This window comes from Thermobia domestica, chromosome 14 (genome assembly GCF_964235325.1).
Source record: "Thermobia domestica chromosome 14, izTheDome1.hap1.1, whole genome shotgun sequence".
Taxonomy (NCBI): domain Eukaryota; kingdom Metazoa; phylum Arthropoda; class Insecta; order Zygentoma; family Lepismatidae; genus Thermobia; species Thermobia domestica.
In genome coordinates this window covers 5,749,335-5,810,282 of record NC_137467.1, presented here as the reverse complement: position 1 = coordinate 5,810,282, position 60,948 = coordinate 5,749,335, and the positions used below count along the sequence as shown (strand labels likewise).

The 60,948-nt window shown below is 36.7% G+C and overlaps 2 protein-coding genes across 2 annotated transcripts in view; both read right to left on the bottom strand.

Annotated features, from left to right (window-relative positions):
- Window positions 1-3,357: 3,357 nt before the first annotated feature.
- LOC145670656 (lipase 3-like) lies at window positions 3,358-30,082 on the bottom strand. The gene is made up of 8 exons (XM_081739444.1): window positions 29,975-30,082; window positions 28,779-28,977; window positions 26,028-26,142; window positions 17,294-17,537; window positions 15,820-15,978; window positions 13,795-13,879; window positions 10,546-10,688; window positions 3,358-3,510 (listed from the first exon to the last, which is right to left on the bottom strand). The coding sequence occupies exons 1-8, from the start codon at window positions 30,080-30,082 to the stop codon at window positions 3,358-3,360; spliced, it is 1,206 nt and encodes a 401-aa protein (XP_081595570.1).
- A 29,469-nt stretch (window positions 30,083-59,551) lies between these two features.
- Window positions 59,552-60,948, bottom strand: part of LOC145670654 (lipase 3-like) — a 46,428-nt gene continuing 45,031 nt past the window's right edge. Inside the window, exon 8 of the mRNA XM_081739443.1 lies at window positions 59,552-59,704. Coding sequence (XP_081595569.1) covers window positions 59,552-59,704 — 153 coding nt within the window. The remainder of the gene's footprint in view (window positions 59,705-60,948) is intronic.

The window sequence follows — 60,948 nt, the reverse complement described above, 5'->3', positions numbered from 1 at the left end:
ATACATCACTGAGTGATTGTGAGTTAATGTGAGTGACAGTTAAATGTATGCAATACATTGTTACACCCGTAGAATGTGTTAATGTTATGTCTACGTTGTATTTGTATTTGAATTAACAGAACTGCAGAATAAAAATAAAATATAAGAACCGAACGAACTTATGCATCAACCCAACACATTATATAGAAAAAAATTGACGTTGTCTGTCTATCACGGAAAACGGTTGAAACATTTGAAATGAAGTTTTAAACGTAGGTTTAGTAATCTGATTTTTTTTTAATCATTTTACTTTAATTAAACAGCATAATTGTCCTAAAGAGAAAGCAAGACTTGATCATTTATGACAGAAGTACAGTCAGGAGCTCGTCAAGTTAGGAAGATGGAACTAAGTATGTAAATACCGCTTTAGAAGTAAGTGGTCACACGACCCAGTTTTTTTAAAAGAAAAAAAATCTTCTAAACAAGATTAGGAACGCATTTTTTTAATATTTTGATTTTTTTCTTTTGAATTTATAAAATGGCCAAAATGAGAAAACATTTGAATCGTTTAAAATGCATTTCTTTTCACATAGTTAGCACTTGGATTACCCTGGGTTTTCATAATTTTACTTTTATTGATGTATGTATTCTAAAGAGGGGTTAATTTTTTGCAAGGATTAACAGCTGCACCGTTTGAAATACATTTTCGATCATAGTACTGGGATCAAACTGAGTAATTTTCATTTCATTTTGATTCAAATACCTATCTTACGAGCAGTGATTAAAAATGTTAGAGCGTAACACAGAAACAAGCTAAAATAGAAAAATTATATGTCCCTTAATAACACAACTTTGTTAGTAACATATACTAATTTCATGGTTCTAAGAAGTTTCTTTTTCTCTTTGACAGGTCCTTGAAGTATGTCGTAAGTCAGAAGTTGGGAAAATGAAAAAAAAAAGAAAGAAAGAAAGAGAAGAGTACAGAGGTGTCATAAAGCATCTACAATGTGGTCAATGTTTTAAGCTCCACAAGAATATGGTCAATATTTTAACTGAATTTGTCCCTTCATATTCCACCATCAAAAGATGAGTGCACGAATCTAAGTATGGCAGGAAAAGTGTAGAAGTTGCACCGAAATCAAGGAGACCATCAACTGTTGCTGTTAAGGAAAACATTGCCTTCGTATTGGCTATGATCATGTAAGATCGGTGCTTCTCAACTCATGAGATAGTAGACAGGTTGGTGCTTCTCAACCAGTGTTTCTTCCAGGTTGTGTTTTCCGGGGGCACTGACCCCCCTCCCGGAGCTCTGAGAGTGTCTCCCTGTAGAAGACCAAAATAATATGTCTATAATATAATGAGTAGTACCGAGTGAAAATAATATGTGTCCTTCCAAATACTAAGTGTGCCCCTCCAGAACATTTTTTTTCTGAAGAAACACTGTTCCCAACTCATCAGATAGTAGACATGTTGGGTATATCACGTTCTGAAAAATGAGCTGTTTTTCAAAGGTATCAGCTGAATGGATCCCACGTCTTCTGACTAGTGGTGGACACAAAAAACCGATTTTTCGGTTTTTAGGAAAACCAAAACAGGATTTTGAAAATTTTCAAAAAATCGGTTTGGTTTTTCACCGAAACCGGTTTCGGTTTTCTCCAAAACCGGTTTGATTTTCACCGAAACCAGTTATCTGTTTTCTCCAAAACAAGTTCGTTTTTTCACCGGGTCCGGTTTCGGTTTTCTTCAAAACCGGTTCCGGTTTTTTCCAAAGTTTGTTCTATTTCTGACCAAAATAGTGTTTCGTTGTTCTTCGGAAACCGATTCCGTGAAAAACCAAAACAGTTTTTGGAGGAAACCGAAACTGGTTTCGGTTAAAAACCGAAATGTTGGATTTCGGTTTTTCTAGAAGCCGGTTTCCGCTTTTTATAAAAACCGCTTTTGCCCATCCCTACTTCTGACTCTTAAACAAAAGTGCACTCGGTACACCACGTCATTGAATGACTTGAAACTGTTCGAACGTGGTATGAACAACGTTCTCTAACGATTCATTATTGTGGACGAATGTTGAGTTCACCATAATCAGCTTGAAACCAATGAACAGTGGAAACACAATTCATCCTCCACTCCGAAGAAAGAAAAGGTACCTGTTTCACTGGTGTAGTGTTGGTATCAGTTTCTAGAGATTCCCAAAGTCTGGTATTGATTGATTGCCTTGAAAGGGATCACACCATCGCAGGACAATATTATACTGACCTTGTGAAAGCTCAGTGCTTCAAACCAAGAAAAAGACCACAGATATTGAACCAGAGGAGTTCTCTACCACCACGACAAATTCTCCTGATCACACCTCAACAGTTGCCATAGCAATTATAAATGAATATGGATTTGAACACATTCCTCATCAACCCTATTCACTAAATCTCCCTCCCTCAAATTTCAGTGTGTTCCCAAATCTTAAAAAAGGCTCTAGCTGCACGACCTTTTGAAAGTAATACTGACATCATTACAGCAGATGGAGGAGTGCTTCTGGTCACAACTTAAAGATTTTTCTGTCTCTATTGCGATAAGAGCACTTCAGTACTACTACAGTAAGTGTGTTGATGTACACTCATGTCCAAAATTATTGTCACATATCTATAAATATGTTGTAAGAATATAATTTGATATCGATTTCGCCCGGTATTTATTTTAATGTTAGTATGTGTATAATCGGCAAAGACATGCATGTGGTAAATTTCATGTCAAAAGAGCAGTAAATAAGAACAATAAAACGAAAATAAATCTTTCTTGTCCACTTGGCAACATTTTGTTATACTCATTCCAATTTTCGTATTTAAAATTCTTTTCCTCTGAAATTTACCACAAATATACATTTCCCGATTATACGTATAGTATCAGTATAAATGTACCCTGCAAAATCATTATCAAATTATATTCTTACAAGAAGACAATTATAGATATGCGACAATCATTTCGGACATGACTGTACGTACAAGAAGTTTGCGTTGAAAATAAAGATATAATCAAATCTGTATCCCTTACAATTGCCTGAAGGCTCAAAACTTTTTATTCGCCCTCGTAACGAGAGTAAGAGGGTTTAACATTCAAATATTTTGTTACAAACCTATTCTTCTCGTGTGAATAATAAGCATTTTAGCTGTTGTATATATAAATGAAGGAAGCTAGAGAGTCTCGAATAAATTTACAGACAAAAGTAAAAGTACATCTTACATGCTATAAGATCCAACCCAGACATGAGCTTTCTGTCATATTATTCATTATTATGGCATTTTTGATTAATTACAAATAAACTGATTTTAAAACATTTTTATTGGATACTATATATATAAAAAAAGTTTATTTACAATATAGGTTCAATTACGAATATTGCTCCATGACACTTAAAACTTTGTTGTAGAGTAGAATATCTGCATCTTTGGCCCACATAAAATCTATATGACTAAATGCAGGAAGAGGTACCTTGAATTTTCCTGCAAGGTTAGGTAATTGTCTTGATAACCAGTAGACATCCTGAAAAATAAAGAGAAAAGTGGTTTCTTATTACTGCGTAACAATTCTTTATAGCTTATTGCTACTTTATTACCGTCATTCACATCTTTATTCCTACAGCCTCATTAACGGCACTTTATGCCCTTGTTACCGCTATTTTATAGTTTTGTTCAGGGGCGGATCCAGGACGGACTTCTGGGGGGCGCGGTGGGTGGAATACTGCTACTTAGAGCTACTTTTAAGAGCTTCAAACTCTGGGATGAGTTTTATTTATATATAAAATAAAAAACTTCCCTCTTCTGGGGGGGGGCGATCGCCCCCTGGATCCGCCACTGGTTTTGCTGTTGTAAATTTGCTGCCTCATTTCTTTCTTATTAACTGAATTGCCGACCTTGGTATCTCCGCGTACAAAAACATTATTTTTTATTTCGTTTTATAAGCTTCTCACCTTTCTGCTTGTTGAGGGTACCAGAGATGGAGTGTGTCAGTGAATTGTAAGTCAAGATTTGTGAGTGGGTCAGTAGGTTGTGGGTCAACAGGACGTGACCCACTATCACCCACTACCCACCGTGATCCACTCTGGCACACCAATCCACTCTGCTCAGTGCATTGTAAACACATCTACTGAAACTTATGAATTTGTCTACGTTTTACTTTCAAGGCTTTCATTTTCCTTCCTTTTCATTTATTTCTATTTACTTATCTGGGATGAGTATATCTAAGTGGAAAAAAATTCAGGTACTTTTGCATATTGGTATTTGTAATTGTAGAATTTGGGGCAAAAACCCATCAAGTCCAAAAACTGAAAGTGTAAAGGAGATCCGATTTTCTTCAAACTTGGCACATATATACTAGACTGAAAATAAATCGACACTTTTTTTTTTTTTTTTTTGGTTTTGTTCCGGAAAATAGCTTGAGGAGGGAAAAGGGTCTCTTTTCAAAAAAGGGTCTCCTTGATTGACTTCAAAGTAGGAGATACGTCTTTTGTCGTTTTTGTAAGAAAAGGATTGCAGAGGAAATGGCTCCCTTCGAAATGACAAAGGACCCCGCACAATCCTTACGCAAATTGGATTTCGGTGGAATTATTTGAAACCGTGATACGTTGTAGATATTGGGTTCCTGAGAAAAAGATTCAATGGACACAACCACTGACCATTTGGCCACTACAGGACCTCTTTTTTGAAAACAGCCGTAGATAACGATATTCTGGATTTCGGTACAAATGACTGAAACCATATGTTGTAGGTATTGTCATCCTGAGGAAAAGTTTCAATGGGCATAACCACCCATCTCTGATCGTTTGGCCACTACGAGGCCACTTTTTTGAAAAGAGCCGAAGATAGTGATAGTCTGGATTTCGGTGAAAATGACTGAAAGCGAGATATGTTTAAGATGTTTTGATTCTGAGAAGAAGTCTCAATTAAGGCAACGACCAATAACTGATCGTTTGGTCACTACAATGCGACTTTTTTGAAAGTAACCGAAGATAGTGATATTCTGGATTTCGGTCAAAATGACAGAAGCCGTGATATGTTGTAGATATTGTCTTCCTGAGAAAAAGTTTCAGTGCACACAACCTCAAATCACTAATTGTTTGGTCACTACTACATTGCTACTTTTTGAAAACAGCCGTGTATGACAATATTTTTGATTTCGGTGTAAATCAATGAAACTGTGATGTCGTAGAATGTTGTAGGTGTTGTGATACTGAGAAAAAATGTCTAGGGCTTTCTTTTGTTCCGCAAAATGAACATCGTAATGTTGTATATGCTTAAATGATGTTTGCCGCTACTCTCCCCCCCCCCCTTTTCCGGTTTGTTGGATAGGACTTTTGAGGTTTCATACAATTCCACCAAAATTCCAAAATATCCTTACCTTCTGCTGTTTGGCCCAATAGTTGCCAAATGGTCAGTGATTTGTGGTTGTGCTCATTGAGACTTTTTCTCAGGATTACAATAACTACAACATATCACGAAATTTCAAGCAATTACATCGAATTTCAGAATACCATTACCTTCTGCTCGTTTTAAAAAATGGCCCTATACTGGCCAAGCTGTCAGTGATGGGTGGTTGTTCCTCTTGAGACTTTTTCTCAGGATTACAGTATCTAGAATATATCACAGTTTCATCGAAATCCAGAATAGCACTATCTTAGGCTGCATTCAAAAAAGTGGCCTAGTAGAGTCCAAACGATCAGAGATTGGTGATTATGCTCATTGAAACTTTTCCTCGGGATGACAATAACTACAACATATCACGGTTTCAGTCATTTGTACCGAAATCCAGAATATCGTTATATTCGGCAGTTTTCAAAAAAAGTGGTCCTGTAGTAGCCAAACAGTCAGTGATTTGTGGATGTGCCCATTGAGTCTTTTTCTCAGGAATACAATATCCACAACGTATCACGGTTTCAAACAAATCCACTGAAGTAAAATTTCCGTAAGGATTGTGCGGCGTCCTTAGTCATTTCGAAGGGGGACATTGCCCCCTGCAACCCTTTTCTCACAAAAACGGCAAAACACATACGTATTTCCTACTTTGAAGTCATCTTTGCATCGGCAGAGTTTCGTTTCTTTAATGTGACCCTTTTAGTCAAAGGTACCTTTTTTTGAAAAGGGGGTCCTTTGCCCCCTATAACCTACTTTGCGAAAGAAACAAAAAATACGTGTCGATTTATTTTCGGTCTAGTGCCAAGTTTGAAGAAAATCGGATGGCGAGAAGCCCTTGTGAAGCTATCTCCTTCACACTTTCACTTTTTGGACTTGACGGGTTTTTGCCCCAATGCAATAGGACTTGCTACTTATCTTTCGACACACAGTCGAATTTTACACTGTTTTTTTTTCTTTTCTTTTCTTTTCTTTACGTTGCCCTAGTTTACCTTGATTTGGGACTTTCAAATTTCATCTTATTTTCCACTATCTATAATTCAACAAGGAAATAATTGCATGTGATAATCAAATTGAAATTCATTGTAATATGGTCCATGACAAACACTTTACCATTTAATATCGTAAAGGTCAGATCCACCGGTATTATAACAGAGCGGTGTTTGAGCGATTGACCGTAGAAATTCATACTCCGATTAGTGACAATTTCACAGTCTTATTTTATTAGAAGTGTAAACTCTTTAGTTAGTAGAGAATAGGCCGTGGATCATGTGTCAGAGTTGATGACGATAGGTTTCTGTGGGTGGTGGCTCAGAGTGGGTCATTGTGGGTTGTGGGTCAGAGTTGGTCACAGTGGGTCACATTGGGTCGTGAGTCATGGGTCATGAGTGAAGTTTTCATTGACCCATGTCATCTGTGGATATCGACTTCATATAAACACCTTTATAATTACCGTTATCCGTTAATACGTAAACAGACTCAACGTACTCGATCAATATACCATAATTGCTCTTAACTAACTAACTAACTAACTCTATGGCCTATGGAACCCGGAGGTTCAGTGCCGCGTTCACCAAAGCTCTCCACTGACTTCTATCCTTAGCTAATTGCATCCAGTTTCTACTTTGTATTCCTATCTCTGCGAGATCCATCTTAATATTGTCCTCCCATCTGCGCCTAGGTCTTCCTAATGGTCGTTTTCCTATGGGTCTACCAGTCAAGACTTTGAAAGCGTTTCTACTTTCTTCCATTCTAGCTACATGACCTGCCCACCTAAGCCTCCTAGACTTGACGACCCTAACAATGTTGGGTAAACCGTATAAACTATGTAGTTCCTCGTTATGGAGCTTCCGCCATTCCCCATTCTCGTTCCTCTTGGGTCCGAATATTCTTCTCAGGATCCTGTTCTCAAATACTTTCAGTCTATGTTCTTCCCTCAAAGTAAGCGACCATGTTTCACAACCATACAGAACAACAGGCATGATTATCGTTTTATATATTTTAAGCTTCAAATTCCTCGACAGAATTCGCGACGACAAGAGATTTTGAACCGAATAGTAACACGAATTCCCTGCTTTTAGTCGACATTTAATTTCTTCGTGAATATGATTTTCGTCTGTTAATATTGATCCTAAATATTTGAAAGTATCCACTTTATCAAAAGCATTATTTAATATTTTAACGCCTCCACAATTTGCCGTATTACGGTCCCGACGCACTTCCATGTATTTAGTTTTCTCTGCATTTACTTCTAAACCCATGTCCCTGCAAGCGTTTAATAAGATCTCTGCATTTATTTCTACTGTTCTCCTATCATCCCCTATTAAATTTACATCATCAGCATATGCCATAACCTGGTGAATGCCGTTCAACTCTAGGCCCTGGTTGCTATCTTTGATTTTCCTTATGGCGTATTCCAGCACAAAGTTAAATAATAATGGCGACAACGCATCTCCTTGTTTCAGGCCATTTTCGACGTGGAAGCTCGTGGACAAAAATTTTCCTACCCGGACTTTACTTTGGGATTCACTTAAACATATCTTAATTAATCTAATTAGCTTTCTCGGTATTCCAAGTTCTGTAAGAACGTTGTATAATGTTTCTCTCCTAACCGAGTCGTAAGCCTTTCTAAAATCAATAAATAGTTGATGTACCGGGGTATTGTATTCCCACTTCTTTTCGAGTATTTGGCGAATGGTAAATATTTGGTCGATAGTTGATCGATTTCGTCTAAATCCGCACTGATAATCTCCAATAATTTCATCTGCGTATGGGGTCAATCTTGCTAACAGAATATTTGAAAGGATTTTATAGGATGTTGACAGAAGAGAAATGCCTCGATAATTATTACAGTCAGTTTTGTCGCCTTTCTTGTGAATTGGAACAATGATTGATTCTTTCCACTCTTGTGGCAATTCTTCCTTGTTCCAGATAAGGAGAATGAGTTTGTGTATCTTGTTCCACAATTTTTCGCCTCCAGCTAAAATTAACTCAGCCGGAATTTCATCTACACCCGGAGATTTGTGTTTCTTCAATTTCTTTATAGCGGCTTCCACTTCTATTCGATTGGGTTCTGGAATATACGGTTCTGCGGTGCGTATCTCCTTTTCTCCACGCACATTAGTTTTTGGCTGCGTGTTCAGCAAATCGTCAAAGAAATCTTTCCATCTATTTAAGAGGCTATCCGTATCGGTGAGAACTGTTCCGTCAGATTTCTTTAATATATAAGCACGAGGTTGATAGCCTTTCTTAAATTCGCTGATCCCCTTATACATGTCCCGAATATTTTTATTTTTACTATTATCTTCAAGTTCCTTAATTTTAGCTTTCAAAAAATCCCGTTTCTTTGTTCTAAAAGTTTTGGAAGTTTCCCGCCTGATATCTGCGAAATTTTGTGTAGTTGTTTCATTCGGATTTTGTAGTCACCGTAATTTTGCCTGTTTTCTCTTCTCTGCTAGTTTAATGCATTCTTGGTCGAACCATGGTTTGTTCCTATGTATTTCCGCGTGTCCCAATTTTTCTATTGCTGAACTTTTAATGTTATCTCTAATTTCAATCCAAGTATCCTCAACACTAGTGCACTCCGAGTCTTCTAAAACCGCGAATCTATTCGAAACTTCAATCTGGTATTCCTCTCTTACCTGGCTCTCTTCTAATTTCTTTAAATTAAATCTCTCCGTTTTCGGATATTGAATATTACCTTTATTCAGCGATAATCTCTCCCGTATTATAGCTACTACCAGGTAGTGATCAGTGTCACAATCAGCTCCTCTAAACGACCGGACGTCAATTATGCTAGATTGTCTTCTTCTATCTACTAAAACGTGATCAATTTGATTATGTGTTTTTCCGTCTGGTGATGTCCAAGTGTATTTATGAACGTCGCGATGTGGGAATTTTGTACTCTTCACGATTAGGTTTTTGGATGTTGCAAAGTTCACGAGTCTAACACCGTTGTCATTACTTTCCTTATGCAAACTTTCGTTCCCTATAATCGGTTTGAAAATACCCTCTCGTCCTACCTTCGCATTGAAATCCCCTAATAGAATCTTCATATGGTATCGCGGGAGTTGGTCAAATATCCGTTCCACTTCTTCGTAAAAACTATCTTTTATATCGTCACCCTTATCTTCAGTTGGAGCATGTACATTTAGAACAATAATATCACACCACCGTCCCTTAAGAGTAATAAAAGAAAGTCTGTCAGTAACAAATTCAACCCGTTTAATTGCTGGTAATATTCGTTTGTGAACGAAAAACCCTGTTCCTAACTGGTGATTTTTATTTCCTTCCCCGTAAAAGAACGTAAAATTTCCGGAATTCTCAGATCCCTTTCCTTCCCACCTAACTTCCTGAACTCCTACTAAGTCCATCCTGTATTTCTCTAACTCACTCGTTACAGATTTTAACGCGCCTGCCCTATAAAGACTTCTAATATTCCATGTTCCAAATCTCATGTCCATTTTCTTTTGCTGATGTCGTGCCAAGTTATCAGTCCTTGTCCGAGGCTTTTGTGAATGTTTCTGAACAAGTACCTTTTTTTTACAGGATGAGGGTGTTAGCCTTACCCAAACCCCCAAGCTGGAGGACCACTCCTAGTCGTCTGTCCGCGACTGCTTATTCAGTATATTCGCAGCTAACCTCTATATCTAGAGGCCTTCTCCTCGATCCGCAACCTGAGGACGCGCCATGCCGTGGTGACAGGAACCCACCATAATTGCTCTTATCTATTTCAAAACAAAACAGATTTTAAAAACTAGTATCTATTCAAAAGTTATCGTGCGGAATACGGACGGACGGACAGACTAACAACACAATATCATATTATGTCTCACTGTGTGATCCTAATAACATTTTCACATATTAACACTCCAAGGGACCAACCCTCAGATTACATAAATGCTATAGCGTGCTAGCGTGACTCACCTGCACACCAGGCTTCTCTCGAAGTAAAACACATATAAGTTATAATTCGAGTGTTAATATCATAAGGGAATCATGCCACATTGTCAAAGTTATCCAAAATGACCAAAAAGTGGACTTTATCCCTTTGATATGTCATTTGATTTATGAGATCCCGAACTTAAAACTAGCGTCAGTTAAAGTTAACTCATCCGCTAGTAAATGTGTCAAAATAGTACAAGTACCTAGGTAATATCCCTGTACTTACCACTGGATCAGCAAATATGTCGTGCTCGCTATAGTGAAGAGAAACAGGGGCTGTAATTTTCTTTAGGTCATATTGTGGTGGTCTCAATTGCCAATATTTAATCAAATTTCCCAACAAGCCATAGTCAAATTTCTGGAATCTCTCTGAAAAAAAAAAGGAATAACACAGTAAGAAATACATGTTATCTAGTATAGAGCTTTGTCAGTTTCTTCGATACTTTGATAGTTAAACCTAATATACTGGAAGTTTTGGTGACCTTATTCAAAAATTTTAGGACACTGTGGACAAGAAACAAACAATAATTTGAGGTAAGAAACTACATTCGTAGTGCATCCTCCTTATGAACTGAAAGTAGTAACATACATCGACAGTTTGTCATTTACTTAACTGATATAGTATATGCATTGTGATTCAGCAGAGATGGGTATAATCACAACAGGTGTCCAAATGCGCCCTCGATGTGCTATAAGAATGTTACAGTAAGCTGTGTTGCATCTACTTAAAGAGCCTTGTAAGTCAGAAGCCGATTTTTAATTTTCAATGGATCTTAGTCAGATTTTTGGCGGGGATTTATTTTTACGTTTTTATTTTATTTTATTTTATTTTATTTTATTTTATTTTTGTTGTTTATTTATTAATGACAACATGCCTTAATGGCACTGCTATAGGGATGAAGATAGAGCTTAAATACTATAACATTTTGTGCCATAAAGACACATGTACTTTCAGTGACGTAACTAAAAGCTTGGGGGCCACCCCGCAGACAGCGTGGAGTGGGGCCCCTTCTTTACGTACCATCTCACGAGTTGGGGGCCCCCATATAGCTTGGGCTCCCCCGCAATGCAGGGTCTGCGGGGCTCTTATTTATGCCCCTGTGTACTTTACTAATTTTGTGTTGGTAATTTTGGTTTTTGCAGAAATAAATTATTTGACAAAGAAGTATGTTTTATGTTTAATAGTTTTTTACTAAATATTTAGAAAGTTGTAGAGTGTTTAATGTAGTGTAGTGAATTTGTGTAAGCAAGTAATATATAGTTTTTCTTACTAACCTACTATTAATGATGTTCGTCCTTTCAGATTAATGTCCACTGGATTTATTGTTTATTTAGTGCAACTTAGAATGAGGATACGTAGTAAATAAGTGCGTTCTTTTTATAATGTAGATCGAGTTCAGAGTTAGCGGTGCGGACTAGGTTGTTATCTCTGAAAGGTTAATGTGTTGGTGTACTAAAGCTTGTGACAAACATCTTGGCATTTCAGCTAAACGAATAAAACACAAGCTCTGCCGCGACGTTGTCAAGTGGTAAAGGGGTGTGGCTATGATTATGCAGACAAACTATAGCTCGATCAGGTGACAAGAGATAGACGTGGATGTGTACAAAATAAACGTGGCAATACCGCTGGCCTCTCATTTGCTAGCAGAATTTAAAGGGAACTTGGAGCGACGCCTTCAAATGCCAAGATGTTTGTCACGCCGTTTAGTTACGGGTGACTATACTAGAGACCAAACTGAATGAAATTCTACGGAAGAAGTGGTATTGAAACGTGGAAAACTACTGCTTGTAGTGTTTCAAATCCAAAATGTTGAAGTGTGTAGAAAACTATTAGTTTGAGAGAAATACATTTCTTAGTACTCTCTCGAACATTTAAGGAGCTTCATCGATGATCGATTTGTTCATTACTTCGTCACGGAATCTAATCATTGGCTAATCAAAAGCAGAACTGTGTCCGCCTTATGCAGAGTCGTTTTGACGTATGATTAGCTTCATACTAAAGTCTGACTACATCAGGAAACAAATGTTAGTCCAACTCTTATTATGGTATTAATCACGCGTCAGAAGGACTCTGCATAACGTCCTGTATGTCCAGCCGAAGACTGTAGTTTTAATTTTTTGGGATTTTGAAATTAACACCCATTAGTTGGAAATTTCAATAAATCATCATCATAGGTATTCTGCCATTTTTGATAGATCACTTGCCGCAACTGAGAAGCTTCCATGCTCCACGATCTTCACGTACGATTTCTCTGTTTTGATATCACCCGTTAATTGCAGACTTCGCCCCCTCCCTCTCTTTCCTGCCACGATACCCTCTAGTACGTCGCTGATGACACAGTTCCTTCTTAACCAATATCCCAAACAGTTACTCTTTCTCTTTTTAATAATATCTAAAATTGTTTTTCTCTCTCCCGCCACTTCTAATACTCTCTCATCGTTTCCCGCTCGACTCAGCTAAATCTCTTCATTTTCATCCATACCCACATTTCGAAAGCTTCTAGTCGTTCTTTGTCGTTTTTCAGTAATGTCCATGTTTTTGACCCATATAGTACAATACTCCACACAAAGCACTTTATGAATCATTTTCTCAACTCTTTATTCAAAGTCCCACAAAATAGATCTTTCTTCCTCCTTAAAGTTTTGAACCCAACATAATTTAAAACATTAAAACGAAAATATATTGACAATTTGTTTTTTTTTTTTTTTTTTTTTTATGGCGGTTGTAAATATTATCTACAATGTTTTCTGATGTTACATTCTGTGATTACACAAATTTAGCACATATGAATGAGTATAGAAGGTTGAGAAAACTTGTGAGGTAGTTTCTTCGCGACATCAACGTTTTAAATATAACATACATGCTGATGATTGGTGACAACTCCTCAGTAACACAGGAGACGGAGATTGAAGACTGATTCATGAATGCACTTCAGAAGATGAACAAAAAAAATATGTAAGTACACAAGCAACTATTTCGAACAATTCAAATTTTTCAGTTCAAATGTACAAAACGAACTCAGTAGTTTACGTGAGTAACATTATGATTTGAAGGGGGCGTGGTGGTTCAGTGGTAGAACGCTTAGCTCTGGCGCCTGGGGTCCTTGCTTCGATCTCCTGTCAAGTAAGTTTGTGGTGCACACCATCGGGTCCATGGGTTTCCTCGGGATACTCCCGTTTCCTCCCACTTTCTCATTCCATCAATTCTTCCATCATCATTCACTTGCTTTAATCATCGTCTCACTTAGTCTAACGGGTATAAACGTGCGTCATTAAACTAAAAGATTTCAAGGATGTAATTATGATTGAATCAATTATCTGTAAGTAAATATGATGCAAAAGCTTCGAGGCTGAATCAAATATTGAATGTTACTCCAAAAACCTAAAGTAAATAAGTCATTTCATTAAAATATAAATCAGAAATAAAAAATCAAAGAAATTATTTGTTTCGCTGAAATGAATAAATAATACTCACTATCTCGTATAATTTGTGCATAGTGAATGAGGTCATTAGCTGATACTCCGGCAGGATCATTGTTCAGGATATCTGGCAAAATACTCTGAAATACAGGTAGACAGATACATTAGCAGAAAGTAAGAGTGGTAAGTAAATAAGAAACTATCTGTTAGCAACTATTGTATCAAACTATGAAAAATTATTTGCAGGTACTTGCACCTACATGCACACTCATGTCTAAAATTATTGTCGCATGTCTACAAATATGTTATTGTAGGAATATAATTTGATAACGAATTCGCCCGGTATTTCTTATAATCTTAGTATGTGTATAATCGGCAAAGACATGTATGTGGCAAATTTCATATGAAAAGAGCAGTAAATAAGAACAATAAAACGAAAATAAAACTTTCTTGTCCATTTAGCAACATTTTGTTTTACTCATTCTAATTTTCGTATTTATAATTCTTTTCCTATGAAATTTACCACGAATATGCATTTCCCGATTATACACATAATATCAGTGTTAAAAATACCCTGTAGAATCATTATCAAATTATATTCTTACAAGAAGACAGTTATAGATATGCGACAATCATTTTGGACATGACTGTACAACAGTATGTGGAGATTTATTTAGGTCCTGGTATCTGCGTTAAGTATAAAATATCCTTTCTGAAGCAATAATGTCCACACACTTAGCCCACCGATCCTTCCACTGCTGGAAACACCGCTGGAAGTCTTCTTTTGGAATGTTGTTCAGCTCCTTCGTCGTGTACCGCATTATGTCTTCTCTACTCTCAAAACGGGATCCCTTCAGAGGCGTCTTCAATTTTGGAAACAACCAGAAGTCACAAGGAGCCAGGTCTGGAGAGTAGGGAGGTTGGCGAACGGTTGTAATTCCATGTTTGGCTAAGAACGTGTGGATCAATTGGGATGAATGTGCTGGGGCGTTGTCATGATGGACGTGCCAGTTCTTCGCTGTCCACATGTCTGGTCTTTTGCGCCGGACTGCGTCACGGAGTCGCCTGAGAACATCTTGATAGTACTCCTTTGTCACTGTTTGTCCTTCCGGTGCGTACTCGTGATGCACAATTCTACGGGCATCGAAGAAAACAGTCAGCAACACCTTGATTTTGTTTCGCACCTGCCGCGCTTTCTTCGGCCTTGGAGAATCGGGATGCTTCCATTGAGACGATTGTTGTTTTGTTTCTGGGTCGTACCCGTACACCCATGACTCATCTCCAGTTATCACGGAATTCAGATACCCAGGATCAGTGTTGGTGGTGTCCAGAAGGTCCTGAGCAACTTCAAAACGGGTGTCTTTTGGTTCCTGAGACAACAACTTGGGTACAAATTTAGCAGCCACTCGTTTCATGTTCAAATCGTCACGCAAAATTGCATGTGCAGACTCTTTACTCACTCCAACATCTTCTGCAATCTCCCGCACTGTCAAACGGCGATCTGCCATCACCAAATTTCGCACCCGCTCAACAACAGCTGCATTCCGAGCAGTTTGGGGCATGCCGGAACGCTGCTCACTCTCGACTGATGTGCGGCCATCTTTGAATCGGTTGAACCATTGTTTAATTTGTGTTACACCCATCGCATCTTCTCCAAAAACCTGCTGAATCTTACTAATTGTTTGGCTTTGAGAATCACCCAGCCTTTGACAGAATTTGATGCAGTATCTTTCCTCAATTCGTTCAGTCATCTTGCGAGAAACACTAAATCCGACGAACACTACCAACAGCACCTCACTTCGCGACCACCAGCTCACGACTGGCACACGCGAACGCGGTGAAAAAATTCAAGCATGCGCATTAAGGTTCCTCCATCCACCGTGCATGGTGGCGCCGCCTGAGAATCACTACTTTGCGTGGAAAAAATTAAGGTCGGATACTTTTTAGACAGGCCTCGTATCTAGATTTTATTATTTTCGATTTAAAGATCTTACTACATTACTTTCTGGCGGTACCTTCTTGTTTTGATACTAAAGACTAATGGAATACATGATAATCAACTATGCATTGTATCTCTTACCCTGTTCAGCTGTTCAGAGTCCCATCCGCCCATGAGAAAGAACACATCTGCACACACTTCGCGAAATGGTGCCCGTAACTTACAAACGAAATCACCAAACAAAGTGAACAGCTTTTGATGTGCGAGGAATTCATTGAACCCTATCAGACGACCCAAAGGCTGGAAAGAGAAATAAATTCAGATGTTTTTATCATTTTATTTACATTATATTTTATCTTAAACATGATTGATTTATGACAGAAAAATCATCAAATACATACGGCTCTCAAGATAGAAGAATGCATATGAGGATCCACTAAATTTTACAAATCTGCATGATCAAAATTTTGAGGCGAATCGGTTTATATTTCTTGAAGCCTAACTATGAACAGAGTAAAAGAAATTACCGTCATAGTGTTATTTCAAGACCACTTTGAACGGCTAAAAACATTTTCATTCCTTTTTAAATAATATTTATATCATGATGACCTTGCACGTCATATCTATACGTTGTTCATAGTAACTAGAAAGCTTTAGCAGAAAATATTCGTATCCGATCTGTACATCAATTTAAGTATCTTGGACTATCGTATAAGAAATAATTGTAAGCGAAAATCTGTCAGCTGTCTCAAACATGAAAAACATAGCTCAACGAAACGTCTTTGAAGAGTGTAATGCCTTGTAATAAAACTAAATGATAGTGTCCCTAAACTTAGTAAGAAGTACATACCTGCAGGCTTTATGCTCAGTTACTTCTTACAACTTATGTTTACAAAAGTTTTTAACTGTGTAATAACCTTGATAAACCAATGTTGATGTTCGACAATCTAATATGAACACTTTTGCAAGAATGAATTATTAGTTAAGTTTGTACTTTGCGATAGTTGTTTACCTCTTACATTGTAACTTTATTCTTTAAATGTAATTATAATTGTGTTGTGTTCAGTAACTGTGATATGAGTGCCTCAACTACTGCAGTTTTATTACCAAACTAATTTTAGTTATTTCCGTAATTTCTCTACCACTTCAATAAGGGTTTCCGATCCAGTACCAGAGCATATTTTTCTGAGAAAATCAATTTTGGTTTCCTCGGATAATTGGTTTCAGTACTTGATCCGAAACGTAAAAGAAAAAATCCGATCTTCACCCAAAATCTTTTTCGAGTGCAAATAGGTTCCGATTTCAGAAGCGAAACCGAGTAGAACCCTTAATATTCTATCTACAACACTTATTTAACCATAATTCTAGATCTATCTTTTTCAACCCAGCACCCTAATTTCTTGCTGTTCATATCACCCTTTGAATCCACTGAAAAAGAAACTACCCACTCTACACCCAGTCTTCTGGCTTAGTGTCTAACCTGCCTTCATAAGTTAGAATCTGCTTTTGGAAAAATAGTAAGACAAGACAATTACTTGAGAACATTTTTATAACTAATGAAGCACCGACATCAACTTCAGTTAGGTCTATATGCTAGACATAATATTGAACTTACCACTAACTGATTTAGGAAAGGAACCAGACGACGAACAGGGGTCGTAGCGTGGGTAAGAGTAGCCACTGGAGCCAGTAGGACAGATAACTTAAGCTTATCATTGTATTCAGGCCTTTCAGATAGCATCACAAGATTCATCGTTGTCCCCATGGAGTGTCCAATGTAATACATCTTTTCTTGTCCAGTTGAAGCCAAAATGTAAATTATCATGGCTGGAAGATCATATACTCCAATTTCGTGAAAGCTGCAAATAATATTGTTCATAAATTTATTAATATTTTAAATCTCTACCGGCATCGATAACAGTTATTCTATATACGTATATATAAAAAATGTATCTATGTATCTTCCAGCATGACTTTCGAACCGAATTCGGTACACATATTACTTACAATATGAAAAAAGTATTGTGCGAATAAGACACCGCTACCTCTCCCCCCCCCCTGTAAGAGCAGGAAGGGGATGAAATGTAAACGTAAAAAAGAAAACAATCGATTTATGTGTCGAATCCATAGTTTTCGGGGTCGAGGAGATGAATAGTGAACTTCCCGATTCTGTTTAAGTCCAAGTTCAGAATGCATCGGCATAGGGAGAGGTCGAATTAATAGTTTTCGGAGTCACTAAACTGATTGATGACAAACCCTATGGCAGTTTCGATAACATTTAAATACAAGTTGAGTCGAGGTGGTAAAACACTCTTACCGTATCTACGAGTTGGAAAGGGAGACATGCAAAAATAATAGATAATTGCCGGTATAAGTGTCAAATTTAAACCTATTTAAGCTCAAGTTTAGCCACGACGGGAATGTCAGCTTACCCGGAAATAGACAGGGCAACACCAGAGAGAGCGAAATGTAAAAATAATCAAAAAACGACCAACAATCGTGTAGAATCCAAAGTTCTTAGGGTCACTGATATGAATAGTGATACTTCCGATAACCTTTAAATCCAATTTTACCCCCCACAAACATAGGGGTGAGAAACTTTGAAAAATAAGTCTAAGTCGAAAATGACTTTGATTAGCTTCAAATCCAATTTTTGAGATCGAAAAAACAGTTGACACCTTCGAAATAACTTTTTTATGTTAGTCATTACCCATCCCAAGCTAGGATTTTACCATTTCAAGGTTAATTAAAAGGATTATTCCAGGGAAGTAGGGTGCTTCAACATTTATGCCCAAAGTAGAGTATATTATAGATTTTTATTATCACAATTCCAGTGAAATGAGCATCATAAGGCGGAAGGGGATACAAATATTTACCATAAACCAATAATCTCTGTGCGAAAAATGAGCATTTCCGCTAGTGTAGTTATAAAATGCAGTTATAGTATGCAAGTGCTGTAATGTGATAATGCAGATGAGAAAGTTACTTAGACTAGCTAATTATAACACAAAATTACAGCCAGAAATTGTTAGTGAACTGCTCTCGTCACTCTGTCTATCATTGCCAGCGTTAGGGATGCGCACGAGACAAGAATTGTGGCTGTCTCGTCTCGAAAATGTGCTGTAAAAGTGATGTCTCGATTCGAAAAGTGTATATTTCTCTATTGGAAGAGCCGTGTCTCGACTCGAATTTTGTCAGGTAAGTCCTGTCTCGACTCGTCTCGTGCGCATCCCTAGCCAGCGTAGTGTGGATGTTCCAGGTCAGAAAGACCAAATATATGTAGATTTATCGTGAACTGTGAAAATCCATTTTTTAATTAAAATATCTGTAATGATTTTTGTCCTTATCTCATTTGCCTGCTAATTCTTCGATACTGTAGACCAGGGATGACGTCAGCTTTAATTTGGAAGAGAGCAAACTGAGGAACAGAAAAATTTTTAGGGGTACCTATTTTCTTTTGTTTACGATTACCTATATTACAATACAACATGCTGGAGAGCAGTCGGCGGCAGATAGATTTACCAGAAAGGGGAAGCTCCTCCCCTAGTCTCCTTCTGCTTCGTCACTGCTGTAGACACATTGAATAGATAATGTCCAAACGAGGTAAGTGAAATCATTTCATTTTGTAGAATTCAGACACATCAATGACTAGTGTCTCCAAGAGAGAAAATTAAACACTCGGAAACAAGAATAGGGTCACCCGAAACCTTAGAAGGTCTCAAGAATCCTAATCACTGCGAAATTAAAATACCACTAACTGTACAGTAATTATGTGATATATTCAAGTAAATAACAAGGTAATCCAAATGAGAAACAAGAGCGCCCTAGGCAATATTATTTTACCGTTATCACGAGTCACCTAGTAACTTTCTGTTCGCAGCCATTTAGAAACGCCAAAATAAATGCCGATTTTCTAAATAGCTGGAAATCGAAAGCAGATAAGAGAGTCGTGATAACGGTATCTCATGTAAAATAAAATTGTCTAGCGAGCTCTTGTTCCACTTTTCGATTATCTTTAATCTATTTGAAGATATCATATATTTACTGTAAAATTAGCAGTATTTTAATTTCGCCTAAGGATGACTCATTATAGTGTCAGAGAGGAAAGGAAGGACGGAAAGAGAAATGCTGATATAAGTAAAGAAACTGTTCTGTAACTCAACCTACAGTCTTGTTTTCGGGTACCAACCGACGCTTCAAAGACAAGTTTATTAAAATTTAAAAAAAAAATGAAAAAAAAAACTGCCGTGACAGCGCTTGGAGGACATGAGCCTGCTTCAACGTTATTTGTTAGGAATGGCGACAACAACGTCTGGCCTAGCGACGAACATGGGTTAACACGTCGTGTCGCTCTGCCTCTAACAGGCATATCAGGAGTTTTCTGGACGTAGTGATCGTCACATCTTTATTCACGTAGTTCCCCGTTTGCCTCACAACGCTCGGTGGATGCCAAAACTGAGGTACATGGCCTGGAATCCAACTAGGGATCACGTGACATGAGTCTAAGGTTCTAACCACTTGACTAAATTCTACCACTAAGCTCTAACGTAAGTTTATTACTATGAAAGAATCTCGTTTTTCTTAATCAGCTTGTTCCTTATTCTACCAAACAGTCGAAGAAAACTTTAATGTATGTATTTAATAGAGAAATGAAATGAAATCTCTGAGTTTTACGTCCCACGGTTATGCCGGTTAGGCTAAAGGAGACGGTGATGATGAGTGATGAATGAAATGGTGGAATGAAGAAAGTGGGAGGAAACGGGAGAACCCCGAGAAAACCCACGCACACGGTGTTTGTCCACCACAAAGTTCACTTGGCGGGGGCTATATTTAATAGAGGTCTGCACGTGCCGGAATTTTTAGTCCGGTCCCGGTCCGGCTAGGCCTGTGAATTTACAATGTCGAGACCCGACCCGAGTCCGAAATATGTTTTAGCATTTGGACCCAACCCCGGTCCGAGCTCGTGTGATAATCAAATGAGCCCGAAATAAGCCCGAATTACAGAAACTTGATAATTAACGCAAAATTGTATTTTTATTTACAGCAATTAGAGGTTTAATTTTGCAGATGTGCTTTAAAAGTTCTCAAGAAAGAACGGTGGAACATACAGGGTGACCCATTTTAATCTTTCCACGGAAATATCTCAGAAACGGTTGAACTTAAATGAACTAAACAAAAACTCTAATAGGAAATGCCATGGGGCACATCGAACGGTGTTGTCGCGATGCCCCCCAGGGCCACCCTCCATGGGGCCCAGGGCCAAACTTTAAAATTTTAAATGGAAACATGGAGCGCGTGATACCTCGTTCGATAGATGTTTCAAAACTAAACAGCGTTGTTGTAAAAGATTTTTCATATGGAACGCCACAACACTGTTTAGTTTTTAAAGATCTATCAAATGAGGTACAATCGCCCCATCTTTCTATTTAAAATTTTAAAGTTGGGGCCTGTGTCCCCATGAAGGGCGGTCCTGGGGGAACCACAACAATAGCATTCGATGTGCTCCATAATATTTCCTATTTGAGTTTTTGTTTGGTTCATTTATTTTCAACTCTTTCCATATTAATGGTACTGAACATTTTACCTGATACAGGCACATGTCTTGGTGGCTATTTTGAATATGGTGGCCCATATGAAAAATATTTTGCCACAACGCTGTTTAGTTGTTAAAGTTTTATCGAACAAGGTATCACTTGACACAAGTTTCCATTTAAAATTTTAAAATGAGCCCTGAGTCTCCATGAAGAGCGGCCCTGGGGGACACCACGATAGCATCGTTCGATGTGCCTCATGATATTTTCTATTTGAGTTTTTGTTTGGTTCATTTATGTTTAACCGTTCTCGAGATATCTTCGTAGAAAAATAAAAATGGACCACCCTGTATATCTTTGTATAGTATATTTACAAAGTTAGGCCCGAGAAATATGGTTGTATATTTAATAATTTACGGCCCGAGCTCGGCTCGGGCCCGAAGTGATACATGCTTTGTAGGCCCGAGCCCGCAGACCTCTACTATTGAACAATGCATTTTTCAACTTAAAAAAAAAATCTTTTTGTACTGTTATGAAAAATCTATAGATCTCACAACGCTATGCGGATGTGTAGTATCGCCGCGCCGCCTCTTTTAAGGCGTGTGTTTTGCTTCAGTCACAACAACAACAACAACAACAACAACAACAACAAAAATATTTCACTCCAGTTAAATCGGACAATTAAAAAAAAAAAACATGAAGTCACAACTGAATGCATACGTTTCAAAGAAACGTGGAGCTGGTTATTCTGGGGAAGGGGGAAGCGAAAGAATCACAACGGCCTTGCCGTTATATATGCTATATCACATCCTAAATATCCCCACTTCTTGGTTTTCGTTCTGGTTTTATTCTATGTATTTTCAATTACTTGTTATCTATTTTCTAATTTGTACTTATTTTAATTTACTATATTTCTGATTTCAATCTTAAAGATCTGTTGTTGAAATCAATAATGTTAATATGTTATTTAATTCTACATTCTGTAATATTGTCATGTAATCAACTGCAGAAGGTTGGCAACGTCAAATTTTATTTACACACACATAAAAGAGTGATATATTTGTACAGATTTGATTTTATATGAATTTGAATTTAACATCCCTTTCAGTAGCGAGGCTATATGAGACGTGGACCTACAGATTAATGTGGGATCCGATCTACATGAGTTCCCGACTAGAATCTAACCCAGGTCTCCCACGCCAAACACATGTACGCTAACAGCTTAACCATGAAGAAGCTCTATATTTGTACAGAACTAGTAGGAAGATATACTCTACACGTGTTAATGAAACCATTTATATTGTTCTAATTTGTTTTATTATATCATATAGAATATCATACGTTGACATTTCTTGGTACTTAAACTACAATGGACTCATGGTTTGCAAAAAAAGAAATAAAGTTTCTCAACAAATTTTGTGAACATTTTTCCCTTCGGCTTACAAAAACATAATAATAATAATAATAATAATAATGATAATAATAATAATAATAATAATAATAATAATAATAATAATAATAATAATAATAATAATAATAATAGGAATGTTCCTTTTTCTCCTTTATCGAAAGGATAATGTCCTCTGTAATGACTCCACTAAACTTTCTTTTATATAAATCTCTTTCGATAGCACACTATATAATAAATACTCGCATGGACGGTTTAATACGTTTGTATGTTAAATTATTGCTCATTAATATATTGAATAAGTATATTTTGGCTTTAGCTATTATAATTGTTACAATGTCGCACGGACGTCATAACACTAGGATCGTACATCTCCACCTGACATATTGAACTAACTTTTCACATTCAGTGTATCCAACTACAATATAATACCACCAATTCAATTTTCTTTTTTCTTTTTTATGCATACAAAATAATTCAACTGATCTTTACAAAATATGAAACACTACATATTATTATTATTATTATTATTATTATTATTATTATTATTATTATTATTATTATTATTATTATTATTATTAATAATAATAATAATAATAATAATAATAATAATAATAATAGTAATAAACAGTAGCTGTTTCTGTGACTAAGACAGATTAATTGTATTTAAGATACATAAATTTCAGTAGGAAAAATAATTTCGTTTTACGAACAGAGTCACAGAACGAATTAAGCTTGTAAGCCGAAGATCCACTACTATATATTTAACGTCTACAGTAATTTAAAGTAGATAATTTTGTATGAGTGCCTAAGTAAAGAAAACAAAATTTGTGAGTAAACTTAATCTAGTCTTGTCTACTAACTACCAAACTAACTCTATGGCATATGGAACCCGGAGGTTCAATGCCGCATTCACAAAAGCTCTCCACTGACTTCTATCCTTAGCCAACTGGATCCAGTTCCTACTTTATATTCCTGTTTCTGCGAGATCCATCTTAATATTGTCCTCCCATCTACGCCTAGGTCTTCCTAATGGTCGTTTTCTGGTTGGTCTTCCAGTTAAGACTTTGAAAGTGTTTGTACTTTCTTCCATCCTGCCAGAGCGTTCTAGACTTGATGACCCTAATAATGTTTGGTAAACGGTATAAATTATGTAGTTCCTCGTTGTGAAGTTACCGCCATTCCCCATTCCCGTTTCTCTTGGATCCGAATATTAATCCCAGGATTTTGTTCTCAAATACTTTCAGTCTATGTTCTTCCCTCAGAATAAGCGACCATGTTTCGCAACCATACAGAACAACAGGCATGATTATGGTTTCCTATATCCAATGTATATCTGTAATTTGTCCTATTGAAATGCTAACAAAAATTATATTCTTATGCTGCTAAGATAATAACTAATTCACAAGAAGGTAGCCGTTCACCCGAGCATTCCTGAGATAATATGAGCTTCTTAGGGTAAGACAACGTTAAGCGCCACTTCCAGTGAAATTGAGTTATTAGGTGAAACGGGCTAGAATCGAACCACAGAATAGTATATAGGCGGTTTAAGTTCAGAAATATAACTGCAAATGACAGGGAAAACTCGTTTGGTATGTGTCATTGCATTAAATTGCATGGGAATGTTGAACTTTGTTTTCCAGTTTATTCATAAGATATAAAAATGTCGCTTAGCATTATCTTTCCTTGAACCGGTTATATACAAAATACGAAACTACGCTCCGCTTTCTTGGATCAATTGAAGAGATTGGGAAAGAGAGGTTAAGTTCAGAGTAGTAACAACTAGATCGAAACTACATATATTCTGATCAAGTTACCGCAACAATTTCACTCAGTGATCCAAAAACAATGTAGCTGGTTCGATCCCAGCTCGCACTGTGTGGACTTTGTGGTGGACAAACACCGTGCTCGTTGGTTTTCTCGGAGTTCTCCCGTTTCCTCCCACTTTCTTCATTCCACCATTTCACTCATCTCTCATCATCACCGTCTTCTTTAGCCTAATCAGCATAACCGTGCGACGTAAAACTTAAAGATTTCATTTCATTTCCAAAAACAATGTACGCCCATAAATTGTTTTCTGAACTACACAGAAGAAGCATCTGCCAATTTTCTGGATAAAGTTTGATATCATGAACCAGAGATGGCCAACCTTAGAACACCATGTGTCAATCTGACATTCAAGAAATTTTTCATTTGTTTTATTTCAAACTGCTCTGAATAATTGTAATTAGCGATTACAACTCTACAGATGTCAAAAACCAAGAAATGTACTTTATTCTACTTCCGATACCCTTGCTTTGCATTACTCTTTCCCGTCTATGGCTATGAAACAAGTTGTTTAAAATAATACTTTGAAAGAATCCGTGAACACTTCTGTAATTTTCAGGTATTCCTTTAACTTTCAAGTTTATTGTAAAAAATTATTCCGTGTTTCCGTGTTTGAATATCATTGAACATATTTTAGAAATGACTTTATAGTCATTGTTCTGCAGTTTCCTATGGTCATTATTTAACATGTCTGAAAATGTCCTGAAGTGTTCTATGATCATTGTTTAACATGTTCAAAATGTCCTGAAGTGTTCTATGGTCATGGTTTAACATGTCCAAAATATCTTGCAGTGCTCTATAATCATTGTTTAACATGTTCAAAATGTCCTGAAGTGTTCTATGGTCATTGTTTAACATGTCCAAAATATCCTGAAGTGCTCTATAATCATTGTTTAACATGTTCAAAATGTCCTGAAGTGTTCTATGGTCATTGTTTAACATGTCCAAAATATCCTGAAGTGCTCTATAATCATTGTTTAACATGTTCAAAATGTCCTGAAGTGTTCTGTGGTCATTGTTTAACATGTCCGAAATATTCTGAAGTGCTCTATAATCATTGTTTAACATGTTCAAAATGTCCTGAAGTGTTCTGTAGTCATTGTTGAACATGTTCAAATTGTCTTGAAGTATTCTATGGTCAATGTTTAACGTTCAAAATGCACATGAATTTTTGATGTGTCCAATGAATATATGATCGCACAAGTAAATTTTAAACGGTATTAGGATAGTTTATACACACTTACAAGTCGTTTCTGCTCGCATACTCATTGGACACATTGGAAGATCAGATAATTTTAAACACCCTATCAACAACCGTTAAGATGCGTTTTGGAATTATTATTATTATTATTATTATTATTATTATTATTACTATTATTATTATTATTATTATTATTATTATTATTATTATTATTATTATTATTATTATTATTATTATTATTATTATTTGGTTCACTGCACTTCAGAACACTTTTGGACATGTTAAACATTAAACGAAAGTAGTCTCTAAAAGTGTTTTCAAAAACTGATTTAGTTCTTTTTTTTTTTTTTTTTTTTTTGGTGAAGAATTTTAGTGAAATTACCTGAATTTCCAGAAAGCTCCAGATTCAGGATTCAATGTTGTGTGGTTTCTGGAATACAAATTTCCCCTGGCGTTACCCAACCATACATCGTAGCCACGATCAGCCAGGAGAAGAGCTGGAAATTAAATAATTGTCAGTACAAAATACTTTTTTTTTTTTTTTGTTACAAAACAAAGGTCCGACATAGAATCAACAGACTGAATTTTCGAATGGTATGATCTGCATCTCCTAAAATACTAATAAGTTGTCGAATTTCTATTGGTTCTCGGTTACTTAATATAGAATACTTAAAAATTAACTACTTGAATATATGTATATACAGGGGCAGATCCAGGATATGATCAAGGGAGGGGCTAAACCATATTTTGTCTCTTATCCAGTGTAAAGCAGGATTGAAGCCCATTTTTTCCAGTGTATATCTGAGCGTCAAGGGGGGGGCTATAGCCCCTATAGCCCTCTCCTTGGATCCACCACTATATATATATATATATATATATATATATATATATATATATATATATATCGGTACTTGTACCGATTATGGCCCGGGTCCCCAATATGGCCCACCCACCATATCTCTGCAGATTTACGTTGGTGCTACTAGATGACAATATAAACTATGTCCTCATCAAAAGCGTACACATATTTGCTCGGCTCAGAGAACATAGTTTATATTGTCATCTAGTAGCACCAACGTAAATCTGCAAAGATATGGTGGGTGGGCTATATTAGGAACCCGGGCCATAATCGGTACATGTACCATATATATATTTGTCCTATCATCATCCTGTGTCGTTCTTATCATGTTAAGTCTTAGATCCATTTCTCATGATTTCGCCACTCTTATTCTTCCAGAGACATTTTGTTAACTAGGGAATAAGTTTGAACACAGCAATATTTGGTGTGATTACCGCAGTGTTATTATCATAGATTAGTGCTAATGTATGATACACATAATAAAGAGTTCGAAGTTCGATATCCAGTCGCACATCTAAAATGTCACGTCTTTAAAATAACCTCTTCTCGCGGAAAGTCTAATCATCAGATCACAATTGCATGTAATATATAAGGGTTGCGAAGAAGAAACATTAAATGTTTTCCGGATAAAACGCTAAATCGTTATCATTTTAATCATATTTTAAGCAACAATTTGTTATTGTATTATATTATTATCTTGAGAAATATGATAGTAGTGTCTAACATTGATAGTAAAATGTATTGCCTAAATTACAAGCGAATATCCCAACTTTTTAGAATGCTACAATGTTGAAGTATAAACGGCGTGACAAACATCTTGGCATTTGAAGGCGGCACTTCAAGTTCCCTTTAAATGCTGCTAACAAATGAGAAGCTAGCGGTATTGCCACGTTTATCTTGTACACATCCACGTCTACCCTCTGCCACCTGATTGCGCTGTAGTTTCTCAACTTAGCCATAACCACACCCCTTAGCACTCGGCAACATTGCGTCAGAGCTTGCTTTTTATTCGTTTAGCTGAAATGTCAAGATGTTTGTCAAAAGCTTTAGTTAAGAAGGCGGTCATACCGATGGTATCGAATTCCTTCGAAGGTATTTGTTTTCACTGTGCAATTCGCTTATGTTCTAAATACATACAAAGGAGAGTTTCTTCCAGAATATCAGGGCTAAGTAAACGTCAATTATAATCACAGCAACCTTTCCAACAGGATTGGGGCTTACTGGCAACGCTGTGCACGAATTGACAAAGCTGCTGCCACCACTTTCACATGGCAGCATAATTAAGCATTGATATTGACTCAGTACTCGTGGTACTGCGCATGCGACCAATACAATGATGCGTGTATGGAAGAAATCGAATGACGAGCAGTGCGTAACATAATACGATGTCAAATTTCTTATCCGCATTGCGTCATACTCAGTATTACCTCGGCGCTGGAGCAAGATAATGGTCTGGACTTGTCTTTGTCGATGGTTCAAAGGCGTCTATTGAACGTTGGACTCAGAGTATGCTTGTAATTGTCTTGCTTCTATTGACCTTGAACTTCAAACACTACAAGCTGCAATGGGCGCTGAACGCTGTCGCTGGATTGCTGAGTAAAGAACGATCGTGTTTTTGGACGAATCTTGCTTCTTATTCTTTAGTGATAACTGTATAGTTTATACTCTTTAGGGCCCTATTTCTTAAAACCAGAAGTGTTACTAGGGTGAAAACTTTAAAATCAAACATTTTACAATTGCATATACCATAAAATCATAACGAATTGAAAGTATTAGTATTAGTAGGAACTCTTACTATTATTAGAGTGTTTCTTCTTCATAATGTTTCACGACTTGCAAAAATCATATTACAAGATTATTAGCTTTGATAAATGAACCCTACATGGTACACTAGTGAGCACACAACGCCAGCGTGCATTGTCGATCTCTACAACAACCAAACGGCAGATTAATTGTATAGGGCGTCATTGGAAACAACACGTAATCTCAGCTATCTATTGAGGGCAACCTCAACAGTGATGCTTCATCAGGGAAGTTCTGGAAGACGAGGTCATATATTTCCTTCAGTCAATTCCGGACGACATATTTAAACATGACAGTGCCCGACCACATCTATCCCAGAATGTGCAATGGTTCTTCGAGGAACGACAGGTTCCGTTACTTCTCTGTCCTGCACGGTCGCCTGGTATAATACCCAAATTTATAGTTTTAACTAAATTATCTGAAAACACCTAACATTAGTATTATTAAAGGTAGTATTATTAGTAGCAGTACCTAAAGCTTTTCCTGGGCCCAATATAACGAAGTCTGCAGAATTCGATAGTAAACCATGAAGAATCAATACAGCTGGTTTTCCCCTAGCGGGAGGCGACTTTGGGCTGTACGGGATCCGATGCAGTCCTAATACATAGCCATCATCTGTTGTCACGTAATGAGTTTCAGCAGGGTAGCCATGCTTTTCAATCATTTGAGGCTGGAGAAGAAGAAAAATATATACATACGTTTAACTGATTTAAACTACTTTCTGAGCAAAACAACACGTTTATTGTAAAAAAAAAAAATGTTAACGAGTAACAGTTCCGCCAAGTATCATCTTGGTTTCATCAGATACCGGTACTATAAATATTAGTTACGATTTTATACATAAGACAGCGAAAACATTCCAGCATAATGATTGCTTATCATAGGCTACTACAGTCAATCGCCTTCAATCACAAACAAGAATATACAACATAAACAAAAATCACAATTTCCTTTCTCCCTCCTTGTTGACACCATATAGTTCAAGAAACGCAAGCCAAATTTTGACACAACTAGTGTAATACAGAGACATTATGTTCAATTAACACAACCATTCATTATTATTATTATTATTATTATTATTATTATTATTATTATTATTATTATTATTATTATTATTATTATTATTATTATTTTACTGTGTACAAGTTGTAATTTTTGAGATTAATTATGTAAATGCAAGTTGCTCTAAGTAACGTATTACGTAAGTTTTGACGATACTATACAGTTCAACCGCTTATACCCTGGCCGGTGAACGATGATTTTTGGCAGCTTTGCACAAGGCCACGGCGAGCGAGCAGAAGACAGCAGGTCAACCAACCTTAGGCGCAGAATCTGTCGCGTCTCCATGGTAATCACCGCACATTGCCAAACTTTCACTCATTTCCTCTCACCCTTAAGGAGGAAACAGACCATTCTTCCCTTGCGCGAGAAGCACATGGCAACACCGCAATCCTCAGTCGCCCTAGCGAGCTGAGCTGTCAGAAATCATCGTTCGCCGGCCAGGGTATAGAATATACGGTATAATTCTTTATGGCAACCTATATAATACAGCAGTCTATGTAGTTCAACCGCTTACAATATAAAACTCTTTACGGTAACATATATAATGCAGCTGTATATGTTGATATTACGTCAAATTCTTACAGATTAAGTTATAAGATGCTTACGGTTGTTGTTCTTCCTGCGTTAGGATCTTTGTTCCTTGATCTTCCGAAGAGTCCTGATGCTTCATTGAGTACAACAAACAATAAAATTGTTGTCAGAAGATCCTTCATGGTGATAAGGGAATGGGTGCTACTCCACGACGCTCTCTAACCTAAGGAAGACAAACATTGAACATGGAATATCATGTAAAAGATTAAAGTTTGCACTTTCCTGGCTTTGAATCAACTATCAAGTTTGCGTTCAAAGGTAATTCAAGCTTGATTTTGGATTTGCATATGTAACATTTTTTTCATCGAAAATACTTCAAATCTGATTTTATCTTGACAATTACTCGGTCTTAGTCCTGTAACTTATACGGAATTATTAAAAAGAATGAACCTATTGTAGCACTGGTCGAAGTGAGACGGTATGCAGTGGTATGCCATACCACCTCTGGTTTTTCAGTGATGAAGACGCCGCCTCTGGTTTTTCGGTGATCAAGACATACCGTGGGAAGTGGATACTAATGTACCTTTTAATAAATCCATTTTTATACCCTGTAATTGACGAATAGATTTTATTTTTTATGAAGAAATTATTTCTAAGTTGACAACGCCGACATTTTTGTTATCTTTTTCCTACCTTTTGTTTTTAAAATGAGACGTCGTCAAAGAAGTTCATCTAGTTTATATTTTGATGTGCCGTACTGAATTGTTTCTTATGTGTGTGTCGTAGTGTTTTGATTAGGGATTATCTTCTGTGCTGGGTAGATCTTCCGGGGCTTTCGAATACCCCTTAGTCAAGTGGGGGTCCAGGAGTTTTCTCGCAGGAAATTGTTAATATAAAAACTCAGCTTTTTGAGCATTTTCGTGTACAATTCTCTATAAAACAACACAAGGGGATATTTTTTTTTTGGTACTTTTTCTGTAGAAAGTTGGCGGGGATCAAATTTTCTCCATGTACCCCACCCCTCGTAACTACAGAGAAGTTCTCCAATAGTTTTCAGTCATTATGTAAATAGAAATGCAATCTTTTAGACAACATACCCTCACTGTATTTCAACATTTAGATAGCCGGTATGTCAAGTCAAAATCGTAATAAAACATATCGTCTCTGTTTTTTTCTTTCCACTTCGAACACTATTGTAGTCCTCAAGGAGCTTCCTAGAACAAGTCACTAACCATTCGCAAGAATAGGTCTCAGGAAGCTTGCCAGTGGCAGAAGATAGAGTGAGAAGTCCTCAGTAGCGGACTGGAGTGAATTCCTCTGCTTTGTATTTTTGGAATAAAATCTCCCACTAACAAATGAGGATGAATAAAGATACATTATGAAAGAAGGTTGCGCAATAACAGCAATAATTCATATGTAATTAACATGTATATCGTATGTAGTTAACGCCTGAAGCAGTGGTATTGAAAGACATAGAAAACAACTGGAATTAATTATGATTTGGCAAGTTTGTGAACAAAGTAGAAGCGAAAGGCGAAATACTCGTGATTCACTTTTTACTTCTGTCTCTTCAACACTTGTACTGTAATACTTTCTCAACCTGGCCAGCAGAATGCTATCTTGGGCTGTCGATATGTCGTTGCCTCGCCCAATTGCTTGCAGAGTTTACACTGGCTAAATTTGGCCATTTTCTAGTTTGGCTGTTAGCTATAAATTCTATCCATTTCTGCTTACAAAGGAAGTTCGGGAGTAAGCACTCGCCTGCAGAGAAACTAAGCATACCATTTGAAGGTTCAATTGATGTTAATTACAACAAACTAATAAAATTCCTGTACGGTTGAGAACTGTTCGAGAGATTCAATTTGGAAGTTTATATGAGTTTATGCGCATTTAAATGCATCAAGTACAGCATTATTAGCAACGAATATTGACCAAAAAATTGAAATATATCGGAGATAACAGAAAAAACGATTTTGTAAAAACTAACGGGTTTGTTAGTTAAAATTAGTCATTATACTGTTCACGATAATGATAGGTTAAAGATCAAAATTGATCGCTAATGTTCTTCTGTTCTATGAACAGAAAACGCAGACAAAGACTTCTTTCTATCATGAACATTTTATATGTGCAATTGCGTTCATTTGTCAAGGGAACAGTTTGTATAATCAAAACGAAAAGCAAATTCGTCATGTACATAATTTGTTCGGTAACCTGCTCTTTGGAACTCAAACTGAAATAATCCAATGTAACGTGGTGATTGGAATCGATTCATTAGCATGGACACGAACTTTATTTGATTGTTTTGTTGGCAGTTGGTACGTACATCATAACATCCAGATGAAGAAGTTTCATACTATGTACAAGTCTCCAGCCATTAAATTGTACCAATGTACAGGGTGTCCGAGAAGTCCTTCCCTGATTACAGAAATTGATAACTCAGGCTAGAAATACGGTGTAAGATAGAAATATGAAACTGGTGTTGAATTGTTTACAAACTATAAAAGTTTTTGTCTGTGTTAGGTTTGTTCTGTTTTACCAAGTCTCAATTTTGTTTGTTTTAGGTTTGTAGTACGTAAGTAAGAAGCCCAAGAAGCCATGCCAACCAACCAGGAGAAGGCAGTGTGTCCTGTGGTACCATGAGACACGATCACCAACCACGGTGCAAAGACAGTTCCAGACAACATTTGGGAGGACTCCACCTGATGTCAAGAGCATTAAAGCCTGGTATGAGAAGTTCAAGAACACAGGGTCGGTTGCTGACCTTCCGAGGTCTGGTCGACCAAGAACCTGAGCAGACACGGTGGAGGCTGTGCGGCAGTCTTTTCTGAGAAGTCCTAAGAAATCGGTGCGCAGGGCCTCACGTGAATTACAGATGCCAAAAAGCTCTATCCATGACATTTTACACAAACGTTTATTGTTTCGTGCTTACAAAGTGCAACTCGTTCAGGCCTTGTTGCCCGACGACGGTACACGTCGATATGACTTTGCGGTCGAAATGCTATCACGTATTGAGGACGATAATGGTTATCTCAGACGAATTGCCTTTTCCGACGAAGCGACATTCTTTGTCAGTGGAGTAGTGAATCGCCATAATGTATGCATTTGGGGTCATTTGCTGCAACTCAGAAGATTTCATGCTCCATTGTCTTCCGCTAACCTCTTCGTCTTCACATACGATTTCTCTATTTTGATACCATTCATTAATTATAGTCTCCTTCGTCCTTTCCCTTTCTTTCCTGCCACCATAAACTCTAGCACATCCATTATGATACAGTTCCTTTTAAACCAATGTCCCAACCATTTCTTTTCCTCTTCTGAATAATGTCTAAAATTGTTCCATTCTTCCCCAACATTTCTAACACCCTCTCATTTGTTGTCCGCTCGACCCAGCTAATTCTCTCTATTCTTCTCCACACCAACATTTTGAATGCTTCAAGTCGTTTTTTTTATAAAAATGATCCATTCTTTTGCAACAATTCTTACATTGAGAAGAAAATTGTAGGTGGCGTACTTAAAAAGATAGGTTACATGCGTAATTCCTGTACTTTTGGGGCTTAACGTACAACAGATGTATAACTGGAAACGCATGTTTTATAATACTTTCCGTATAAGTGTTCCATCTATACGTATTTTCCGTATGAAACAATATATGCGGTCAGAATCTCAAATACAAATGGACGTATATAACATATAGCTGAGGCATGTAACATAAATATATGCATGTGACATACGGAAAACTGTTAGATGTCAGATATCCTGCAACGGCATGATGTAACAACTAAGGGCAGAGCCTATGTAGCATACGGGTAACGTATGCTCCGTGCTGATTTCTATAGTAAGCAACAGCTTACCGTATATTTGTACAATATACCGCTGTCCGGAGAACGGATTTTTCTCTGTGTAAGAGGCCTAATCACTGCGAAATTAAAATACCGCTAATTTTACAGTAATTATGTGGTATCTTCAAATACATAAAAATATAATCAAAATGTGGAACAAGAGCGCCCTAGACAATATTATTTTGCATGAGGTACCGTTATGACGAGTCACCTAGTAGCTTTCCATTTGTAACCATTTAAAACGCGAAAATAAATGTCGATTTTCTAAATGGCTGGAAAGTGAAAGCAGATAAGTGAGTCATGATAACGGTATGTTTTTGTCATGTGCCATATTACAGTGAAACCTGTCTGAAGCGGACTGTCGTGGAGAATCAAAAATTGTCCGCTATAGAGAGGTGTCCGCCTTAAAGAGGTTTCAATATTTTCTTACCTAAATTAGTAATCAAGGTGATATGTAATTAGAAAATAAAATATTTTTTGTATGAATCGTGTATTCGAATATTACCAATATTACGAATATTTACGATACCTGCATTATCCTCCGCCATCCAATACTCTATGTTCGAGGCACAACATTGAAATAAGATGCTATAGTTCTCTGCACTTTACACTTATCACTACTTAACTACATTTTCAGTATGTCGCTTTAATTTGTGGGTTAATTACAGTCCACAACACAAGTGTCTTTTTTGAGACAATATGCATACCCGCGGGCAAAAAATACCAAACTTGTCTTCTGCTTGGTCAGAGATTCCAGAGGGACAGTAGCATAACATGTCATCCCAAACGTCGGGCAACTGTCAATCATTTTTCTGTCTAAAATAGCTTGGGTGGGAGTGGGATGCTGCAAAGGACATGAGAGTGTTGCTAAACAGAGACTCTTCGTCTGAGTTGCTGAGCAGACAGTTGAGGAAGCTAAATGTCACATTGCTTCCTTGGTGACACATATATGAATTACTAAAAATGAATTTTTACTATATTTTTTAACTTGTTTATAGAGAAAGTGTCCGTAATACGGAGGTAAATAATACCTATAAGAGACAGAAAAGATTGTCCGTGTCCGTACTAGAGAGAGTCCGCTTTAGAGAGGCTTCCCAATATGTTTTTTTCTATTAGAGTGTTTGGGGATTACAAAATATGTCCGTTACGGGAGGTGTCCGCTTTATAGAGGTGTCCGTTAGTAGAAGTTTCACTGTACAACGAATTTCAAATTAATTATCATATATAATTATTTGATTGTTGAATTATAAATACTTTTTGGTGGAAAATAGGTTTGAAATTTGAAAGTCTCAAATCTAGGTAAAGTACCTAGGCCAACGTAAAGGTTTTAAAAAAGAGTGTAAATTCGACTGTCTCGAAAGCCAATAAGTCCTATTGCTATTATTACATTACAAATATCAATATCCAAAAGAGCTGAAGCTCGTTTCTCACTTAGATATACTCATTTCAGATAATAAATAGAAACAAATGAAAAACGAAAAATAATTGAGGTCTTGAAAGTAAATCGTACAGAAATTCACCAGCGTTCAGAATATGCTGCCTATAATGCACTGATCAGAGTAGTTAGGTGGGCATTGGCGGCGCTACAGGGGGCAAGGAGGAGCGACGGCCATCTCAATATATTTTTCTCGTCCTTTGCCGGTGAATATAATAATAATAATAATAATAATAATAATAATAATAATAATAATAATAATAATAATAATAATAATAATAATAATAAAGTGTGGTTGCCTCGGCACATCAAAATTTTTCTTGCCTCCCATCTTGTCCCCTACTATTACGAGCCTATCGCCGCTACTGTCGATGGGTGGTCACGTCCTCGTGACCCATGACCCAGTGACCCAGTCACGTCTTTACCCACGACCCACTGTCCGACTCCATCTCTGCTAGTATCATAATTTAATACCAAAGGAGTGGGTGAATTAGTAGAGTCAAAGGTTCTTTTGTTCAAACTTTGTGGTCGGTTTTCCCCGGTTACATCACACGAATGCCAGAATGGTACCTTAAGTATGAACCATTTAAAGACTGCATGACTTTTATTCACCTCTCTCCGCATTGTTCTTAAATAAATAATACAATATGTCATAATTGTTGTTGTTTGGTGAAATTTATACATCCCATTTCAGAACAAGGAGTATAGGAAACATTGAGTCAGGGGCAGTGGTGGAAGAGAGACGGTATACTGGTTTTTCAGTGATGAAGGCATACCGCATCTGGTTTTTCTGTGATCAAGACATGCCGTCACTGAAAAGTAGATGCTAAATACATTTAATAAATCTATTTTACACACAGTAATTGACTATTAGTTTTGCACATAAAAAGATTTTATTTCTTATGTAGAAATAATTTCTAAGTTGACAACACCAACATTTTGGTTATCTTTTTCCTACCTTTTGTTTTTTTAAAATAAGACGTTTTCAAAGAAGTTCATCTAGTTTATATTTTGATGTGCCATATTGAATTGTTTCTATCGTATATGTGTTTGCCTTGTTAATTCATATAAATGTCGTGTTTTCACATGAGCGGATTTAGAGGTTGTCTGCTGTCGGGGTAATTCTTCCAGAGATTTGGAATACCCCTCAGTCGAGTAGGGGGTCCGGGAGCTTTCCCGCAAGAAATTGCTAATGTAAAAAAACTCGATATGTGAACATTTTCGTGTATAATTCGATATAATACAACATAAGAGGATTTTTTTTCAGAAAGTTGTTAGCGAGGAATCCATACCCCCCCCCCACCGTATCTAATAGGAAGCCCTCCAGTGATTTTCAGTCATTATGTAAATAGAATGCAATCTTTTAGGAAACATACCCTCATTGTATTTCAACTTTTAGATTGCCGGTATGTGGAGTTAAAATCGTAATAAAACATACCGCCTCTGCTTTTTCCCCACTTCGAACACTGGTCAGGGGCCCATCCACGGGGAGTCCACCGGGACCGGACCCCCCTCCTCTCAAAACTTCCTAACTCAACACACATTGTACATTTTCTGAATAAAAGTCTACTTGTTTATCAGGGAAATGATTGATGTAGTATGAAAGGTTGATATTACACTTCATTGTACTCTTTGTCTTCCTGAAAATATAGGTGAAAATATTTTACAATTACTTATCGTCTTTTCGGGCGCAGATTAACAATACTGGCTTATAGTATTAAACCCCTTCTAAAGCTCGAGTCCCTCCCAACAAAAATTTCTGAGTGTGTGGCTTCGTGAACTTAAAGTTTAAAATAGAATCTGAATCATCGTAATGCATTGAATCCTTTCTCGTACCGGAAATCGAACCGGGATCTATGCTGTAGTCCTCTTGCAGTCCAGTTCTCTTGTAGGCGAGATAGTGCGGTGGGGAACCGCCTATACTGTGAGGATTGACCTTATTATGGTCTCTGCACCCGAAAACAGCACCGGACTCATCACCCAACTGTAATTCGAAGCCTACGTTAATAATACCCACGTAATAAGAAAACCCTTCAGCCAGTTGGCGCATGCTTGGCTTTTGGTTTTCTACGCTTGTACTTCCAACGAGTGCTTTCATGCAATCTGCCTTTTGTTGTACTTGCAAATGATGCTTTAGACCCTTCAAAGAGCATCACAGCATCACTGGCAGTAAATTGGCTATTGACTTGCCGCCAGCGTAAAACGCTTGCATCAAGCTTGAATGGAACACTGAAACCAAGGTTGTCCCCTTGTAACTTCGTTACTGGAATCCAACTTCCGGCATGCTTGCATGTTTTCAAATCAAGCCAGATACAAGCTTGTCGACTTCCAATGTAAACTTACAGCAAGTGGTTTGCAAGTTGACTCTACTACTAGGCAGGGGTGGATCCAGGGGGGCGGTCGGGGCGATTTCCCCCCAGAAGAGGAAACTTTCTTATTTTATATATATAAATAAAACCCATCCCAAAATTTGGCGTCCTTAAAAGTAGCAGTATGATAAACCACCGCCCCCCACAGAAGTCGTTCCTGGATCCGCCCCTGCTACTGGGATAAGTATTGTTCTTCATAACCGCCGTGTTCCATAAACACATAAAACCAACCGGTAATTGAACTAGTGTTGCCACGAGACGAGACTTCAGATTTTCTCGTTTCATCTTGTGCAAAACATGTCTCGTCTCGTTTGCGAGACAAGATGAGACGAGACACTAGAAATGTCTCGTTTTGTGGCAATATTAGAGCGGTTGAGACCCACAAAAAAGAGCTGTTATGCCAAGTGGTTAAAAGTACAACTTTTAACCTAGTTTGGTTTGGTTAATAGAGCACAACACACAAGACGACTACAATTTTCCAACAACGACAGCTTATTTTCGACTGAGCCAATAATGAATGATTATGACAGAAATATTTGTCAATACCGTCGACACAGTCCAAAGGCAAGCCTTCTATACTCATTAGGGTGGAGTGAAAAGAGGCAAAAAAAATTTTTTTTCCGAAATTCGATTTTGGATAGGGGGCAAAAGTTGCATCATATCGTAGTACTTTACCATGCAAAATTTCAATTCTCTAAAATAATTTTTAGCCGGGGCGCAATGGGCCTTAAGTTTGATAGATTTTATAAATAATTAAAAAGAGCCCAAATTTTTATTTTTTAAAATTCGAATTCGGATATAGGGCAAAAGTTGCATCGTATTGCAGCACTTTACCACCGGAAATTTCAATTATCTAAAATATTTTTTAGCAGGAGTGCAATGGGCCTTAAGTTTGATAGGTTTTGTAAGTAAATACACGTTTATTGTTCATTTGTGTAATTATAGGCAGTTCTTCGCTTGAAGGAAACTGTAATTTGTTGTTGTGTCCAGGTGGATTTCTAAAGCTATCGAAGTTCATATTCTATGTTACAGGCTACGTCAGCCCAGAACTCACCACATGGAGGTGGCTACCGTCTAGTTCCACCCCACTTACACACCAGTATTAGATTGAATGTTTCATGAATTACGTTCACGTCTTCAAGCAAAATACTGCGACTTTATCTGAAAAGTAGTCATGTATTTACTTAAGTCAAAATTGGAAGGAATAAAGAAATCTCTCGTGGCTCACATATTGACGAAGAACCTTCACTAAGTATTTTCACTAATCTTTCCACTGCTTGCGTATAACATGGAAACTCAGGGATATCAATACTTGTACATTCTCAAGAACAAATTCTCGCAATTTGTCATCTGTGATATGAGTCAGTATTGGTGGTTCTGTTGTTACACCCATTTTAGTTTATCATTTCTGTGTAATTACTAGCCTCAAAGTTTAACATTGGCAGTTGGAAGGAACGAGTTTCACGTTTACATTGTTTTCTGGATTGGAGGATTTTATCGGTAGCAAGGATTCGCGTAGCTGATCTGTAGTCACCAATCATGGCAATAAGAATATTTTCAGAATTCGCATAGAATGCATTTCTGGAAATTACTTTATTGACAAAACTCTTGTATGGTTCTTGCAAACATCTCGAAAGTCTTATAGTCAAGAACAAATGTTTAGCTCCGTATTTGGCAAGAGGTTTCAGTTTTATGCTGAACCACACTGGTACATATACTTTTACTACGAACTTTACGAGAGTTTAGAGCTCCTCTGAAGAATTTGGCATTGATATATATAGACGCGAAAGTCTACAAGCCATTGTTAACCAGCAAGTTTGCGCAAGTTTCCTAGGTTTCTTATCTGCTAGGTTTTTATCACAGCCTTCTCTTACGACAGATTGACATATTTCATACAAATATCTTTGATCACAACTGAGATTGAGTGTGTTTGGTCTTTCTTTCCATCAAAATACATGGTACAAGGTTTCTCTTTATCAACAGTCACTTCAGTTCTTACATTTTTACGATTTTTCGCAATCTCTCTTTGTATTTTACTTCTATCAATTATGTTTTGCAGCTGCTCTGGACTCACAATATTAAAATTTTCCAGAACTTCAGTAGCAATAGCTGCAATTTTTCTTCCAGCCACGCCGGTTTTCTCCTTCATTTTTGCTAATGTTGGGAGGAATTTTCTCATTTCTATGCATCTAGTCTGTGATTGCTTTCTTGTCTTTAAAGGGTACTTCCAACTAAAATCAGGATCTCCTCCAGCTTTAGCGTGTTGTTTATTGCCTTTGTTTTTTGTTTCCAAAGATGACGAGAAGTCTAAAGATTCAATAATGTAACTGGTACTGTTTTGGTTGAAACTTTGACCGCAAGCTGATTTTTGGCTTTCCTTTCTTCTCTTTTCTTTGTCCAAGTAACATCAATACCACCGATTACCATTTTTCTACTTATCCTTTGGTCTGATAAAACACTCTCTCCGATTCAGGCATTTTGAGTGTCCTGTGCAACGACACACCGTGAAATCTAAACACATGCAAGCTGCTATATCAAATGGTTTATTGCCCTGCTTCTTCAATTCTTGTAATTTATTTCTTCTTTCATGCTCCCTCTTATTGCCAATTTTAAAAATATTTTCAGTTTCCTGTGGTAACTGTTGATCATTATTGATACACAGCCGAGCGAAACAACAGGAATTGAAACACGTTACCAAAGGTCTTCCACCTTTTCTGCTACCTTCATGGAAACCAAATTCTCTGCTGGTTCTTTACTTCCGCCCCCTTCAGCTGCTGACGCGTAAATAAATTACATGCTATAACGTCTTCGTAAGTTGGAAGCGTTCTCTAGTCGCGACCTTTGGCACTACGAAACATCTCTTCTGCTCTTGACATATTCCACCTGGTTGATTTTGCCATCTTTCTTCTTCTTTATAGCACAAAACAAAAACATCAGATGTTAGGCTGTAATACAGTGGTAGATAATAAACCCATCAGTAACTACAAAAGTGCAAAACTAATCAAATCACTAACGTAGCAACACGGCCGCTAACCAGACACGTGTCCGGAGCACTCGTACAACACACTAATAACATTTGTCAAGCTGTCAAACAGTTGCACAAGACTTTAGCACCTGCACGAGCGCGCGCCCTGATTTCGTTCTGTACCCTCTTATCTCCACCCACCGAACTGATATACTAGTGACTTAGTACTGCCAACAAGTTCATTATACCAGAAAAAGACTGTTACTAAATAGCAAAAAAGAACTTCTTTATGGCAAACTAGCAAACTGCTTATAGTTGATCATTTTTCGTCTAATTATTCCCAAATTTCAGGGCCATTGCGCCCCGACTAAAAATAATTTTAGTGAATTAAAAGTTATTGTTGTTATCTACTGATACAGGATGCTTCTTTTGCTCCCTATCTACACTAAAACTTACAGTCTGCTTCCAGCGAAGATCTGCCAAATAGTTACATAGTAAATGGAAATTGATTTACAAAATCGCAAACTTAAGGCCCCTTGCGCCCCGGCTAAAAATTATTTCAGAGAGCTGAAATTTTCTATGGTAAAGTATTATGATATGATGCAACTTTTGCCCCCTATCCAAATTCGCATTTCGAAAAAAAAAATTTCGCTCCACCCTAATACTCATACTAAAATCATTTTTTCAGAGCCTCTGGCGCCACTTCAACAAATAAGGAGGTCTATGGAACTTTCCGATTTCAAAAATTGCTTAGGTTCGAATAACATCATAAAACAATAAAATAAAACTAAATTTTATTGTCAAACCAGCATCCTTTCAAAACTTAGTACCGAAAAAGGCTGAAACTCAGTACGTTTCTGTCTTTGTTCGGAACGAGGAAGACTAGGAAACAATGGTTAGTTCTAACAGGATTTTATACATAGACTTTTTTTTGGCTAGTTGGGGGTTCTGCCCCCAACCCCCGCGTTTGCTCGGCCTACTACCTCGCATCTCTTATGTATCAGCCTTTGCATCAACAGTGAATTTCGTGCATTTGCTCTTCATATTTTCTGAATTTACCCAGCTGGGGACTTCGGCCTATAGCTTCGCACCTCTTAAAACCAGAATTCTACGGCATTTCAAGTTTCTTTTCCTATTTCAACTATCTAAAACATAAGATTTTGTATCCCAAGAAATCGCCCATTTAAATAACATGGGAATTTCATCCCCCCGCCCCTTAGACCCTTTAAAAACTAAAAATATTCACTTTTGGCAATTTCCCTGTAGGTTAGTCCCGGAACGCTACAATCATGCGAAATTTTATCATTCTAATCCTGCCGAAAGTGCCTAAATATTTTGGGGTGTAGAAGGTGCCCCATATAAATAACATGGGAAAGATATTTCAGTTCCCCATAAAACTACTCTACAGTTGGAAGTGTTTACTTTTACTTATTTACTAACGCTAACGAAAACGTATAAGCATACTGAATTTCAAGTTTTAATTCCAATTCCAAGTACCAAAAATATGATATTATAACTCAAAAAAAAAAAAAAAGACCATTTATATAACATGAGGAATTTCTTCATCTCCCCTTTAGACCCCCTAAAAATTAAAAATATTCACTTTTGGCAATTTCTCTGTCGGGTAGTCCCGAAAAGCTACAATCATGTCAAATTTAATAATTGTAGCCTTACAGGAAGTGCCCAATAATTTGGGGGTGTAAAAGGAGCACTATATAAATAGCATGAGAAAGATTTTTCAGTTCCCCATAAAACCACTCTAAAGATGGACATTTTTATTTTTACTTATTTACTTAGTTAACGCTAACGAAAACGTACAAGCATACCGAACTTCAAGTTTTTATTCCAATTCCAGGTACCTAAAACATGAGGTTATAGGTCCAAAAAAAGGTTCTTTTAAATAACATGGCGAAATTCTTCATCTGCTCTTTTAGACTCCCTAAAAATTAAAAATATTCACTTTTGGTAATTTTCCTGACGGTTAGTTCCGGAAAGCTACAATCATGCCAAATTTAATCATTGTAGCCCTACAGGAAGTGCTCAATAATTTATGTCAGCTCTTGTAGTTTTATATATAGTTAATTAATTAATATCCCCACCAGCCCCCAGAATGAAATCTTCTGAAACACGGATCTCGATAAATGATTTAACATACTTCAATTTGGAGCACTATTACAAAACAATTAAATTTGAATCGATTGAAAAATGAAAATGAAAGCTGTTTGTAAGAATCATTTTAAAACAATAATTTTTTAGATATTCCTTGTTCTTTGTAGGATAGTCCTCATTTGAAATAATAAACGTTGGTATACATTTCGAAGGCGAATAATTTATTCTGAATTTACAATTTTTTAAACAAATTCAAAAACTGTTTTTCCATTTTCGAGACACGAGATATTTCACGAGACGTCTCGTCTCGTCTCGATTCTCTTCTCGACAACGAGACGAGACAAATAGTCTGTCTCGTCTCATGCCTCGCCTCAAAGGGATCTGACTCGTCTCGTGGGAACATTAAACTGAACCAAGGATCTCGTGCACCAAATGTGCACGTAATAGCCACTGGACCAGGGGGAAGAGCTAAAATCTGATTATGTTAAGAGTAGGCTATTTACCGAGAGTAGCTAAAATCTGATTATGTTAAGAGTAGGCTACTTACCGAGAGTAGCTAAAATCTGATTATGTTAAGAGTAGGCTACTTACCGAGAGTAGGCTACTCACTCTACTCGGTTGCTAGAAGAGCTCCCATTTGTGGCTATGTGGATAGCGTACGTGCCTTTAGCGTGGGGAATCCGGATTCGATTCCCGGCGTGAGCTCATGTGGTTCGGATCCAACGTTAAGTTGTAGGTCCACGTCTCATTTACTCTCGCTGCTGAACGGAGACGTTAAACTCAAATCTAATCCAATTGGTTGCTAGAACAAAATTTCAAAAGAATTAAAAGCAGTAATTGATATTTTTCGTCTACTAAAATCCTTTTTAACGTAAAGCTCCAAGGGAAACGTTAAGAAAGATCACCGTATATATTTTGGAAAATCATTTCCTTGGCATTTAAAAAGTAATAAAACAGAATTTGCCAAACATTACGTCATTACACCTTTTCAAGATAATGTACAGTAAGTTGCAACGTTGCAAGGTCAAGTGAGAAACCAGATCTACTAACAAAGCGTAAAGCGCACTCTTATTACCGTGTTATGTCCTGCATCAGCAAATGTTCCATCTGAAAACTCTATTTCACCTGTTGTAATATGCCGCGTGTCTTCTTTGTAAGTGATAGAGAAACTGTTGTCCTTGTTCTGTTTTTTATAAGGCGTAAAATAATGGAAAAGGGACATTAATCTAATTAATTATATAAAAAAAAGAGTTTGTTTGTGTGTCTGTCTGTCTATCTATCTGTTCGTGTGTGGCCTGAGAACCAGACGAGTGGACCGAGAGTTACCAAATTTTGGTCAGGGGTACCTTGGTTCAGGCCCAGACCAAGACAAAGCGTTTCTTTTTAAAATCCGAACCAGGGAGTTTCAGTGAAGGCTTTTACCGGGACATGTAAAAGTAGTAGAAAATTACCGATATTAGTGTTTCATAGTTTTCGCTGTCCGGGTGTAGATGAAACACAGATACGTAGATGAAACACACACAAAGAAAAAAAAACAAACACAAATCTCCGGGTGTAGATGAAATTCCGGCTGAGTTAATTTTAGCTGGAGGCGAAAAATTGTGGAACAAGATACATAAACTCATTCTCCTTATCTGGAACAAGGAAGAATTGCCACAAGAGTGGAAAGAGTCAATCATTGTTCCAATTCACAAGAAAGGCGACAAAACTGACTGTAATAATTATCTAGGCATTTCTCTTCTGTCAACATCCTATAAAATCCTTTCAAATATTCTGTTAGCAAGATTGACCCCATACGCAGATGAAATTATTGGAGATTATCAGTGCGGATTTAGACGAAATCGATCAACTATGGACCAAATATTTACCATTCGCCAAATACTCGAAAAGAAGTGGGAATACAATACCCCGGTACATCAACTATTTATTGATTTTAGAAAGGCTTACGACTCGGTTAGGAGAGAAACATTATACAACGTTCTTACAGAGCTTGGAATACCGAGAAAGCTAATTAGATTAATTAAGATATGTTTAAGTGAATCCCAAAGTAAAGTCCGGGTAGGAAAATTTTTGTCCACGAGCTTCCACGTCGAAAATGGCCTGAAACAAGGAGATGCGTTGTCGCCCTTATTATTTAACTTTGTGCTGGGATACGCCATAAGGAAAATCAAAGATAGCAACCAGGGCCTAGAGTTGAACGACATTCACCAGGTTATGGCATATGCTGATGATGTAAATTTAATAGGGGATGATAGGAGAACAGTAGAAATAAATGCAGAGATCTTATTAAACGCTTGCAGGGACATGGGTTTAGAAGTAAATGCAGAGAAAACTAAATACATGGAAGTGCGTCGGGACCGTAATACGGCAAATTGTGGAGGCGTCAAAATATTAAATAATACTTTTGATAAAGTGGATACTTTCAAATATTTAGGATCAATATTAACAGAGGAAAATCATATTCACGAAGAAATTAAATGTCGACTAAAAGCAGGGAATTCGTGTTACTATTCCGTTCAAAATCTCTTGCCGTCGCGAATTCTGTCGAGGAATTTGAAGCTGAAAATATATAAAACGATAATCATGCCTGTTGTTCTGTATGGTTGCGAAACATGGTCGCTTACTCTGAGGGAAGAACATAGACTGAAAGTATTTGAGAACAGGATCCTGAGAAGAATATTCGGACCCAAGAGGAACGAGAATGGGGAATGGCGGAAGCTTCATAACGAGGAACTACATAGTTTATACGGTTTACCCAACATTGTTAGGGTCGTCAAGTCTAGGAGGCTTAGGTGGGCAGGTCATGTAGCTAGAATGGAAGAAAGTAGAAAAGCTTTCAAAGTCTTGACTAGTAGACCCATAGGAAAACGACCATTAGGAAGACCTAGGCGCAGATGGGAGGATAATATTAAGATGGATCTCGCAGAGATAGGAATACAAAGTAGAAACTGGATCCAATTAGCTAAGGATAGAAGTCAGTGGAGAGGTTTTGTGAACGCGGCACTGAACCTCCGGGTTCCATAGGCCATAGAGTTAGTTAGCTAGTTAGTTTTCGCTGTCGCTGAGATCAATGGTAAAATTCTGATCGCATTAACTTCCAAATTTGCCCCATTCGGCTGCGGACCGGGGGTCACCGGCGGGGATATCGAGACATGCAAAAATAATCCAAAATGATCCAAAATGACCGATATTAATGCCAAATCCATAGTTTTCGCGGTCGCTGAAATCAATGGTGACACTTCCATTAGAGATTACTTTCCAATTCAGCTACCCTTATATGTGGGCCGGGGGTCACCTGAGAGAGAGGGTCACCGAGACTTAAAAATAATCCAAAATGACCAATATTAGTGTCAAATCCATAGTTTTCGTGGTCACTGAGACGAATGGTGACACTTCCACAGCCGTTGACTTCCAAATACAACTCCCATCGGCTGGGAATCAGATGCGTTTTTTTTTTCAAATTTCGAACCAGGGGGTCTCAGGGGGAGTTTACCGGGATATGTAAAAGTAGTAGAAAATGACCATTTTTTATTTCGTTGTTCAGTTTGTTTGCATAGATATTTTATTTGACCCATGCGAAGAATGCGTATTTCATCTAGTACAGGGTGCGGCACGTAAAACCGGCCCGTCGTAATATTCTGGTATATTGTGTTTTTGGCAACACTTAAATAATCTACCTTCCTACCAAGAGATGGCGTGTCGAGGTCGGGTCGACTTACGTGACCTGCAGCAGTCACGTGCAGCCGCAGCCAGTGAAACTTGTCGAAACCAGTTGAGAAAAAGGCTTCGTTGTGTTAAGCCGGGTGAGTGTCAGTGTGTGATAATGCCGTATTCGATACCCGAGCGTGTTGCCATTGTTGAAGGGTTCATTCTCACTGGATCTTTTGTGAAAACAAAGAATTTGTTTCGGGAGAAATTTCCAGGACGTTCTGTGCCAGCAAAAAACACCATTCAGGAATTGATTGAAAAATGGCGGCGTACAGGATCGATTCAAAATGCTCCCAGGAACAGACGACCATCTGTCTGCACACCTGAATTAAAGATGCAGGTGGAGGAGATAATGACAAGAAGTCCTCGAAAGTCAACCAGGAGATTGAGTAAACAGGTTCATGCGAGTGAGAGAAGTTGCAGACGTGTTTTAAGGGGACTGAAGTTAAAACCGTACCGGATAAGTGTTGTGCAAGAACTGAAGGAGCCTGACCTGCAGAAGAGGGTGCATTTCTGTTCATGGCTGTTGAGCAATGTTGCCAGTGGTTTCTTGGATCCACTAATGCTCATCATGAGTGACGAGGCGTGGTTCCACCTGTCTGGGTACGTAAATTCCCCAAACAACCGGTATTGGTCGACAGAAAATCCACACGCAATCCACCAGGTACCCTTGCATGATGAGAAGATTGGTGTTTGGTGTGCCATTTCCGCCACACGCGTTATTGGGCCCATATTCTTTGAGACGACAGTGAACAGTGACGTGTATATGGGAATCCTGGACACTTGATCGCACACTTGACCGAAGAGGAGCGTCAGTTATGTTACTTTCAGCAGGACGGTGCAACATGCCACACATCAGCTGCATCATTGTCCCTTGTGCATGAGATGTTTACACCAGAGAGGATAATCAGCAAAGGCTTGTGGCCTCCTCGGTCACCAGACTTGTCCACGTGTGACTTTTACTTATAGGGACTGTTAAAGGGAAGAGTATACAAAACAAATCCACACACAATTGAAGAACTCAAGACCAGGATCCAGGATGTCACCAATAGCATTACAACACAAGAACTGACAAGGGTATATATGAATCTCCTCAATCGTGCTCACATGTGTGTTGAAGTGGGCGGAGGACACTTTCAGCACCTGCTGTGAAGGCTGCTGTGAAGGTGAGTAGTCATATTCAATACAATACATTTCATTTATGTGTTGTAGTTAATCATATTCAATACATTACATTTCATTTTATGTGTTCACTTTACGGGCCGGTTTTACGTGCCGCACCCTGTATAATAATAAAAAGCAGAATTGTTAACGGTAAAGGAACTGATTGGTGTAAATAGATTATACAATTTTTAGTTCAGATTGTTTATTTTTAGCATTGAGGCTACATGAAACATGGATCTACAAATTAATATGACATCCGAACCACGTTAGCTCCTGTCGGAGTTTTTGGCTTTAACAGAAGTCCAGAAAGTCTCAAGGAACAATTTGAAACAAGAAATGTGAAAGAAAAGTGTTCTTTTAATTGGATTGACTATTCTGCACCTGTGCCCCAAATTGTAAATAGATTTTCAATTACATAAAATATCAGTGCGTGATGAAATAAGTTTTTATTATCCGAAAGAATATTACCTGTTACAAATGAATCTGTACATGTCAACATAAATTTTGTAAGTCTAATTTGTTCTATCTTAAGTTATGGTTCATGGTTAATAGTCACGAGTAATCGCCGAAAATTTATCAATATTAAATGAAACAATACTTTTAAATATACATAATTTTAATAAAGTTAGTGGAAAGGAATCTAAACGATAGCTGATAGATACGACGACATTATAAATGTTATTTATATATGTAAATGACGAGTCAATAGACGAGTCAATAGTCAATCGATTTTGCTTAAGACGCATAGCGAATTCGAGGATTGTGCATTTTAATTTGTTTTGAGCAAACGAATTCTAATATTTGTTAATGAGGAAAAGACTTATACAAAGATTTCCTGAGTATACACTACAATTGTTTAACGTTAATTCATGATATTCAAGTTGCATCTAAATAATTTGTTGGAATAGTACATTTATCTTCTTAAGAGTCTTCATCCCGGCGAAATTAAAATACCGCTAATTTTACAGTAATTATGTGATATCTTCAAATAGATAAAAGATAATTGAAATATGGAACAAGAGCGCCTTAGACAATATTATTTTGCGTGAGGTGCCGTTATCACAACTCACCTAGCGGCTTTCCGTTTTCAGCTGTTTAGAAACGCGAAAATAAATGCCGATTTTCAAAATGGCTCGAAATCGAAAGCAGATAAGTGAGTCGTGATAACGATTTCTCATGTAAAAGAATATTGTCTAGGGCGCCCTTGTTCCACATTCGATTATCTTTTATCTATTTGAAGATATCACATAACTACTGTAAAATTAGCGGTATTTTAATTTCGCCGGGATGAAGACTCTTAATTGCTTTGATGTTGTATTTTCACTCAAATGATCTAACAAAATTATGAATTTAGAGTGTTCATTTACTTTTGCCAGATCACATTTTGGAAGATTTACAGGTACAATTCAATATTTTGCATGAAAAGACATATTTATAAGAACAAATTTCAGCAGGCGATAGAATTAATTGCAAAGTAATTCACATTTATTTTAGGTTTACGAGTGTAGAGTTACTAATGTAAAAGCATTACAAGTGCTTTATGACGGATAAAATAAGTGAATGCATATGGAAGATGACTGTATTAGATGTTAATTTCCACAAGCGGTGTATTCCAGCAAAGTCTACAGAAGCTGCATTTTATATTTACAAGTGTCGCGCTACTAGTATGAAACCATGACAACTGCTATTGAAACTCGTGTCATTACCAAAACCCACTTATTTTCGCACCCTCGTTTACGCGTGTTCTCACTATCGCTGACGCGCCTGTTTTCTTCGGACGCACCCACGCGCTAGCGCGCAGACCCACCAGTTTCGCCCTGCCCTGACTCGGTTAGCATTCGTGCTTTTTTATGGCCACCAGTGCGCTGTAATTTTTATGCCATACATCCGGGCGCCGTGTTTATACGCAAATCGCAAAACAATTGTAATTTTTCAACACTTACTTCTGTTGGCCCCCTTGAATTTATTTATAACAAGTAGATATTTTCCAATTGCACAGCGTAAATCATTTAGGAGGCAATAAGAAGGAAATTAGTGAAAGAATTATAATTTTTCAACAATTATTTCGAGTGGTGTGCAAAAAGTAAACTTGCAAAGCATTTGGATATATATTCTGGTTAATTCATAGTTGTTTATATAACAAATAACTACTTCGTTTCTGCAAGGAAACTCGTCATTGCGAAAGGACCTATGTGGATTTATAATTTTCTGAAGCAAAATAAAGATAGCATTACTCAAACTTGAAATCGCGAGTGAAATAAGATTCCAAATCATAAATTATTATTAATCATAACTTACCATATGAATTAGACACTTTAAATTTTCCTTATTCCTTCCGGTTTGCCTTTCAATACTGAGGCTAATTAATTCGTTAGTAACACGTTTTAACTCCGAATATGCAAATCACTTTTATTTATTTAAAGAAATAGCCTAATCATTTAGTTGGTGTTGAACTACTGTTGACTTATGCAACACCTCAAAGTTTCCCTAACATATTGTCTGCGCCATACCTATTGAAAATAATCTGACTAGTAGTAGGTGAATATACTTTGTAAGTTATATATAATCTCTTCTTTAAAAACCTTGACACTAACACTTACTGTTCTTCAAGGATACATATTTCAATCTTGCCATTCTTAAACAATAACTTTATCTTAACTGTAAAGCATAACACAGTAATATAAGCCCATGACTTAACAGAACAAAACTACAAAGAATCAGCATACATTTTATTTAACTTGGTTTCTCTACTTTTACAAAATCTTGTAGTATATTTCCCGCTACGTCTGCAGACTCCCATTTTCTTTAAATTTTTCTAATGAATTTTTCACCCATTTTTACAGGCATGATTTTCTTCACTTTTTGTAATAAATTTTGTATTCACTTCTATAGATACATTTTCTTTAAAATTTTCTAATGAATTTTTCACCCATTTTTACAGGCATGATTTTCTTCACTTTTTGTAATAAATTTTTTATTCACTTCTATAGATACATTTCCTTTAAAATTTTCTAATGAATTTTTCACCCATTTTACAGGCATGATTTTCTTCACTTTTTGTAATTATTTTTTATCCACTTCTATAGATACATTTTCTTTAAAATTTTCTAATGAATTTTTCACCCACTTCTATAGGTATGATTCCCTTTATTTAGTTGCAAAGAACTTTTCACTCACTTCTAGAGAGCTAATTTTCTTTGAATTTTTCTAATTAATTTCTCATTCACTTTTACAGATACAAACATATTTATAATTATTTTTCATCCACTTCTACAAGTATGATTTCCTTGAAATATTTGCATTGAACTTTTCATATATATCTACAGACCAAATTTTCATTATATTCTTTTGCGAAAATTTTAACGTACTTTTACAGCCCTGACTTTATAAACTTTCTGTTATCAATTATTTATGTCTTTCTAAAGACCTTTCTTTAAATTGTTAGAATCGATTTTATCCACTTCAACGGATCTGATTTTTATTAAATATATCCACGCACTCCTATGAGACTTTATTTACAAAAAAAACATAAATCTTTCAACCATTTCTACATACTCGATTTTATTAAATTCCTGTAACCAAATTTTTATCCACTTCTAGTTAAATCCATCTCAAGTGGTCCAAAGATTGCGAAAATGATTGCACGACCATTTCCGAAAATTATAAAAATTGAAGTGTGATGAACCTTGTGTATGAGAAGGTCAAAAACACTATTCACGTTGTCGTATGTACAAGTTTTCCTGAATGGCGGCCATCTTTGTTCTCGGTGGAGTGTCAATTTTTGCATTTGCAAGCGTTTACGAAAACTGCAGTTGCTCAGGACATACGAACCAGACAAACACCAAACAAAAACGAATGTTTAGAGGAGACACTGAGGTACACGGAGGATATATATTCTTACTTCTAAATAAATATACAGGGTTGCAAACCAATACATGAAATCACTAGAAAAAGTACAGACTGACATAAAGTGGGGTTTTCATAACTTTTGTGCTGAATACTATTGCATGTAAAGAGTCTGCAGAAATATCCACACCTATGATACTACTGGCACTATAGATTTATGAGGGTCCGAAAATTGAAGTTTGTGATTTTGATGCCATGTTTGGGGCGTAATATCTCAGGAGGGCAAAGTGCTAAAAATTGCTGCTTAGGCCACATAGTAATTCTATATGTGAATAAACTATTGCAGAATATCCATGACTGATATTACATGGAGAAAAAGGTGAGGACATGCTAAAAACGCGAAGAAAGCACACGCGTGACAATGGTCGTAGCCCGGAAATATTTACATGTTTTGATATGTTTCATGCTAGGTCTCAAAAATTACGCATAGTTCAGCAATTAGGTCCGCTTTTGTTTATGTTCAGTTGTGCAAAAGCTTGTGAGTAGCATTTGTTCCGTCTTTCTGACTGGACCGCGGGATTAAGACACTACATGTATCAGCAAAGTATCATTGAAATTCAATCCCAGTTACTGAAGTTAATGTGTTCATAAGGTTGCGTTACACATATCTATCCTATTCTGCTGAAAATGGCGTATTTGTGGTAAACATTTAAAATGTTTGTTGTTTCCCTTCTCTTCTATAGCATTACAGCAATAGCTTTTAGTAGCTGTAACTGCAACAAGTTCTAGCAGTTACACGATTTAAGCAGTGTTGCAAACTTGTGAAATGTTTATCGTATCTCCGGAATGATGTGAGATATAGAAGTCCTGTAAACGGCAAAATAATTTACACATGCATTACAAAGCATACAAGTAACTAGATATGATACTTATCTCAGCATTTTTTCGATATAAATTCTTTCAAAACAAATAAAAATTTTCAAGCCCTGGTAACTTCGTTTCTATTCATTCGAAACAAGTCATACATGACCATGATATCCAACACTAAAGTACTTCCGATGTGCATTATTCTGTGCATCTCCGTTATTCTGTATTTGCGTTAGAAACTTTCGAATTTTGGATGTTTGTGATACTATAACATCCTTAGTTTGCAACACTGAATAATAAAAGTGATATTTTAAGTTTACGTTTAACACGTTAATTTGAAGTGTATAATAATCCGACATAATGCCATTTGAAAAATATAACTTTATATTGGGTAGGTAACACTGTTTGTTTGGGCTTTCTGTTTAATACATACCGGTACCTAGATGTTCCCCTTCGTATACTTGCTTCGTGCAAAGTTTCGATTTTCGCTCTCTTTGGTTTGTCCGTTATACCGGATGGTCAAGATAAATTGTCTACCATATAGACGTGGCAATGATCATGGAACAAGAAAGATGGAATAAACGCTACTCACAAGCTTTTGCACAACTGAACACAAACATAAGCGGGCCTAATTGCTGAGCTATGCGTAGTTTTTTAGACCTACCAAGAAACATATCAAAACGTAAATATTTCAGGGCTACGATCAACGTCACGCGCGTGCTTTCTTCGCGTTTTCACCATGTCCTTGCTTTTTTTTTTTTTCATGTAATATCAGTCATAATTTTTTTGCAATAGTTTATTCATATACAGAATCACTTTGTGACCTAAGCAGCAATTTTTAGCCCTTTGCCCTCCTGAGATATTACGCCCCAAACATAGCATCAAAATCACCAACTTCAACTTTCGGACCCTCATAAATCTATAGTGCCAGTAGTATCAAAGGTGTGGATATTTCTGCAGACTCTTTATATGCAATAGTATTCAGCACAAAAGTTATGAACACCCTACTTCATGCCATTCCAAATTACAGCCCCTTTAAAAGTGTAATTTTATGTACCTTTTCTAGTGATTTCATGTATTGGTTTGCAATCCTGCATATTTATTTATATATTTTCGTATACCTCAGTGTCTCCTCTAAACATTCGTTTTTGTTTGGTATTTGTCTGATTCGTACGTCCTGAGCAACTGTAGTTTTCGTAAACGCTTGCAAATGCAAAAATTGACACTCCGAGAACAAAGATGGCCGCCATTCAGGAACACTTGTACATACGACAACGTGAATAGTGTTTTTGACCTTCTCATACACAAGGTTCATCACATTCCAATTTTTATAATTTTCGGAGATGGTCGAGCAACCACCTCTAGACTACTTCGTATGAATTGACCCTTCTACATACTCGTAGACCAGATTTTCTTTAATTTTCCAAGGGCCGCGATGGCTCAGTGGTAGAGGGTTCACCTCTGGTGCATGAGGTCCGTGGTTCGACCCCAGATCGTGCCAGGTGAACCTTGTGGTGGAAAAACACCGTATGCGTGGGTTTTCTCGAGGTTCTTCCTTTTCTTCAACTTTCTTCATTCTACCATTTCATTTATTTCTCATCATCACCGTCTCCTTTAGCCTATCCGGCATAAACGTGGGACGTAAAACTCAAAGATTTCATTTCATTAATTTTCTAATATTTTTATGCACTTCTAAAAACCTTTCTCTGAATTTTTACATTAAATTTTTCATCCATTGCAAACATATCCGATTTTTATTAATTTTTATTCATTTCTACAGATCTGAGTTTTATTAAATGATTGACATTAATAATTTTATCCACTTCTATGAATTTGATTTTTATTAAATTTTTGTAATAAATTTTTCGCCCAGTTTTACACACCCAATTTTTATTAAATTTTTGTAATAAAGTTTTCATCAACTTCTGGAAACTAGATTCTCATTAAATTTTTGTAATCTTTTTCATGCATTTCTATAGACTTTTCTTCGAATATTTGTGAGAAACATTGCATCCATTTCTACACACCCGACCTTTTTTCTAAATTTCTGCAATCAGTTTTTCAGGTACTTCTACATATGATTTCCATGAATCTTTTTACAATCATTCCTTCATGCATTTGGTCTATTTCTTGTTGACACTTTTCAACCAATGTACAGGGTGGCACAAAAGTAGGTGTACAGCCCTGCATTGGTCAAGAATGACATTTTAATTTATTAAAATACGAATTTTATTTTCTTCGGTCTGTTCCGAGATTAAGACGTAAGTGAAAAGAAGAACAAACAATAAAAGAAATTAAGTTAATGTCTGTATGGACAAGAATAACAAACTATATAAAATGGCGTATGTAGATCAGTATGCTGCTGTATACCTACTTTTGGGTCACTCTGTATAACATTAGTTGTTGACAGAGATGAATATTTACAAAAGAAGCTCACTTATCTCAGTCTCGCTATCCTAAATGGGTCTCCTGCTCATAATCTCAACGAGACAAATTGATAGTTCAGGCTCCCACTCGCATGGCCTCAGATTCAAAATCTTGAATTTAGCTCGATCTCTCTCGATCTGACGCTCATTAAACTCATTGGGTTCGTGATCACTAAGAGCTCAAGCTCTGTATTTTCAACAAGGGTCTCACGTGCTCGTGTTCGTTATACTTGTGGGGAATCATGCTTTCACAGACTTACGCTTAACTATTGAGTTCGCGCGTTTCGGCATCTTTGGTGATTGATGGTTAATAAGGCTGGGCGATATTGTGATATATCTGTTGAACAATCGATATTATCACGTATCTAAAAATTGTTATCAAATATTTACTGATAAATTTCGATATTTTTCGATTTTTCAACATATCGATTTCTAATATTTTGATGTTCTTTTGAGGACTAGCTCGGGAGAGTAATGCTCCCGGAAGTAGAAACGAGAAACACATTTCTGATTGGTTGGCGTTATCCACTTCTTGCTACGTTGCATTCAAATAGCAGATAACAAACGCTTGCTATTGTCGGCCTCAGTGGCCGAAATTCGATGCTCTGGTTGTGTGCTTATACGGTGTACTATTTGGTTACTCATGTAGACTATTCAGAATACCAATACAAATTGTTTATGTACGGTGCGCATGTCAAATGTCAAAATGTTCCTTCTTATTATGGATTTTTTGCTAATTATTTGAAGTTTTTGTTTCCCCCTCATAACTTTGGGCGATTTTTTGATCAGTAGTTATGTTGTATAATTTGTAGTTTTTGTTAAATTGCACAAATGTATTTTTAAGCTGTCAATAAATCAGTTTAAAAAAAAAGTGGGCTAGCGCTATATGCTAGTAATAAAATACTGTTTTGGCGCGAGTTCAAACCCCGCCCGAGGAAAGTTTTTTTTTTTACATTTTTTTTACATTTTTATAACACTTATTAAATTAAAATAATATGAAAATAATACTTAAAAAAGTGATTTATTTATTTTTATGCAGATAAGTAGTTGTAGTACTTATGCCCTTGTACTCCATGATATAGGGTAGTTTTGTTCCCCTTGTACTTCATGATATAAATTTTGTAACCAACTTAAAACAACTGGCTAGGATAGCGCGTAAAACAGCTGTCTAGAGTAGCGCGCGGAAAAACGTAGTTCCGGGAGTATTACTCTCCCGAGCGGGTCGTGTTCTTTTGTATGTCAATCTTCGATGTATCAATCGTTTCGATATTGTGTTGACATCAATTTTCGATATCCAAATATAGAAATCGCTGAACATGAATAGCATTGACAACAATCGTTACTCCATATTTTGAAAGGAGGCAACGTTGGCTCAGTGTTAGAGCCCTTACCTCTAGTGCGTGGGGTCTCTGGTTCGATCCCTGATCAAATAAGTTTGTGGTGGACAAGATCGTGTCCGTTGGTTTTCACGGGGTACTCTCTTTTCCTCCCACTTTATCATTCCACCAAGTCATCCATCATTCACTTGAGTTAATAATCTCATTTTCCTTAGCCTAAAGGACATAATTGTGGGACGTTAAACTCAAAGATTTCATTTCATTTTTCCATAATGGAGCTCCCGAACGGAAACTTGAGCTTCTTTGTTACAATTACCATTGACACTTGAGAACATAATTGGATACAATGTTAGTAACATGGGATAAAAGCCCGACTATTTATTATCTGCAACGACTTCACAAACAGGAAAGGAGAATCAACAAAAAAAAAAGTGCTGCTTTATATTTTATTTACTGAATAAAATTTGAGAGATACATATATTTTGTGATTTTTATTGTTTTCTCTTAGAAAAATAGTTTTTATTCATTAACTGTACAAGTTATCCATAGGATATATATATTTTGTATATTGCACAATATCTACGAGATATAGATACATATTTTTTTAAAGAAAAAATAATACCTTTTACAGTGACTCAAAACATTATTCATGTCAACAATATCTAGAATACACATGTGCAACAGTCGATTCGCCGACTTCCTCATCTGGCATGGTAAACTAATGTTTCTGTCCGCTTTTCCGTGAAATAGTTCATTGTCATGTTTTACTAGATTTAAATCTTTCGGCACGTTACTAATTTTCTTGCTTCGATTTGATAGAGCTCAGCCTGCGAATCTGTGCCACTGTCTCCTATTCTATGGCAGCGAAGTGTCAGGAAGTGTTTCCAATGAGATAAATTACGGGACAAAAAAAAAAGAAACAACCAAAAACGCCATTAAAAACTATTGACAATTTTGGTAGTTTATTTTTGCTCCGTACTTTATATACTGTAAAATTTCATAGGTAAACTTACAAAAATATGGTGGCAATCTTTTTGCCAAGCCTCTATGTAAATCAATTTACACCTATAAAGTAAAAGTACTAATATGAAATGGTGTAAAATTACATCTTTATCAATACAAATATTATATTTTCTTATAAATTTACTGTATATTCGTTAAGAAAACAGTAAATTTTATAATTTTATCTAAGGAAATGTATATCGACTTACAAAATGAAGAGTAAATGATCTTACATTGATATTTGGCAATTTAAACTACATAAAGTTTTCCAGTGTATGTAAAAGAACAAATACAAAGGATACATTGTGTACCAGTTTACATAGTATTCAGAGGCTATTAATCTCCTATCCCTTAAGCTTCAATTTCTTATTTTCCACGTCCTTAAATTTTGATCCTTAACTTTCAATTTCTTAATTTTCTGTTTCTTAATTAATTTCCAGTTCCTGAAGCTTTAATTCCTTAATTTCCAGTTCCCTAACTCCTGTTCCTTAATTTACTGTTCTTTAATTTAAAGTTTCGTAATTTCAAGTTACTTAAGTATCAATTTCTTAATTTTCAGTTTCCTAGCTCCTGTTCCGTTATTTTTTGTTCCTTAACTTTCAGTTCTTTAATTTTCTGTTTCTCAACTTCTCCTTCCGTAATTTCTACTTCTTTAGTTTCCTGTTACTCAACATTCAAATTCTTAACTTCCAGTTCCTTAAGCTTCAATTTATTAATTTTCAATTCCCTTAAATCTTGTGTCCTTAATTTTCTGTTTCTTAATTATTACGTTCTATTACTTGCTGTTTCGCGTATAGTGGAAATCAGAAAGAAATTGGCCACGATACCTCTTGCTTTACTACGTTAGTAGTTTCACTAGCTACGCTACGTGAGGGAACTAGAACCTGCTTTAGGGTGAAATATAAGTATAGCTGACTGGTTTTATCTCTCCCATATTTGTTGCGTGTAGTCCAAAGGTCGACTTCCGGTTGAGACACTCCACAAAGATTTAAGTCCACTTTGGTCATTTTGGAGGTATTTCATATTTTGATACCTCTATCTCAAGCTACTTTTAGTGCTTGAAAGATCCATATCCAAATATTGTAAATAATGTTCACTTTTCCACGTATTTGAACGGGGCATACAAACTCTATTTTTCTTTTTTCCAATAACTTTGGTAACTGGACTTTAATCCCTTGTGCTCTGAACTCTCCATATTTTCAGTGTTCCTTGAGCGCACTGTTAAAGAGTTACTTGAATCAAATAGTAAAAATTTGAGAAATAATAGCGAGCTGCTCAGGCATTATCAGCAACCTTCGATAACTCAAAAACTTGTTCCCATTAATATTCTCTGAACTGTTTGATGTGAAACGTCGAGTAACGATAGTCAATTGTTTTTCCCTTTCCTCCTAATTCTGCAGTTGACGTATGGCTTTTAGTTGTTACTAGCAACGTTAGTTCTGCTGTCATTGTAGACTACACTTTAGGTTAAAGTTTTAGTTCTTTACATTTAAAAATATTTATTTATTTTCAGTTTGCTCTTTAACCAACATGCACTGGCACAAATACAAGACTTGTTTAAGATTTGTGGTAAGGATGCGTAGTCTCAGAAGCCTCATCCCGCCGAAATTAAAATACCGCTAATTTTACAGTAATTATGTTATATCTTCAAATAGATAAAAGATAATAGAAAAGTGGAACAAGACCGCGTTAGGCAATATTATTTTACATGAGGTTCCGTTATGACGAGTCACCTAGTAGCTTTCCGTTTGCAGCCATATAGAAACGCGAAAATAAACGGCGATTTTCAAAATAGCTCGAAGTCGAAAGCAGATAAGTGAGTCGTGATAACGGTAGTTCATATAAAATAATATTGTCTAGGGCGCTCTTCTTCCACACTCTGATTATCTTTTATCTATTTGAAGATATCACATAATTACTGTAAAATTAGCGGTATTTTAATTTCGCCGGGATGAGGCCTCTTAAGGAATTCTGTTATTCGAGGAGAAAATATACAACACTGTTACGAAGGGGCCCACAGCCTTATCAATTCACCTCGCTGAATTTATCTTGTCCCAGGTCAATTAACTTACTTTCGAGATATATATATATATATATATATATATATATATATATATATATATATATATATATATAGTTCTAATAGCATCATCGATCTTGTTCTTTTCGTTTCGCAATGTTTGTGTAAACAGACCTTTTATCTTTTGAATATAAGCTTTTCAGTTGCACATGCTTAATCCAGAATATCCTACCTCCCCTTTCATTTATTTTTTTTCAAATTTACATCGCATTTAAAAAGCACTGCAAAAATTAACTTTTAACACATTACATCGTTACTTTTCAAAATATAACTTACAAGATTCTAAATTATAAACGAATATACATGAGATCAAGGAAATTATGGAAATTGAGGTTTAAAAAGCCGGAAATTAAGGAATTTTGATATACGGAAGAGAAAAATCTTAAGATTTACGTTCTTTTTTCTGAAAACCTTGGAATGCGAATACTTACACTAATGATGGGTAACCATATTTCACCTAACTGGTGTGCACAGTACTTTGATTGAGAGATTTGAATATGAACCTCAGGTATATTTTCGTATGATGTTGATAACTCGTTTGTAAAGAAGTTTGTCAACGTCGATGGCCCATAAGAAGTCAATGTGATTAAACTGCTTCAAAGGGACACGTTCCATTTCTACAACGTTAGGAAGATGATTATACAGCCAATGAACGTCCTGAAATCAATAGAGAATTTTTATTTTAATGTTAAGTGGGAGACAAAGTACAATATGATGTCACTTTAAGGTTGGTTTAAAGGGACAAGTTTTGCCGATAGATGGCACTACAGCCTTCGTATCTCCCCCACGTATGTACTTATTTGGCTTTCAAGATTTTTTTTTTTTTTTTTTTTTTTTTTTTTGCAAATTTCAACCTAGAGATTTCAAATTTTTAGAAAAGGAACTTCATAACCTATTAAAGAGAACAATCCGTGTCAATTTTTTATTTAGAATTTTCTTCGTTGTTGAAATGGCTTGATTGCTGAAAATGATACCCAAACCTTTAACAATGGAACTGTTGCAACAATGAAGAAAATTCTAAATAAAAAATCGGCACTGATTGTGCTCTTTAATAGATTATGAAGTTCCTTCTCTAAAAAATTGAAGTCTCTACGTTGAAATTTGAAAAAGAAATTGTAAATTTTCGTGAAAGGTAAAAAATACATGGGAGAGATACGAAGACTGTAGTGACACCTATCGGCAAAACTTGTCCCTTTACACTAACCTTAAGAGAAAAAAACACGATTGGCTCCTTAGTAAATTTTATTTAGTAGATGGGATTCATTATATAGCACAACGGAAACATCAATATATATTCGAAATTAGGTTGTAATTTTGGCTTATATTGCACTGCTACTTCATGCAAACTACTCTCCTACCCTCTAGTGTTAAAATACTGCAATAAATATTACAGAGACTTTAGAACAAGACAGAGATTCTTTTAAACTGATGTGCAGGGAAAGAGCAGAACCGCCTATGTGCCCATGCCCTTATCAGCCACTGTTTCAATTCTAGCCTTTTCTCCCGTTTCTCTTTTTCTTTACATCTATCATATTATTTTCCTCAGTATAGTTTCTGCTAAGACAATGTTCAAAACACTTTCTCTTCCTCTTTGTAACTAGGTGGCTCAGTGGAAGATCGCTTAACCCTTTTGCATGGGGTCTCTGGTTCGATTTCTGACCAAGTAACTTCGTAGTGGACATCGTCTCCGTGGACTTTCCCGAGGTACTCCTGTTTAGTCACACTTTCGTATTCCACTAGTTCTTCAATCTTAAATATCCGTCTCCCTTACCCTAAAGGGTATAATCGTGGGACGTTAAACTGAAGGAATTCATTTTTTTTTTTTAAAGAACGCCTACTATTACTCTTTCCTCCCTCCATGTTTCCAACACATCTTCATTGCTTAAAAGTTCGTGTTCGCT

Bases quoted from the DNA above. Each gene is read 5' to 3' on its own strand.
- LOC145670656 (XM_081739444.1), bottom strand. From the start codon at position 30,082: ATGAAGGATCTTCTGACAACAATTTTATTGTTTGTTGTACTCAATGAA. The intron at 28,978-29,974 runs GTAAGCATCTTA...CTTCTTCTCCAG, and splicing joins ACGCAGGAAGAACAACAACC to CCTCAAATGATTGAAAAGCA. The intron at 3,511-10,545 runs GTAAGTACAGGG...TTTATTTTTCAG, and splicing joins ACATATTTGCTGATCCAGTG to GATGTCTACTGGTTATCAAG.